Below are 72,089 nucleotides of genomic sequence, written 5' to 3'. Positions count from 1 at the left end.
ATTATTCCTTCAAAATCACATGCATGCAAGGACACCATTTGGTGCAGAAGACTTAAAAATACCTACACCTGTCTTTAACACAAGATCCCAGCCTTGCTAATCCAAGAGTGGCCCACAGACCCAGACCCACAGTTTAGCATCACCCAGGAGCTGGTAGAAATGCAGAATCTCTGGGCCACCCAGGATGCGAGATCAGATTCTTCATTTGTAGTGGGATCTGTGTGAATGCACACGCACATTGAAGTTGGAGAACTGCTGGTATAGCTGGGTTTCTCACCTTTTATGATCGACATTTGTGGCAGGATAATATTTTAGGGGGTGCTTTCCTTTGGATTGTAGGTGTTTGGCAGCTTCCCTTCAGACTTTGACAGACATCCTCAGGGGAAAATTCATTTCGGGCTGTGAACCACTGCCCCAGAGTTTGAGAACTAGAAGCATCCTGACAGAATCAAACTCAAGGGGCACCACATACTCAGGTATTAAATTTAGACAGATGACTAGGCATGACTAAGCGCCATTCTACAATGTAGAATGGAGCTCATAAATATACTTCTTCAGGGATAAGATGTTTATAAAAATTGAATCCAACTATCCCTATGAGATGTCAAGCTCACATTGTAGTACGTAAAATATTTAAATACATCTGTTATAATTAAACATTTAATAGCAAGTGACCAACTGACAGCTTTTACCTTGTGATAATGTAAGAAATTCCTAATTGTGATGGCAAAAGTGTCTTGAAGCCAAGTGTGTGTAGAACCCAAGGTTTATTATCAGAAGAAGCCAGTTCTCTGCGCTTCTCTGTGCTGATAGCACAGAGCCCAGAGCCTGCTTCGAATTCTGTCTCCCTCTCTCTCTGTCCCTCCCCTGATCATGCTCTGTCTCTCTCTGTCTCTCAAAAATAAATAAACATTAAAAAATATTTTTTTAAAGAATAGACACTAGGGATGCTGGGTGACTCAGTTGGCTGAGCATCTGGCTCTTGATTTCGGCTCAGGTTCCAATCTCAGGAACCTGGAGATTGAGCCCCCATCAGGTTCTGCATTGAGAGTGAGGAGCCTGCTTATGATTATCTCTCTCCCTGTCTCTCTCTGCCCCTCCCTGGTTCTTTTTCTCCCATAGAAGAAGACAAAGAAGAAGGAGAAGAAGAAGAAGAAGAAGAAGAAGAAGAAGAAGAAGAAGAAAGAGAAGAAGTAGAAGAAGAAGAAGAAGAAGAAGAAGAAGAAGAAGAAGAAGAAGGAGGAGGAGGAAGAGGGGGAGGGGGAGGGGCAGGAGAAGAGGAGACACTGGAGATGGCGGGGCTGCGTCCCCGAGACAAGTCAAGGTTTTGAACTTAAAGAGACCTACTCCAGGTGTGTTCTTGCTTCTTAGAGCTGGAGAAAAGTGTAACTCCGAGCTGAGATAACGTGCTAGGAGATGTACATAACGGGAAGAGGGCAAGTTCAGGGAAAAGGAGAAAAAAGAAAAGAACTGGCTTCACCTGATCTCTAACCTAGTCTTTCGGGAACTGAGATTCCTCAGGAAGAAATCCTTTATGTCCAGAGCAGCTTTCCATTGGGAATCATACGCTTAGAGGTTGGAGTAACAAGAGGGAAATGCGCCTAATGAGCAGATACAGGGAGGTGTAAATACCCTCTGATCTCCTGTCAGCCTGTGCCACCTTGGACAGGAAGGCGAGTGGGTTTGTCTGTTTGTTCTGAGTCCTAATTCTGGCTGGGGACTGATGCTTCAGTCCCCCCTGCTGTCTCCGCTGAGGACAGAGCCTTCGTCCCTGTTACCTGCTGTCCTGGGAGGAATTCAGTTTCACACGGAGACTTTCCTGTCAGACACCCAGCCAGGTGAGTCCAACAGCCCCGGGCACCGTGGATGACGGGGTTGTCCGAGAACATTAATCCATCATCACCTGGGGGCCAATTCAACTTAGTCCATAGCAAGTGATCACTGTGTTTATTTGCTTGCGTAAGTAATGAATGTATTTATTCAGTGACTGTGTCAGTGTCGCAGAATGGCTGCTACGAACACTTTTGATAGTCCTTCATATTCTTTACCATGAAAGGGATGCTCTAAACATCCTAAGATACACAGACCTCAGCACTGGGCAGGCTCTGGTCAGGATGTCCATAGGCAGAGACGTAGAAACCCTGCATTAAAAATATGAATATTTGTAATATAGCTGCTTTCAGGTCCTGCCTTTAACCTGTAACACCCACTTTTCCACCAGCAAATTCAGTGTAACCCCAAGACTACCCGCTTAAGAGTCCAACCACAGGGGCGCCTGGATGGCTCAGTCGGTTAAGCGTCTGACTTTGGCTCAGGTCATGATCTCACTGCTCATGGGTTCGAGCCCCACTTCGGGCTCTGTGCTGACAGCTCGAGCCTGGAACCTGCTTCGGATTCTGTGTCTCCCTCTCTCTCTGCCCATCCCCACTTGCACTCTGTCTCTCTCTCGCTCTCTCTCAAAAATAAATAAACATTAAAAGAAAAGTTCCAACCACACACAATGTAACACTGCTCTAAGTTTTTTCCCCAGGTTCCTGGGTGAAGAAGACATTTCCTGTTGTTTCTTAATCTATCCCTCAGTTTCAGCAAATGTCATATATTTGATGACCTTTCTGATTATTATATGGCCATATGCTATTCCCCCTCCCCAGCTTTTTTTTAGCATTTCAAAAGATTTCCTCAGATCATTGCTTCTCAGTCGACTTTGGAAACATTCTTTGACCATAAAAATGTTTAACCTGATTTAAATATTCCTATCTTCTTACTGCTGAGTTTCTTGCTTTATTTTAGTGGTTTTTCCCACCTGCAAATGTTATATGCAGTTTTCTTGATGTTCGATATATCGTATGGTTACATTTACACTGAAGTCATTCTCCCTTTGGTGTCGGTAATGGGTCTGAGGGAGGGGACCAGTTTAATGTTTTTCCAGATAGATATCCATTTATTCCAGCTGTTACTTAGCAATTCATCTTTTTCCAACGAAACTGAAATACGACCTTGCCATATAGGAAATGTCCTTATACACTGAGACCAAATTCCTGATTCATTCAACAAATAATAACTGAGCATCTGCCATGGGCCAGAACATTCTAGGGACATTATATGTCATATTCTTTCATGGTCTTTTGCAATTTAGTTATTAATCCGTGTTGGTATTACTAATGATTGCTATTTTTACCTGTTCCAGTTTGCGTTTATTTTTCATACAACTTTGCTTATGACAGTTGTTTTCAAGGTACTATTTTAACCTGGTTTCCAGAACCTTTCATTCTTTCCATTCTATAACTTCTCATAGATAGTCTTAATCTTTTATAGAAAACATATATTCAACTAAGTTGGTGAAAAACAGAAATGAACAAAGAGGATAAAGTCCCTGCTCTTCTGGATGTTACAGTGTAGCATTGAGACTGTCCTGATGTGGGCAGGATTTACAGAGCACGGTCTGGGGAGTCCTTTGCATGTTGGATGAGATCCCGAATGAGGATTAGAGGGTGTCCATTGGGTTTGAGAAAGAGAGATCTTTACTCAAAGCCCAGGAATATCAATGAAAAGTGCCACATAAGAAGAGGGAGAAAGGAGCTAACCTCATCCCCTATCAATCACGTAGAAATGAATCAGTCATATAATGATGCAGGAGGTACAGGAAGATGTCTTCTAGGCTTGATATAAAAATGCCCGACTTTGATTGTATTGGTTTATCCCTTTGCTCGTTTTTCTTGATGTATAATATAAACGGATATGTTAATTTTATATGTATTTATATTTTTATCTATATAGTTTTGTACAAGTACACCATGAATATATCACTATCTGTCGTTTAAATAAGTGTGTTTCATTCTCTTATTATTTTTGCTGGGCATCAGGGGATGTAACCAGGGGAGAAGCAAGGGTAATAGTTCTTCCTCACAGTCTCTCAGGGACCACCCCAGCTTATGAGATCATTGCTCTCCCTCATCGGTTTCATTCCCTCTGTATCTCACCCTCTGTCTCTTTCATTTATTGAGCAGACTTCGTTACACTGGTGTAAATCACAGCGGAAAATTAACATTCCAGCATGGAGCTCCATGGTGATTGGTCAATGGGAGGCTTAAGAATTAGCATTTCTGGGAACCATTTCTACACTTTGCAGGGGAAAGATGGCTGATCGGGTCTCCTTGGGTTGTATCCGTTCCCAGCATAACCAAGAATGTGGGGGCTGTGAGGACAGGGAAATTCACAACCCAGAAGACCACGGTGTCTTGTGCGTGTGTGACTTGTAGAGGGTGAGCAGTCCTCACAACAGGGGCCAGGACTCCTCAATCCCAAGGTGACACCATACACGGGCCAGAGCTCAGTCAAGAGCAGGCACCAAGATGGGGATCTATGTCGATTCATGGGATGGCTTTGCAGCACGATGAATACCGAGGGAGGGGCAGTGTGGACAAGGACTGCCCTGTGCCTTGAGGTCACAGTTGTCGCAGAGAGGCCACATCCCTCCTCACATGTGTGTCAGAGTCTGTCATCAGTGTCCCTCAAGATCATTCCCCTTGCAGCGCTGGCTTTGCTTTTTCGCTTGAACATTTGAAACAAGTACCTTCCTCAGGGTCTTTGCACTGTCCGTTCCCTCTGCCAGGCACACACTTCCCCCAGAATCCTGTGTCTATGTCTCTGTCTTACATGACGTCTGTGTTCCAATACCACCTGTGTACAGAATTTGCCTAAATGCCATTAAAATAGAATGCCCTATTTGCTCTCTGCTTTATCCCTGTTTTCTATTTCCTCTCAGCACACCTCACCATCAAAAAGGTGAGATAATCAAAAATTAATGTATCAAAAAGATAATTGTATAATTGTCTTCTTTGCTTACATATTTTTTCCATCGCTGTAGGGATTTTTGTTCTTCAGCACTCTACACTCATTGCCTAGATAGTGCCTGAAACCTGGTCAGCACTCAATTTATATTCCTGAATACTTGAAACATTTCTCAGAAAAAGTATAAAATACATGATTTCTTAGGAAAGAAGCTGATTGACAATAAAAATATATCAGATGTGGCAGCGATGATTCCCTAAAGGGGACCATATCCGTGCACAACATATTAAAAGGAATTTCTGGACTGCAAAATAAAAAAAAAAAAAAAAAGAACAGTTGCATTTCAATTTTGTGAGTAATACAAATTTGTGTTTTTTTATTTCCCTCTTTCTCAGAGGTCACCTCCACCACATGGAACCAAGCAATGAAACACAAATTTCAAAGTTTCTTCTTCTGGGATTTTCAGAGGAACCAGGAATGCAGCCCCTCATATTTGGGCTTTTCCTCTCCATGTACCTGATCACTGTGTTTGGGAACCTGCTCATCATCTTGGCCATCAGCACAGACCCCAACCTCCACACGCCCATGTATTTCTTCCTGGCCAACCTGTCCTTTGTAGACATTTGCTTCACGTCCACCACCATCCCGAAGATGCTGGTGAACATCCGGACTCAGAGCAAAGTCATAACCTATGCAGGCTGTATCACACAGATTTATTTTCTCATACTCTTTGCTGTGATGGACATCTTCCTCCTGAGTGTGATGGCCTATGACTGGTTTGGGGCCATCTGTCACCCCCTGCACTACACGATCATCATGAACCCCCGGCTCTGTGGGCTGCTGGTTCTCATGTCCTGGGTCATGTGTGTCCTGAATTCCCTGTTACAAAGTTTAATGATGTTGTGGCTGTCCTTCTGTACACACTTGCATATCCCCCACTTTTTCTGTGAACTTAATCAGATGCTCCAACTGGCCTGTTCTGATACCTTTCTTAATAACGTGGTGATGTATCTTGCAGCTGTCTTGTTGGCTGGTGGTCCCTTCATTGGGATCCTTTACTCTTACTCTAAGATAGTTTCCTCCATACGTGGGATCTCATCAGCTCAGGGAAAGTGTAAAGCATTTTCCACCTGTGCATCTCATCTATCGGTTGTCTCCTTATTTTATTGTACGATGCTCGGCGTATACCTGAGCTCCGCTGCTACCGACAGCTCACGGTCAAGTGCCACAGCCTCGGTGATGTACACGGTGGTCACGCCCATGCTGAACCCCTTCATCTACAGCTTGAGGAACAAAGACATGAAAAGGGCTCTGAAAGCATTCTTTGGGAAGGAGACCATTGCATGGCCAATCGTCACAAGATTGAAGAAATGCCCATGATTGCAGGGGTCAAAGCCTCTGGGTCAGAGATTGTGGTCTTTATTCAGACTGTAGATGTAGTATTCCTCTTCCCGTTTATTTCCTTGTCCTCAACTTCCATATGCCAAGTATGTAAGTCACTCTATGAAGCTCTTCTCTCTCTGATATCCTACAGATTTTTCCCTTGTATTTCCCACTTTCTGAATTTTATTTCCAACCATGGATCTGAATTATTTGGAAATGTTCATTTACCTTGAGGCAACATAGATGTTTTTAAAAAAGAATCTTTCTCAAACAATTGCATCACACCAAATCATTTTTCTTTCATACTTGTTTTTTTAATGCCACGATTACCACTGGTTAGCTCTCTGTATGTCTTAGGATTGGTGGGCAGAATTTGGTGGGTGATGGGCTAAATGGGCAATGGGCATTAGGGAGGGCACTTGTTGGGGAGAGCACTGGGTGTTGCATGTAAGTGATGAATCATAAATTCTACTCCTGATACCAACACTACACTACATGTTCACTAACTAGAATTTAAATAACAACTTGAAACAAACAAACAAAAAGAACTGTCATGATTGATACGCCACCTATGGAAACAACCACACTTTATGACAAATATATATGATTTTAAGTAGAACAATATCTGAGACTATGTTTTTTCACTTATATGTCTGAAGTTCCTTTGTATATCAGTATCTTCACTGCTCTTCTTAATAGTGGACACTTAATATATTAATGTGTCGTATAGATGGGTTTTATTCTCCCCATTAGGATCCTGGTCTCTTAGTACCTTGTTGTCCACAATGTGGACGACAGTCACTTCCTTACTCAAGTGTTCACCAAATACGCGTCTCCAACAAACATGGAACAACAAACTTAGATAGATAGATTGACTTTAGAATATGATCTGAGACTCCAGATGCCCTTTAATATGATGAAGCAAAATTTTACTTTATTTTTTTTTCAATTTAAATTTTAGTTAGTTAACATACCCTGCAATATTGGTTTCAGGAGTGAATTCTGTGATTCATCACTTACGTACAACATCTAGCGCCCATCCCAATGAAGCGGAGTTTTAAATCGCACATTGTGCTCTTTAAAATGTTTACTCTTCATGCTGTACGTCTATTCATTGGACTATGGAGAATTGGTGGCCATGTGTAAGGCGGCTTATCCAAATGGGGGAAGGACTGATTGACATTTTTCTACTTTTATTGAATTATCTCCTTGCTTCTTCCTGAAATCTTTAAGCTGCCTTTGGTATGACTCCTTTCATTGTTGTAAAAGAAATATATCCCCCTTCCTTCTAAATTTTGTCATAACCATGAAAGGGGTGTCGAATGGTCGTTATCCTCCATTAGACATGTTTCTCAGGCTCAGGATTCCATTCATCTTCTATGCTCAAGGGATGACATAAGAGGGAGCTTGCATTCCTGTCTGGTCATGTGAATCAGGGACACCAGTTTTCCAAGACAATAATGCATACATTTTCAATCTTTCCTGGCTGTGGGGAAATACCCTCAACGAGAGGTAGTTGTTTTGTTGTTGTTTTTGTTGTTGTTGTTTGTTTGTTTTTTAGAGAGGGGGGGGAATGAGCAGGAGAGAGGGGAAGAGGCAGAGAGGGAGACAGAGATAGAATCTTAAGCAGGCTCCAAGTTGAACGGGGCTTGATCTCATGACTGTGAGATCACAACCTGAGCCGAGCTGGCAGCACCGAGCCTGACGCAGGCCTTGAACCCACAAGCTGTGAGATCATGACCTGAGCCGAAGTTGGACGCTCAACCGACTGAGCCACTCAGGAGCCCCGACTCTACATTGTTCCTAAGGCTCATCCATGATGTCATGTGTGACCACGGGGCACTTCTCTTCTGAACAAGTATATGATCAGTTAACTCGATTTCTGAGTGCATTTTTATCTTCTGTTTTACAGGGAAAAAAAGAATATCAAAAGTGAATGATTTTAATTTACATGGAATGTTCCTGTATTCATACATGACACTTTGCTTTCTTCCTACTGAGAAGAAAAAGCTCCTGTCACGACTCAGTATGAATCAGCTACCTCCGCTCTATATTTCACACTGATCCGTACGCTGCTAGATTTTTTTCCCTTCTAACTAATTTAGTGGGGGTATAATCATGTGCTATAAACTGCATCTATTTGGAACGTATGATTTGATGAATTAAGGGAGCCATACAAAAACTAAAGTACCTACTGCACATTCCTATTTGATGTTCTTCAAGAAAATGCACAACCTTGGTGACTTCTTAATCCAATTGTTAAAATGTAATCTCCCTGGGCCTCAGCTTCTTTATGTCTGAAAGTAACTTGGGACCCTAAACATAACTTCAAGTGGATGTTGCAAGAAATAAATGAGGTGCGCGGACATATTTCATTGAGTCCGAAGAAAATGCTCAGCTGTAAAGTTGTATGTATGCATATATGTGTGTTTCTCTGTATACATTTTTATTTCAAATAAACACACCTACACATGGGTACCCCAGCACAGAATCATTTTTAAAAATATTATTATCTGAGTGCACTTGGCACACAATGTTACACGAGTTTCGTGTGTACGACGTAGAGATTCAGCTTCTCCATACATTATGCGGTGCTCAGCACAAAGGCAGCTGCTGGCTGTCAGCCTACCAGGCCATTGCAGTATCATTGACTATATTCTGTCCACTGTGCCTTTGATTTCCGTGACTCATTTATTCCACAACTGGAAGCCTGTACCTCCCACTGCCCTTCACCATCCTCCCCACCCCCCTCTGACAACCATGAGTTTATTCTCTGTATTTATGGATCGGATTCTGCTGTTGTGTGTGCTTGTTTTTTCATTTTAAGCAGACTCAATGGGGCACCCGAGTGGCTCAGTTGGCTGAATGTCTGACTCTTGATTTCCCCTGGGGTCGTGGAATTGGGTTCCCCGCCACACTGAGCATGGAACTTGCTTAGGATTCTCTCTCTCTCTCTCTCTCTCTCTCTCTCTCAATCTCTCCCTCTGCCCCTCCTCCACTCACACATGCTCTTACTCTCGAACAAAAATTTAAAAAATGAACACAGACTCATTTATGACCTCTTATTTTATGTTGAAAGGAAATGAGTGAAATTTGAAGAGTGTTGATATAAAAAGAATAAATGTTTGAGTTAATAAGCAATTGATAGAATGTAGACATGTAGACACAACAAATAAGTATAAACAATAGACATACATTCAAATACATTTTTACTCTCCAAAAATCTTCCCTTTGTCTCCAGACCAGTGTCCTCCAGGGAAATCATGTACTGTAGGTTGGAGAGGCAGGAGGGGAACGTGCCTAATGAACAGACAGAGGAAACTATAAATATCTCCTGTGTGCCGTCCCTCTGCCTGTGCAACCTTGGGCTGATGGGACCTGGTTGTTGCTTCTGGAGTCTGAAGCTTGGCTGGGAGACTCATGCTAGCCTCCTTCCTGTCATCTTGTGTGGGGACAGAGTTTAGTCGCCACCAATAACCATCTGGAGGCAATTCAGACAGCCACAAGGAGACCTCTCCCTCAGAGCTCCCATCCAGGTGAGTCTGAGACCCGGCAGGATCTTCAGGAAAAGAGTAGGGAGAATCAAAGCCAGGTGCATTTACCTAAGGTCACCACACAGCCACCAGCCTAGCCCAGAACCTGGAGATCTCTATGGTCATTTGCTTGCCCGATTACTTAATGACCTCGTGGATGATGTTACAGAAAGGATTGCACATTGAACTCAGCCACACATGGGTGATTGTTGCCAGTGAAGTGATGGGAGGGGAGGCAGGAAATACTTCCAGTAAAAGTAGAACACGTCCAGTGAGTCTTGCAGTTGAAGGGAGTAGGAAAATTAGGGATGGAGGGATGCGCAGTGAGGTCAGGACATTTCCTTTTTGTCTGTAAATGCGGAATCCTGGGGGGTGCCTGGGTGGCTCAGTGGGTTAAGCTGCAAACTCTTGATTTCGGGTCAGGTCATGATCTTATGGTTTGTGAGGTCCAGCCCTGCATCGGGCTCTGGCTGACAGCTCAGAGACTGGAACCTGCTTTGGATTCTGTGTCTCCCTCCCTGTCTGCCTCCCCCGTTCACACACCCTGTCTCAAAATAAATAACAAAACATTAAACAAATGGGGCATACTGGGCTACGTTTCCATATTGATGAGACATATCTAGACCAATTTACTGCCTGCCTATACGACCTTGCAACCTTAATTCGTGAGACATATATTTTCACAGCGTGCTCTTACTCTGGATATTCGTATGACCGCCATGATGTGATGAGTAAAAACTATGGTTACCTAGCTTTGATTTGCAGTGATTTCATTATCTACGAAGTTGACTATATTTGTGGGTTAGTTATTCCTTGGTGGCCTCATTTACGCATTGTCTCTAACGGGTCTTTGCATGTGTACAGGGGAGCCGGGGAGGTGCTACTTCCATTTCTGATTGCATTCTTTCTAAAAAGGAAGTGGATGGGGTGTTCGGTGTTATTTTCCCCACTTTGCCGTTTACCATTGAGTTCGATTGTGTAAGATGGGGTGAAATCTGTCATTCAGTTATACTGTGTTCTCTCTTGTTATTTATTTGTTTACTTACTTATTTATTTGCCTGACTTCATTTTCCTATACTGAGCTGTCACTAATACTCTTCACTTGCAAATTCTTGCTATAAACAAAAAGGAGCATACGTGGTATTTTGTACATTGCTCACAAATCACTGTCTATACACATTTCCACATGCCTTCCCATCTCTGTGATTCCCTACAGTTCCTTTTGGCCCGTTGTGAAAAGGTCTGTTTCTGGAAGTTGCGTTATCTCTGACTACCACGGCTTCTTTACATTTGACTGAAGATCACCTTACTCTCCATAAGCATATTTGAATACATGTATCGTTATAAGAAAATATTTATCATTTAGATACGGCTCCTTCCCCAGTGATAAAGGTGATTCTATCGCATTCTTTTCTTTCCACGTGTTTGGAAGTGTGATCTGAAATCAGTGGCCCACCTTGATACCACTAAATCATTTTATGCCTTTTGTAAGTCGGTTTTAGAGTCTCACATAATTTTGTGTCACACAGTTGTTTTGAAACTTGCCCTAATTTCACTCCTCCTGGAAGTCTTTATTTTTTCAGTTCTCATAAAGCTTCTCTTCCTATCTTAGGCACACATACACATTCATAACCAGACGGATGAATGAATAGCGGCCTGTGGACAACATAAACGCTCTTTAGGTTTTAGGGTAGTCTTTTTTTATACGTGCGTCCATTCTTTCTTCTTCCTCAAAACTACCTCAAGGACTTGTCTCCAACCGACTAGGGAAATGCTGATTCTTTATTTCAATGTCTGCATAATATTTCATGATACGGCTGTGCTACTCACACTTCGAAAGCTTTTCCTAGCTTTTCTCGATGCATTGCTATTATAACAATTCTGCAAAAATATTTTGAGATTGTTATGTGAAAAATCTGGTTCTCCACTGGAGGAAATACTGTCCCTCAGGGGGACACGACTTATTTGGGTGTCACATGGTGGGGGGGGGGGTTGCTCAGGAAGGGCCAGGGATGCTCTAAACACGTTCAAAGCCCAGGACACACACCACAGAGATCAGTCTGGATCAGAACGTCAAGGGTGCTGAGACCGAGAATCTCTGAGTTAAAGCATATCTGTGTTTTCACATTTGTAGCTGTCTTCAGTTGTTTTCTCAACATCGCAGTGGTTCACATTCCTCCCAGAAACATTAGAGAATCTCTTTTTTCTACCGGTTTAAAAATCTCAACCCAGTCAGCTCGAGAGATCTTGTTTTCTTCAACCGTTACTGAATTTGAGCCAATATGTACATGTTTGATCACCAGGTTCATTGTTACATGTCTATTGTTATTATATGTCCATAAAGTCTATGCCTATTCCGCAGCTAGCAGCATTTCACGTGAAGTTCACGGATTACCGTTTAGTGCCTTGGGTTGGATATCATGTCCACAAAATGATTTAAATTTTATATAGCTACATATATCTATCTTCTTACTTCTGATTTTCCTGCCTTAATTACAATGATTTTGCTCACCTGTGGCTTGTATCTGCGTTTTTATGCACGTTCACTGAAAATGTACTCTTTCCATTTACTTCAAGATCTCTAATCCCTCTGAATTGTTAAAATGTGCGTACTAGGGAATCTTTCTTTTCTTTCAGATGGATAGCCACCTGTGCCAGCTTTAGGAAACAACCTTCACCAACTAAATTGGAATACAGTGGTGCCTGGGTGGCTCAGTCCCTTGAGCATCTGACTCTTGCATTCGACTCAGGTCATGATCTCATGGTTTGTGAGATCAAACCATGCATCAGTCTCCATGCTGAGCGTGGAGCCTGCGTGGGATTTTCTATATTATAAAAGGCTGATGGGTGTGCATCTGACTTCGGCTCAGGTCATGATCTCGCGGTCTGTGAGTTCGAGCCCCGCGTCGGGCTCTGTGCTGACATCTCGGAGCCTGGAGCCTGCTGCGGATTCTGTGTCTCCCTCTCTCTCCTCCCCTCCCCCACTCACGCTCTGTATCTCTCTCTCTCTCTCTCAATAATAAATAAACGTTAAACTTCAAATACAGGAAAGAAAATGAACATGGCAGTCTGACTTGTCAATGTTATTTCTTCACGGGAAGCTTGTTCATTGGAATTCAGGGAACATTTTACATTGTTTAGGGGAATGATTATGGATCTGGCCAGCTTGAGTTATACTCCCTCCAACCTTGATCACGGGGGCTGGGGGTGAGAAGTCATGGTAAGAACACACCCAGAGAAACAATCATTTGTGGTGTGTGTGTGTGTGTGTGTGTGCTTTTTGGAGTCAGATTCATCCTCAGAACAGGGGTACACGGTCTAATATGTTCTAAGGTGAATACAGAAGCCAGAACTCAATCAACACACAGTACTCAGGGGGGCTCAATGTCAATTTACAGGAGACTTTGCAAGGAGAGTCTAAAATACAAGCAGTACATAATGTGGGTGAGTGACTCTGTTTTCTTGAGGGTTAACCAGCAGCGCCCGTTTCCTTGAAATTGCCTCACACCATCTCTGATTTCCCTCCTGTTCACTCCCCTTCCTACACATCCTTCCTGTTTGGGACCCAAATAGCTCAAAGTAGGATCATCCTCGGGGCCTTAGCAGAGGCCATTCCCTCAGCCAGCACACACTTCCCCAGAGATGCTCGTGGCTCCTGCCTTCCTTTCCCTGAGGACTCCGTTCAGCTGTCGCCTTGTTCACTGTTCTTGACTGAACACCAATCACAAAATAACACTTGTATCCACACTCTCCTTTACACTTACTCTTGTTCTCTTCACAGCACTCGACACCCTCCGATGTCTTATTGATATTTTGATTTCCTTCTGTTCCTTCTCCATCACTGGATTATACTGGCTTTTGATTTTCCCGGACTCATTGCCTAGACAATGCCTGGAATATGTTTGACCCTCACTACAACTTCTTGACAGCAAAATACAAATCGTAGCATTGCAACAATGTGAGTGATACTGTTCATGTGAAAATTAATGATGTCTCCCATCGTCTTTCCTCATGGTCAGTGCAACCTCATGGAACCAGGAAATGATACACGCATATCAGAATTTCTGCTTCTGGGATTTTCAGATGGTCCAGAACTGCAGCCCCTCGTATTTGGGATTTTCCTCTCCATGTACCTGATCACTGTGTTTGGCAACCTGCTCATCCTCCTGGCCGTCAGCTCTGACTCCCGCCTCCACACGCCCATGTACTTCTTCCTGGCCAACCTGTCCTTTGTAGACATCTGCATCACCTCCACCACCGTCCCGAAGATGCTCTGGAACATCCAGACCCAGAGCAAAGTCATAACCTATGAGGACTGCATCACACAGGTGAACATTTTCATCATCTTTTCAGGATTGGACATCTGCCTCCTGGCCATTATGGCTTATGACAGGTTTGTGGCCATCTGTCACCCCTTATACTACACGGTCATCATGAACCCCCAGCTCTGTGGACTGCTGGTCCTGGTGTCCTGGATCACGAGTGTCCTGCATTCCTTGTTGCAAACTTCAATGGTGTTGCGGCTGTCCTTCTGTACAGTCGTGGAAATCCCCCATTTTTTCTGTGAACTCAATCAGATGATCCAACTTGCCGGTTCTGACACCTTTCTTAATAACTTGGTGATGTATTTTGCAGCTATCCTAGTGGGTGGTGGTCCTTTCGATGGGATCCTTTACTCTTACTCCAAGATACTTTCCTCCATACGTGGGATCTCATCAGCTCAGGGCAAGTATAAGGCATTTTCCACCTGTGCATCTCACCTCTCGGTTGTCTCCTTATTTTATTGTACCAGCCTAGGTGTGTATCTTAGCTCTGCTGCTACCCAGAGGTCACGGTCAAGTGCCACAGCCTCGGTGATGTACACGGTGGTTACGCCCATGCTGAACCCTTTCATCTACAGCCTGAGGAACAAAGATATAAAGGGGGCTCTGAAGAGATTCTCTGCGATGGCAGTTAGAAAAGGTCCAATTGTCCTGCAGTTGAAGAATTTCCCAGGATTGCAAGCCTCAAAGTCTTAGCATCAGAAATTTGTTTTGTTTTTTTAAGCAGATTGTAGACATAGAGTTTGTGTCTCTCATTTATTTCCTGGAATTTTTATTTTTTCAACCACTCAGTACAATTTAGTTCCTCATTTTATTAAGTTTTCCCTCTGTGTAATCCACATCTTTTTTCCTTCATCTTTTTCTTTTATTTCTAAATTGATTTGCAAGCTGTGATATGAGAAAATTAAGAGTTCTCATTTGTCTCATGGAACTGCCTGGATTTCTTAAGAATAATTACTTCACAGGGGCACCTGGGTGGCTCACTTGCTTAAGCATCTGACTTTGGCTCAGGTTCCTGGTTCCCGAGTTTGAGCCTCGCATTGGGCTCTGTGCTGATAGCTCAGAGCCTGGATCCTGTTTCAGATTTGTGTCTCTCCCTCTGTCTCTCCCCCCGCCCCCACTCATGTTTCGTCTCTGTCTCCCTCAAAAAATTAAAAAAAAAAAATTAAAAAATTTTGGAAGAAAAAAGAATAATTTCTTCACTAATACCAAATCACTCCACATAATAATGTTTTTAGTTTGGTAAAAGAATACTCATTTGTTACCGCTCTGTTAGAATATATTCAATTAGCCAAATAGGCCATTTCTATTCTATTCTATTCTTTTTTTTAAAAAATTTTTTTTCAACGTTTATTCATTTTTGGGACAGAGAGAGACAGAGCATGAACTGGGGAAGGGCAGAGAGAGAGGGAGACACAGAATCGGAAACAGGCTCCAGGCTCTGAGCCATCAGCCCAGAGCCTGACGCGGGGCTTGAACTCCCGGACCACGAGATCGTGACCTGGCTGAAGTCGGACGCTTAACTGACTGCGCCACCCAGGTGCCCCTATTCTATTCTATTCTATTCTATTCTATTCTATTCTATTCTATTCTCTATTCTATTCTATTTATTCCATTCTATTCTATTCTAACTCTGGGACCACAGTTTTTCACTTTGTATCTATCATTCTTTTTTATATGACTACAATAACTGCTCTTCCTGATGAACAGATAAGTGTGTTTTATAAGAGACCATTAGCTTTTTTCTCCGAATTAGGATCCCATTCTCTTCTTAGGCTCTATGTCCCCAGTGCTTACATTAGTCACTGGCAAACTGGTTATCAAAAACTTGTCTACCAGTGGAGTCTACCCAGAAACAGAAATTCAAATAATTAGAATGACTTAATATGGCCTTGGAGTCAAAGATGACCTCGACTATGATAAAGCAAATTTTAAACTCTCCTTTGTATCACTATGCTCTACATTTCTTCTCAAGCTGTACATCTCTCAGTCAAGTATGGAATAGCAGTGGCAGTGTTTAAGGGGATTTATTCGCTGGGGTGAATGATTGGTTACTTATTGCCGTCAAAAGACTTATAAATAAAAACAATAAAATGGTCCTGAAAGAAATTAAAGAATACATAAATAAATGGGATGACCTCCTGTGCTCATGGTTGGGAGATTTTTTATTTAATTTTAGGATGGTTTTAAAAATGTTTTCCAAGAATACCCCATTTTTGTTATTTTCAAATTATCATTGAATCTGTAGATTTTTGGGTAGTATTGCCATTTTAACAACTTTAATTCTAATTTAAATTTCTCCTAACAAGGGACCACAGCTTTGCTCTCAGTCTGGGCTCCACATCCAGGACCCGCAGCATCAACACCACCAGGGAGCTTGTTAGAGAAGCAGGGTCCTCGGGGCCCCTGGAGACCTGAGGAATCAGAATTTGCATTTCAACTACAGTCCCTGGGGAATTGTGTGCACAGTGAAGTGGAGAAACCTTAGTGTGGAACAGGTTTCCTCACCTTCTACATATGGCGGGCCCAAGGGAAAAAATGAGCGAAGGGATAAGCCAACACTTCACAAAAGGAAGCGCACGCGATTGGCTGCAAGGGGCGCAGTTACAAGGTCAACCACGGAAGACTTCGCTTTCACGTGCCTCTCGCATCATTACTTGGGCAATTCGTCTTCATGGGGCTGACAGCAGGTGAGGGCAGCCCTGTTGTCCCTTTCGCTTTTTAATGTTTATTTCTTTGAGAGAGAGAGAGCACAAGCAGGGGAGGGAGGGTGAGAGAGAGAGAGAGCACAAAGCAGGGGAGGGACAGAGAGTCCCAAGCAGGCCCCATGCTGTCAGCACAGAGCCCAACAAGGGGCTGGATCTCACAAACAGTGAGATCTGAGCTGAGCCGAAGCCAAGAAGAGGTCTCTTAACCCACTGAGCCACCCAGGCACTCGTCTCCCTTCCCTATGTGATGTCGTCTCATTGATACTCTTGGACTCTGGGTATTGGTCTCTTTTTCACAAAACCAAGGGGCACCTCGAATCCTCATTCTGTATGTCAGCCAGTGGACAGAGGCTTCCCCAGACCATGCTCTGTAAATGCTCCCGACATCACGACAGTCCAGTTTTGTACCAAAAACCTTGTTTCACATGATTATGCTTGACCGCATGATGCCATCCGTATATTTATATTATTGTTCTCTGTCCTTGGTGCTACAGAGAAACATACGCTAGTGAAGGGATTTCACCTTCTTTGTTCACTTTTGTTTTTGTCACAAATGTATGTGAATATATGGTTAGTATGAAAAACCCAAGGATATGAAAAATTATAGAATTTAAAAAATAAGGGATAATGAAACCAGGTTAAAATGACTAGTTTCCAAACAACTGTCCACAGCAAAATTATGTGAAAACTAAAAACTAATTGAAATTGGCTATAAAAAAGAAATTGTTAATGATATCAACATGGATTCATAATTAAATTGTCAATGGCCTACACACGAAAAAATGTAATATATAATGTTCCTACAATGCTCAGTTTGTATTTGTGGGATGACTCAGACATTAGGTCTCAATGTATAAGGACATTGACCATATGGCAAGGTTGTATTTCAGTTTCATTGGAAAAGGTTGAATTGCTAAATAACATCTAGAATAAAGGGATATCTAAACTAATACTGGCATCAGTGGATATCTATCTGGAAGAATATGAAACTGGTCCCCTCCTCAGACACTTCACAAAAATTCAGAGGGAATATGACCCCAGTGTAAGTGTAACCATACAATATAGCAGAACATCAAGGAAACTACATATAACATTCACAGGTGAGCAAACCCACTAAATAAAGCCACAATCTCAGAAGTAAGAAGATAGATTTATTTAAATAAAATTAAAAATTTTTATGATCAAAATATGTTGCAAGAATCAATTGAGAAACAATGATCTCAGGAAATCATTTGAAATGCTGATGGTGTTTTAAAAATAAAAGAGAGAGAGACAGAGAGAGAAACCTATGGGCATATAATAATAATAAAACCAATCAGAATGGTCATCAAACATATGACCTTGGCTGAAACTGAGGGATAGTTTAAGGAAAATAACAAGAACTGTCTCCTTCACCCAGCAGCCTGGAAAATAACTTACAGGACTGTTACACTGTTTGTGCCTGAAACTTTCAAATAGGAGCCAAAGGGTCATTCTGAATTTGTTGGCATAAGAGTAAATGTTACAAGGTTGAACACAGAACCTGAAAGCAGCTGTATTACAGATACTGACATTCTTTCACCAGGAGTTTCCCAGTCTCTGCACCCATCCTGCCCAGAGCCTGCCCTGTTCTGGGGAGTGTCCTGTGGCCTGTAAGATGTTCAGAGCATCCCTGACCTCTGTGCACCCCTCTCCAGCGTGACAGACAATGTGTCTCCAGACATTGATCAATGTCCCCTGGGGGACAAAATTATACTCCATTAGAAACACACAGTGAATTTAACAATCTCAACATATTTTTTCTAGCATGGCCATAATAGCAATTGAATGGTATAGAATAAGAAAGATCTTCAAAAGTGTGAATGGCAGTCATTTGGTGAAACTGACATTAGCACTGAATAAATACATTATAACTTAATTAAGCGAGAAAACACACAGACACAGCGATATGCTCTGGGCGAAATTGGATTGGCCCTCAGGAGATGACATTTAGTGTTCACGACTTCCACTCTCTCTGACCCTCTCATCCACGGACTACGAGGCTGAGTTGTCTGACAGGAAGGTCTCCTTGTGGAAGTCTGAATCCTTCCCTGGATGCTGAATTCCTCCCTAGATGCTAGATTATAGATCATTTTCTCCTCAATGGAGAAAGCAGGAAGGTCAGAGACGCATCGGCCCCCAGGCATTATTAGTACTCAGAACACCAGATGAAAACCACACCCATTCCTGTCTAAGGTTGCACACACTGACAGACAGGAGACTAGGAGGTATTTTCGGCACCCTGTATCTGCTCGTTAGGTACATGTCTCTCTTCTTACTCCAGCATGGCTCCCAAGTGGACAACCCTTTGGCACACAAAGGACATTTCTCTAATGAATCTCTGATCCCAAGAGACCAGTTTGGAAGTAGTAACCGCAGTTAGGTTTTTTGTTATTCCTTTTCCATGAATGTGACCCCTTCCTGATGAGTAAAGTCACAGCACCACTGTGAGTTACAGTTTCCTCCAGGTCTATGTATATGGGATCAATTCCTTGATTTCTCTTTCTGTTGCTTCATTATTGCTGTATAGAAATGCAACCGATTTCTGTACGTTGATTCTATATCCTGCAAAAATTCTTAACAAGATACTAGCAAATTGAATTCGACAGTATATCCAAAGAATTATTCACCATGATCACATGGGATTCATTCCTGAGCTGCAAGTGTGGGTCAATATTTGCAAATCAATGTGATACATCACATTAATAGAAGAAAGGACAAGAACCATATGATCCTGTCAGTGGATGCAGAAAAAGCATTCAACAGAATACAGAATCTTTCTTGATAAAAATCCTCAAGAAAGTCGGGATAGAAGGAACATACCTTAACACCATAAAAGCCATACAAAAAAAGGCCCACGGCTTCTATCACCCTCCATGGGAAAAGACTGAGAGCTTTCCCCCAAAGATCAGGAGCATGACAGGGATGTCCACTCTCACGGCTGTTCTTTAACATAGTGTTGGGAGTCCTAGCCTCAGCAATCAGACAACAAAATGAAATAAAGCCATCCAAATTGGCAAACAAGTCAAAATTTCACTTTTTGCAGGAGACATGATACTTTACATGGAAAACTCGAAAGACTCCAACAAAAAGCTGCTAGAGCTGATATATGAACTCCGCAAAGTCTCAGGATGCTTGAATGTTTAGAAGTTACCTAACATCATGGCACTGAGCCCTGCATCAGGGCTGACACTGTGGAGCCTGCTTGGGATTCTCCCTATCTCTTCTCCTCCCCCATTTCTCCATCTCTCCTCTCTCTCTCTCAAAATAAATAAATAAACTTAGAAAAGAAACTCTCCAACAAAGCAGTTAAAGCTTATGTGACAGTATTAAAATATACACAAATAGAAACTTGAAAATCTACTGTGCATTTGCGTGTGACTCCTTTAATTCACCAAAGTGCACACTTTACATATGCAGGTTATAGTGTGTAATTACACTCCGATGATTTAATTCAGTGGAAAAAAATCGAATGGGGCATGGCTAAGGTTAGGATCTAGAGAACGGGTAGCTGATTCTCACTTAAGAGAGCTGGGAGATAGCACTTCTAATGGGGAAGGAAGCCAAATGTCAATATGGATGTATGAACAATGGAATTACATTTAAGTAATTCACATGATAAAGCAGTTTGAAAGAAAAGATTAACCTCCATACGGGAACCGTATGTGACCATAAATTGGTTGAAGACAGAAGAGCACTACAGCCAAGCTCAACACCACGCATGAGCCTGAGAAACACAATGTAGAGATTCACACCTGACCCCAGATCCACGAGGAGCCCAGCAGAGATCAGAAACGCTCCCCCACACATGATTCCATTTGATTGAAAAGGTATTATGATAGCTCATTTGACAAGGACCACCTGTTATAGAGCACTAGCTGACTGACACAATAACCCAAGCGAACGGACCTTAGACACGTAGAAGATGTGCTGATTTTTATTTGTGGCAAATGATCTGACGTTGAGGAGAGCACTCATGATCGTTCTGTGATTCGAGTTTATTTCCCACGACGTTACGAACAAGTGGGCTCCCTTCTGGGTAACTGGGAGAGTTTGAAGGACATGCACGTTTGTGCAGAACAACTGGGGACCCTGAGCCACATGCCAGCAGGACATCCAGCTCTCTTGTGAAGCATCCTCTGGTCGTGCAGGTGGGAGCGATTTCCGAGCAGGACGGAGGCACGAAATGGATGGGGCTGATACTGTTCATTTGCCATCATTTGTGACAAATACTGGGAAAAGGAACCTATTTCATGTGACGGTAGGAAGACTCATGATAGTAGGTAGCGTGGCAAAGCTTTCAGAAGAAACGGGAAGCGAATTCGGAGATAAAACAGAAGACACTAAGCAACCCCTTACCTCAGTGAACAAACCACCTCAGCTGCGGACAAAAGCCTCCATGCTTCAATAAATAGAGGCAGCGCATGAAAAAGAAATATTTTGCATAGGAACACAATGGGTGTTTTGCTTCCTCGGGTTTATGGTCTCCTCTGACACCAAGAACATATTAGATCAATCTGTTTATTCCAATTTGTCTTTCCATGTTGACTCCACGGGGAGGTATATATTTGCTCATCAGTTTTTGCCAGTGGCTATGATAGGCCCCTGGATGCTGGGCTGAATAACAGAAAAACAACAACAACAACAGAGTCCAGTTATGAGACACAGAACCTGTTTGTACAGTAATTGCCTGACATTAGGCTTTTGATTTCTGAGGCATCCATTTCAAAGACCACCATTCATATTAACACATTGCCAGGCGTATGATTCAGTTACTATACAATCATGCAGGCCCCCCCTCCCACAAATTGCCCCATAGAAAGCCCTGGTAATCTAGGTAACAACTGTGAGTGACCCTGCTTTTCCCGTTCGGTGCCCACATTCCGTTACTGGGCTTTTTGTCTGGTTTTTGCTGTTGTTATTTTTGAGTACTGGGGGATAATATTTTACTATTCTTTTTCTTTAACTGTTTACATGAGCGTAGTTGACACACGATGTTACCTTAGTTTCAGGTCTGCAATACAGTGATTCAACTTCTCTGTACATTATGCGGGGCTCACACAGGTGTACTGACACCTGTCCCATTACCGCTAGTACATCATCGATGACTATATGCCATACACTGTGTTTTCCATTCTCATTATTGATCTTTCCATAACTCCGTTCCCCCTCTCCTTGGCCCATTCGGCCCATCCTCCAACTCCACTCATGTTTTAAATTCATCCATAAAAAATGAGCCCAGAAAAACATAGTCACTCCCCCCATGGACCCCCCAGAAGCCAGATCCTTCATAGTGCTCTCTTTCCTTCCCTGTTAAAGTCTCTCCCTCTCTGAGACCTCCTTCAATGGCCTTTGGGCATCCCATGTGCCCTCAACGTTTGTGAGCAATGAACCTTGTGTTTTTAGAGTCCTCCGGTGGGTGTTGGTGAGGTGTGTCTTGTGACCAAAATAAGAACCCAAAGGCCAGGGCAGTCACAGCATAGGCTCTGGTCAGGGAAACACTTGTGGGAATGTCCACAAGCACAAGGGCATAAGCAAATGCCTGGCGTTTCCTACCTAAGCATTGGTGTCAATAGCCTGAGGCTTAAATGGACCCCTGCTAGAGTCCACATCGTCAAAGAGTTCTTAAGGAAGGGACTTAAAAGAGATTGACAGACTCCAGGTGAAAGCAGTGGTTTTGTATTTTCATCTACAATAAAGTTATGTAGGGGGCCTAGGGGCCAAGTGTAGTGTTTTTCCACATGAATAACCCACCTTGGGATTATTCTTTGGGGAAAATCAGGGAAAATTTATATGGCATTGTATAAATCATTTGAAATGAAATTATTTTTAAGGAGACCACTTGCCCATTGTAAGATACAGAAATTTCCAGGCATTTGTGATCCAACATTTGGGAAAACACCGGGAACGTATGAAAGTGAACAAAGGTGAAATGGTATATCAGACAGAGTGGAGGCTTGATAAAGTGAGTTACCTCAATGTATAGAAAAGTTGAATTCTAACAAACAGAAATGCCAGGAAGTAATAGAAGGAGCAGATTCTACTTCCCCAGACTGATCAAAGATTAGCAGTTCCTGGCTCTGAGGCTCTGAGCCCTGCAGTCATGGGCACGTCTTTAGCCTCAGGACGATTCTCCCATGCATTGCTGGAACGCCAACGATTCTTTTCAGAGCCCTCTTTATATCTCTGTTCCTCAGGCTGTAGATGAAGGGGTTCAGCATGGGCGTGACCACCGTGTACATCACAGAGGCTGTGGCACTTGAGAGTGAGCTCTGGGTAGCAGCAGAGCTGAGGTACACTCCTAGGCTCGTACAATAAAATAAGGAGACAACCGAGAGGTGAGATGCACAGGTGGAAAATGCCTTATACTTGCCCTGAGCTGATGAGATCCCACGTATGGAAGAAACTATCTTAGAGTAAGAGTAAAGGATCCCGGCCAAGGAAGTACCACCCAGCAGCGTAGCTGCAAGATACATCACCAAGTTATTAATAAAGGTGTCAGGACAGGCAAGTTGGATCATCTGATTAAGTTCACAGAAAAAGTGGGAGATTTCCAAGGTTGTACAGAAGGACAGCCCCAACACCATTAAGGTTTGTAACAAGGAATTCAGGACACACATGATCCAGGACGCCAGAACCAGCAGTCCACAGAGCCAGGGATTCATGATGACCATGTAGTGTAGGGGGTGACAGATGGCCACAAAGCGGTCATAGGCCATCACTGTCAGAAGAAAGATGTCTAATCCTGCAAAGAGTAGGAAAAAATACATCTGTGTGATGCAGTTCTCATAGGTTATGTGTTTGTTCTGTGTCTGGATGTTCCAAAGCATCTTTGGGACGGTGGTGGACGTGAAGCAGATGTCTACAAAGGACAGGTTGGCCAGGAAGAAGTACATGGGGGTGTGGAGGTGGGAGTCAGAGCTGACCGCCAGGATGATGAGCAGGTTCCCAAACACAGTGATCAGGTACATGGAGAGGAAAAGCCCAAATATGAGGGGCTGCAATTCTGGTCTCTCTGAAAATCCCAGAAGAAAAAATTCTGAAATTTGTGTATCATTTCCTGGATTCATGTGCTGGAGGTGACTACCAGGGAACAAAAAAAAAAATAACATGACTGATTTTCTCAATAATGAACATTGCAAATATCACTGAAATGCTACAATTCTTATTTTGCATCAAAAGTGAATATCCATCGTTTTTGTATGGAACTTGTCCCCTCTCAGCATCTCCATGCCAGCTCTGAATAGGTATTCACTTCCCACACTTAACATTTTCCCCAAGTGCTCATGTTTTCTTTACTTTTAATGAGGAATTCTGTCACCCGTTTGAGGAATAACCTTGAGCACTGACTAACCTTCACGCAAAGTGTATAAGTGTCTAGAAACAAAAGCCTGGAGGGTTCAGTGATGGAGAAAGGGGACAAGCAAACGAGACCAGATAAAATTTCAGGAGGTGACAGGTGCCGTGAAGAAAAACAAAGCCTGTGTAAAGGGAAGCGTGGATGGAGGGATGGCTCTTCCTGGTTGCTCGGGCACACCGGCACACATGTAAACAGAGCCCTCGAGGAGACAGGAGACACGAGGTCCTCTGGGGACGAGCGTGCCCGTCGGAGGGAACCATGAGTGCAACGGCTCTGAGGAAAGACGTGGGGTTTTCTAAATTAAGTTTTTAAAGCATGAGGGTGGTCGACACACCAGGTCACGTTAGTTTGGGGGGCGCCACACAGTGATTCAACAAGTGTCAACATCACGCTCTGCTCACCAGGCATGGAGCTGCCATCTGTCACCACACAGCCTGTGACAGCATCACTGACAGTATTCCCTCCGCTGGGCCTTTTACTCCTGTGAGTCTCCCCTTCCTGAACATGGAAGGAATTCCTCAACCGGAAGCCAGTGTCTCCCACTCACGTTCACCATCCTGCCTTTTGTTGTTTGCATATTGTGTTAAAGACCCAGGCTCAAAAGAAAGCCAGTGTGTCCAGGGGAAGGAGTGAGAGGAGGACTGATGAGAGGTGGTGGCAGGGAATGTTGAGGAAGGAGGTGGCCTCCCGGACACTGATGAAACTTCCCGGCACAAGGAACCCCTCCTTCACATGGTGTTCCTTGCACTTTATTAATTTCCTCTCCAAGGAATCTTTGAATAGAAACAGGCACCCTTCTTATATTCATTGTCGGTACTAACCTGGCACCTGTATTTTAAGGGTCATGTATTGGAGGTATGGGTTCCAGGACCTCTGTCTTGAGACCTGCTCATCACACACACACACACACACACACACACACACACACACACACACATGCTCTATAGCCTCCTTGGACCATGTCACAACCAGACTATTCTCACCTCCAGTCGCAATAATTAGGCAAACAGTGATACAAGGCAAGCTGGTCAATATCAGATTGTCTTTCCTATAAGTTGCAAAAACATCCAAATTCTAGTAGATAAGTCTCCCGTGAGCTTGTAGACCTGGGTCTCGATTTTAAGGTGATCATTTTGTGTCCAGCATTTACAGAAACATAAAAATCAAATTCAAAAACTGAGAACAAGACAAGTGGGGGAACGATCTAATGAGCTCAGGTGGCCCCTGGTGAGGATGACGAGAAAGTGTCCCTGGTTCTGGCGACACCCCAAACCCAGGAGCATCTCCTTGATGCCCAGAATAATAAAGCGGCAAAAAGCAATTTATCCAAAAGAAAAAGTAGGAATGTCTTCACGTTATCAAGACATCCCACCAGAATAACAAGGGAAGACACCTACCATTCACAAAAGGAAATACACAGGGTACAAGAAAAGTGGGGGGTTTTAGAAAATTATTTGCTAAAGAACAACTTTTCTAAATGATATAAAATGCTAAACTTTTACAATCAGAAACCAGTTTTGAATCGGGGATCTCCACACGTTTGCTATTTGGACTTGGAGAACCAGCCAAACTATTCCTTTTTCTTCCCCCTGTAAACTATAGTCAGGTAACATACAGTGTAATATTGGTCTCAGGAGCAGAATTCAGTGATTCATCACTTACCACACCCAGTGCTCATAGCAGCAATTGCCCTCCTTAATCCCCACCACCCATCTAGCCCATCCCCACCCACCTGCTCCATCAACCCTCAATTTGTTCTCTATCGTTATGAGTTTCTTCTGGTTTGTTCCCCTCCCTTCTTTTCCCCCACCTTCCCAACCAAACTATTGTGAATGCTAATATCCTTCCCCAAATGGTAGGGCTAGAGGTATCTATCCCGCTCAGGTAGTTGGCAGATTTACTGAATATGCCATATAGAGCTTAGCACAGCTCCCTGTGTTGACAATGAGTGCTTCTCACTGGTGAGGAGATTTGGCTGATTTTTTTTCTTCTCTCAAAGTCCCCATCGCTTCCCCACCTCTGGGGTCCCAAATCCACCGCCTTATTTCAGTTCCTTGTCCTGTCTCCACCTATCATGGGCTGGCACTTCTCTAGCCAATAGTCACAATTACCCAAGAGGTCTTCCTAATATTGCAATTACACGACTGTCCACCTTAACCCCTTCCCAGTGACCCCCCTGGAGAATGAACCCCCAATTCCATACCTTCCAACACTTGGCTTGCCTCCCCTGACAGACCCACCAGCTTTACACTCACACCGCCTCACCCCTTCGATCTCACACACACCGAGCCTGAGTTGTAGCTTCTCCGGAAGGCCCAGCTCAGGTCTCGGAGCCTCTACACCCCTGCTTCCCTCTGCTTGGAGTCACCCCCTGGTCCGTTTGGAGTTTTTCACCTCTTCTCTATCCTGAAAATCCTATCTCCTCTTTTGAAGCAAGGAGTCCTCTCCCTCATGAGTCTTCGTGGGTGTAGTTCCTTTTAATATTCTCACAGACTATTAAATAGTCTATTAAATAGTCTATTAAATAGCTTTCAGCTACCAATCTCTCTGAACCTTTCCTGAAATACCTGCTGAGCTCTGAGCCTCACCTGGATGGGGTCTGTGAGAGGAACGTCTCCAGGTAGAAGTCTGAATTCCTTCCTGTTGGTTGATGATGGAGAGTGAAGCTGTATTCCCAGAACAGGAAGGAGTGAAGCATTCAAGCCAGGCTTAAGAATCCAAATGCAAAAACCACGTCTCCTCCAGCTTCGGGTTAAACATGTCTGGATCTGCAGCAGAGGAAATATTTATAGCTCCTTATGTTTGCTGTATCTGTTCTCTGCACCAACTCCTTAGACACGTTTCCCATTATTACTCCAACCCCTGAGCCCGTCTCCCCATGGGAACATATCTGGACAGCATGGAATTTTTTCCTGTAGATTCTCTGTTCCCAAGATACAGGTTAGAATTCAGGCATATCCGGTTTTTATTACTCCTCCTTGAACTTTCCTGGCTTCCAGAGCTCTAACATTGAAACTTTTCACAGACCTGAGTGAAAGTTTTTTTTTTCCGAATCTATGGCTCAGGAACCTGTGTTGACTATGACCCTTGGTTCTTTAAAACATGGGTTGTGGTGGGAACACAACTCCTGATAGTCTAGAAAGTACCTATTCCCTCTCCACCAAGCAAAGATGTGCTCATTTGCTGTAAAACCATGGGTACAACAATCCTTGGGTTCATAATTCTTTTGACAAATCAACTAGGAGTTTTGTATTTTTAATACAGGTTAAAAGTTGACATTTATAAAACATTTGGTAATTCTAGGTGTATTACAAAGCTGTAGTCATCAAGACAGTATGGTGTTGGCACAAAAACAGACACACAGATCAATGAAACACAGTAGAGAACCCAGAAATGGACCCACAATGATACGGGCAATCTTCACCAAAGCAGGAAAGAATATCCAATGGAAAAAAGGCGGTCTCTTCAAAAATGATGCTGGAAAATTGGGTAGCAACATGCAAAGTCAGCTGGATCACTTGCTTACACCATACACAAAGATAAATTCAAAATGGACAAAAGACCTAAACGTGAGGCAGGAAACCATCAAAATCCTGGAGGAGAACACAGGTAGCTATTTCTTTGGCCTCGGATTTAGCAACTTCTTATTAGACATGTTGCAGGAGGCTAGGGAAGCAAAAGCAAACATGAACTATTGGAACTTCATCAAAGTAACAATCTTCTGAACAGTGAAGAAAACAAGCAAGAGAATTAAAAGGCTGCCCAAAGAATGGGAGAAGATGTTTGTGAATGACACATCAGATAAATATTCGAGTGTGTGTGTGTGTGTGTGTGTGTTTGTGTTCCACATTTTCCTTATCCATTCATTTATTGATAGACACTTAGGTTGTTTCTATACCCTGTCTATTGTAAAGAATGCTGCAATAAACATAGGGGTGCGTATATCTTTTCAATTTAGCATTTTTGTTTTCTTTGGAAACAGTAGTGGAATTCTTGGATCCTAAGGTAGTCCTATTTTTAAATTTTGAGGCCCCGCCACACCGTTTTCCACAGCGGCTGCACCAGTTTGCATTCCGACCCAAAGTGTGCAAGGTACCTTTTTCTCCACATTGTCACCGGCATTTGTTGTTTGTTGTGTTTTTGATTTTAGCCTTTCCGACATGTGTGAGTTGGTATCTCAATTGTGCTTTTGATTTACATTTCCTTGATGATGAGAAATGCTGAGCATATTTTCATTTGTCTGTTGGCCATCTGGATGTCTCCTTTAGAGAAATGTCTATTCAGAAAATCTGCCCATTGTTTTTTGTTGCTGTTTAGTTGTATGAGTTATTTGCATATTTTTTTTACTTTTATTTATTTATTTTTTTTATTCAACCAAGGTAGTTAACATATAGTGTAATAATGATTTCAGGAATAGAATTTAATGATTCCTCACTTACATATAACACCCAGTGCTTATCACCAGTGGCCTCCTTAATACCCATCACCCATCTAGCCCATTCCTGCATCCACCTCCCCTCCAGTAACCATCAGTTGTTTTCTGTCTTGAAGAGTCTTCTATGGTTCATCTCCATCTCTGTATCTTATTTTTGCTTACATTCTCCTATGATCATCTGCTTTGTTTCTTAAATTCCACGTAGGAGTGAAATTATAGGATATTTGCCTTTTTCTGACTGACCAGATTTGATTAGCATAAAATACTCTAGTTCCATCCATGTTGCAACTGGCAAGATTTGATTCTTATGGATCACTGAGTAATATTCCAGTGTGTATATATATATATATATATATATATATGTGTGTGTGTGTGTGTGTGTATATATACCACTTCTTCCTTATCAGTTCATCAGTCAATGGACATTTGGGCTCTTTCCATTCTTTGTGGATTGATGATAGTGCTGCTATAAATATTGGAGTACACGTGACCCTTCGATCACCACTCCTGTATCCCTTGGATAAATAGCTAGTAGTGCAATTGCTGCCCTGTAGGGTAGTTCTATTTTTATTTTTTGGTGGAACCTCCATACTGTTTTCAGAGTGGCTACACCAGTTTGCATTCCCAAATGGAGTGCAAAAGGGTTCCACTTTTCTGCATCCTTGCCAACATCTGTTGTTTCCTGAGTTGTTAAATTTTAGCCCTTCTGACAGGTGTGAGGTGGTAACTCATTGTGGTTTTGATTTATATTTTCCTTATGAGAGATGTTGAGCATCTTTTCATGTGTCTATTAGCCATCGAAGGTTTTTCTTGGAAAAATGTCTACTCATTTCTTTTGCCAATGCTTCACTGGATTGTTTGTTTTTTTTTTTTTTTTTTGAGTGTTGAATTTGATAAGTTATTTGTAGATTTTTGATATTAACCTTTTATCTTATATGTTATTTGCAAATATCTTCTCCCATTCCTTCAGTTGCCTTGTAGTTTTACTGATTATTTCCTTCACTGTGCAGAAGCTTTTTATCTTGATGAGATCCCAAAAGTTCATTTTTGCTTTTATTTCCCTTGCCTCTGGAGACATGTCAAGTAAGAAGTTGCTGTGGCTGTGGTCAAAGAGGTTGTTGCTTGTTTTCTCCTCTAGGATTTAGATGGAGTTTAGGTCTTTCATCCATTTTAATTTATTCTTGTGTATGAATAAGTTTATTCATGAGTTTATTCTTGTGTATTCTTGTGCAAGAAAGTGGTCCAGGTTCATTCTTCTGTATGTTGAGGTCCAGTTTTCCCAACACCATTTGCTGAAGACACTGTCTTTTTTCCATTGGGTATTATTTCCTGTTTTGTCAAAGATTAGTTGGCCATACGTTTGTGGGTCCATTTCTGTGTATTTTATTCTGTTCCATTGGTTGAGTTGTCTGTTCTTGTGCCAATACCATACCGTCTTGATGATTACAGCTTTGAAATACATCTTGAAGTCCAGAATTGTGATGCATCCAGCTTTGTTTTTTTTTCAGAATTGTTTTGGCTTTTCTGGGTCCATACAGATTTTAGGATTGTTTGTTCTAGATCTGTGAAGAATCCTGGGGTATTTTCATGGAGATTGCATTAAATATGTAGATTGCTTTGGTTAGAATCAATATTTTAACAATATTTGTTCTTCCAATCCATGAACGTGGAATGTTTTTCCATTTCTTTTGTTCTTCTTCATTTCTTTCATAAGCTTTCTATAGTTTTCAGTGTATAAATTTTTTACCTCTTTGGTTAGGTTTATTCCTAGGTATCTTGGGGTGTTTTGGTGCAACTGTAAATGGGATGAATTCTTTGATATCTCTTTATGCTGCTTCATTATTGGTGTATAGAAATGCAACCTATTTCTGTACATGGATTTTATAACCTGTGACTTGATCGAATTCATGTATCAGCTCTAGCCATTTTTTTGGTGGGAGTCAGGTTTTCCATGTAGAGTATCATGTGATCTGCAAAGAGTGAAAGTTTGACTTCTTCCTTGCCAAATTGGATGCCTTGTATTTCTTTTTGTTGTCTGAATCCTGAGGCTAGGACTTCAAGTACTATTGAACCACAGTGGTGAGAGTGGCATGCATGTCATGTTCATGATCTTAGGAAAGCACTCCATTTTTCCTCATTGAGGATGATATTATCTCTGGGACTTTCATATACGGCTTTTATGATATTAAGGCATGTTCCTTCTATCCCTACGTCCTTGAGTATTTTTATCATAAAGAGACTCTTAACAATAGAGAACAAACTGAGGGTTGATGGAAGGGAGGTGGGTGAGGGGATGGACTAAATGGGTGAGAGGCATTAAGAAGGGTGCTTGTGATGGGAACTGGGTAAGTGAAGAATCACTAAACTATACTACTGAAACCAATTCTACACTATATGCTAACTCTGTAAATTTAAATAAAATCTTGGAAAGAAATAAAATAAAATCCAACTTGCCCATTGTAAGATACAGAAATTTACAGACATTTGTGATCCAACATTTGGGAAAACATTGGGAACGTATGAGAGTGGACAAAGGAGAAACCGTATATGAGACAGATTCGAAGCTTAATAAAGTGAGTTATTGAAATGTATGGAGAAGTTGAAATCAAACAAATGGGAATTCCAAGAAATAAATAGAAGGGGCAGATTCTACTTCCACAGCCTGATCAAAGAATAGCAGTTCCTGGCTCTGATGCTTTGAGCTCTGCAATCATGGCATCTCTTCAGCCCCAGGACATTGGCCTTTACATCACTGGAACCCCAATGATTCTTTTCAGAGCCCTCTTCATGTCTCTGTTCCTCAGGCTGTAGATGAAGGGGTTCAGCATGGGCGTGACCACCGTGTACATCACCGAGGCTGTGGCACTCGAGTGGGAGCTCTGGGTAGCAGCAGAGCTAAGGTACACTCCCAGGCCAGTACAATAAAATAGGGAGACAACTGAGAGGTGAGACGCACAGGTGGAAAATGCCTTATACTTGCCCTGAGCTGATGAGATTCCACATACAAAAGAAACTATCTTAGAATAAGAGTAAAGGATCCCAGCTAGGGAAGCACCGCCCAACAATCCAGCTGCAAAATAGATCAGCATGTCATTAAGAAAGGTATCAGAACAGGCAAGCAGGACCACCTGATTGATTTCACAGAAAAAGTGGGAGATTTCCACCTCTGTACAGAAGGACAGCCACAACATCATTAAGGTTTGTAATAAGGAGTTCAGGGTGCTCATCATCCAGGACACCAGAACAAGCAGCCCACAGTAGGTGGGTTTCATGATCAGCATGTAGTGCAAGGGTTGACAGATGGCCACGAACCGGTCATAGGCCATCACAGACAGTAGAAAATTGTCCAATCCAGCAAAGAGTAGGAAAAAATACATCTGTGTGATGCAGCCTGCAAAAGTTATGACTTTGGTCTGGGTCTGGATGTTCCAGAGCATCTTCGGGACGGTGGTGGAGGTGAAGCAGATGTCTACAAAGGACAGGTTGGCCAGGAAGAAGTACATGGGCGTGTGGAGGTGGGAGTCAGAGCTGACGGCCAGGAGGATGAGCAGGTTCCCAAACACAGTGATCAGGTACATGGAGAGGAAAAGCCCAAAAATGAGGAGCTGCAGCTCTGGTTCCTTTGATAGTCCCAGAAGAAAAAATTCTGAAATTTGTGAATCATTTCCTGGTTCCATGGGCTAGAGGGGACTATCAGGGAACAAAAAATAGCATGACCGAGTTTCTCAACAATGAACATTGCAAATATCATTGAAATTCTATAATTTATATTTTTCTTTCAAAAATTCAATATCCATAGTTTTTTGGATAGAACTTGCCCCCTCTGGGGACTCCTACATGCCAGCTCTGAATAGGAATTCACATCCCACACTTAGCTTTTTCCCCCAATACTCATGGATTCTATAGTTTTAATGAGAAATTCTGTCACCCGTTTGAGGAATAACCTTGAGCACTGACTAATCTCCAGGCAAAGAGTACAGGTGTCAAAAAAATAAAAGTCTATAAGGTTCAGTGATGGAGACAGAGGATAAGCAAATGAAAGAGTGGATAAAATATGAGAAGGTGACAGGTGCTATGAAGAAAAACAAAGCCTGTGTAAAGGAAAGAACAGGTGGAGACGTTACTTTTTACTGGTTATTCGGGCATACCAAAACACATCTAAACAGAGGCCTCAAGGAGACAGAAGGAGACACAAAGTCCTCTGGGGAAAAGTACACCAATCAGAGGGAACGACCAGTGCAGAGGCTCTGAGAAAAGTCATTGTTTTAAATCAATTTTTAAAACCCGAGGGTGGTTGATGCACCATGTTACAGCAGTTTGGGGTGTACAATCCAACATTTTTACACATCATACCATGCTCACCACACGTGGAGCCGCCATTTGTCACCACACAATGCTGTGATAGTATCACTGACTATATTCCCTTTGCCGTGCCTTTTAGTCCTGTGTGTCCTTCGTTCCTTAACGGGAAGCCAGTATCTCCCACTCCCTGTCACCATCTTTCTTTTTGTTGGTTTGCTTGTTGTTTTAAAAACCAATATTCAGGGGCGCCTGGGTGGCGCAGTCGGTTGAGCGTCCGACTTCAGCCAGGTCACGATCTCGCGGTCCGTGAGTTCGAGCCCCGCGTCAGGGTCTGGGCTGATGGCTCGGAGCCTGGAGCCTGTTTCCGATTCTGTGTCTCCCTCTCTCTCTGCCCCTCCCCGTTCATGCTCTGTCTCTCTCTGTCCCAAAAATAAATAAACGTTGAAAAAAAAAATTAAAAAAAAAATATTCATTGGTCATTCAATGGTCAACCAAAGCCATTGCGTTGAGGGGAATGAGCAAGAGGAAGAGTGGTGACAGATGGTGGCAGGGAATGTTGAGGAACAAGGTGGCTTCCCTGGTACTGATGAAACTTCATGGCACAAGGAATCCCTCCTTCACATAGCGTCCTTTGCACTTTATTGATTTTGTTTCCAAAGAATCTTTGGATAGAAAAGGGCCCCCTTCTTATCTTCATGTGTTGGGTAATAATCTGGCATCTATATATTAAGGGTCACATTATGGAGCTATGGGTTCCAGGACCTCTGCTTTGAAAACCACTCATGGCACACACACACACACACACACACACACACACACACACACACGTGTGCCCCCTAGTCTCCTAGGACCGTGTCACAACCAGACTATTCTCACCTCAAGGCACATTAATTAGGTAAACACTGATACAAGGCAAGCTGTTGACAAGAGATTTTCTTTCCTCTAAAGATGTGAAAATACAGCCAAGTTCCAGTAGTTAAGTCTTCTATGAGCATGTAAACATGGGTCTCTGCATTAATATGAACTTTTCATAGCCAGTGTTAAAGAAATTAAAATATCATTTTCAAAAACTGAGAGCAAGAAAAGTGGGAGAGAGATCTATCAAGCTCAGGTGGGCCCTAGCAGTGGGATGAGAATGTGTCTTTTGTTCTGGCAACACCCCAACCCCAGGTACGTCTCCTTCAAGCCCAGAATAATGAAGCAGCAAAAAGCAATGTATCTAAAAGGAAAAGTTAGGATGTCTAAGTTATCAAGACATCCCGCTAAATAACAAGCGAGGGAAAACCCCCACAATTCTCTAAGGGTAATATACAGAGTACATCAAAAGTGGCGGATTTTAAAAGATTATTTGCTAACAAAACCCCACCTCTTATAAATGATATAAAATGCAACACCTTCATCATCAGAGACTCGTGTTTTGAAATTTGGATCTACAGATGTTTGCTTTTTGAACTTGGAGAACCAAGCAAACTATCTTTTTTTCATTTAAATTCTACTCAGGTAACATACAGTGCAACATATTGTTTTCAGGAGTAGAAATCAGTGATTCATCACTGACAACACCCAGTACTCATCCCAGCAATTGCCCTCCTTAATCCCCATCACCCATCTAGCCCATCCCTCACCCACCTGCCTCCATCAACCCTCAATTTGTTCTCTATCTTTATGAGTCTCTTCTGGTTTGTTTCCCTCTCTTCTTTTCCCCCACCGTCCCAACCAAACTATTGTAAATGCTAATATCCTTCCCCAAATAGTAGGGCTAGAGGTATCTATCCTGCTCAGGTGGTTGGCAGATTTAGTGAATATGCCATAAAAAACTTAGCATAGTTCCCTCAATTGATAATGACTGCTTCTTACTGGTGAGGAGATTTGACTGACTTTTTCTTCTCTCAAAGTCCCCATCACTTCCCCACTTCTGGGGCCCCAGTTATACAGCCCTATTTCAGTTTTCTTCCTCTCTCCACCCATCACAGGCTAGCACCCCTCTAGCCAATATTCACATTTACCCCAGAGAGATCTGTCTATATTACAATTACGTTACTGTCCACCTTCCTGATTTAATGCTTTCATCTGACTCCCCCCTGGAGAATGAACCCCAAATCCATATTTCCAACACTTGGCTTGCCTCCCCTGACTGACCCAACAGCTTTGAACTCCATGCTGCCTCACCCACATCAATTCTACCAACACTGAACTTGAGTTGTAGCTTCATCTCAAGCCCCAGTCTCAGGACTCCGAGCCCCTACACACCTGCTTCCCCTCTGGTTGGAATCATCCACTGGTCTATTTGGAAGTTCTCACCTCTTCTGTCTTGAAACTCCCATCTCCTCTTTCAGACAGCAAGGAGTCGTCTCCTTCATGAATGTGTGTGTGTGTGTGTGTGTGTGTGTGTGTGTATTTTGACATTCCCACAAGAAAAAAAAAAAAGAGTTTCTTTTGTGATAATTTAGATGTTAAATTATTACAGTGTTATCACTGTAATTTTTATTTAATTCCATATATGTTTCCCTGCTAGACTGTGGGTGCCCTGGCATGTTATACTTACTCCCATCCTTTACCCCCAGACATAGTTTGGTCGGGGACAGTGGTAATAAATACATATTGCATGAACGAATGAGAGATTGTGCTCACAGGAGTTGTCAATGAAAGGAGAGAGAACACAAACAGGGAGCTACCAGCACAGGAACAGAGAACCAGGGAGAGGAATGTTTTCCATATTCTGAGACTGGGACCATTTGTGGGGTCAGGGTGTGGTTTGCAAGAATAAACCAGAATAGAAAAACTAAGGCACAATAGAAAATATCAGAGCATGTGGTACATGGTCAGGGTGCAGACCAATCACTCGTGGTTCTCCTTGTTGACTTATATGTGTGTGCACGTGAGTGTGCAAAAACGTATTTCCTTTCTTCATATGTCTATTCCTGAGAACATTGTGTCAGATACACATTTATTTCCCCCACTCTGCTTTCTTCATTTAATGTAAGATCCAAATGAGCAGGACCTCACTTCTTTCATTCAATTTTTTTTTGCTGTTTCATAAAGGTGTGCATTTATATAGTAACACATTTTTAGAAAATGGAATTTATAAAATACAAGGAATAGCAGGGAGAAGAAAACCGGGATAAATAGTGAATTCAAAATAAACTTATTAATTAAAATTGACTTAAAAAGACTCTTCTGTAGGAGAAGATATAAAATATAATTTCATCACATTAACACACGTCTCAAAATCAAAATGGAATAGGCAACAACCTCAAAAAAGAAAAGGAAAACAAGAATTATGATTATAACTGACTTTAAGAATAAGGCAGGGAGCAGACTATAAAATTATAATTTCATTCTATACAAACATAAGTGGGGTCACACACACTTGTGAGAAAGATATAAGTTGAATGCAAGAGAAATTCACGTTTCCACAGGACAGCAGAAGGACGATTGCTAGTTTAGAAAATAGATCCAATCACAAAACAAAAGGTGGCAGCGAGGAAGCACAGGTGGGAGGTAGGTGGCAATACATACAAAAGGCAGTTTATGACTACAAGGCACATAGAAAGCAAGGGGTGGGGGAGAAAATATGGCCGACTGGTAGATTTGACCACTCAAAGTTTATAAACTCTCACACCACCCAGAAAATATATCTGTACATACATACAAGAATCAAACAGCAAAGAGTAAACTTGGCTTAAAATTTGCAATTTTTTTTTTTTTTTTGCTTTTTAAAGTTTCTATTTAAATTCTAGTTGGTTAAAATATAGTGTAATATTGGTTTCAGGAGTGGAATTATTTGTGTGAAAAAATGCAATCAAGAGGACGGAAGAAAATGATTCAGCAGGAGCAACAAACAAAGAAAAGAATAAGAACACTCAGACTCGATGTAAAAGGCAAAGAAATTACACTGATAATTTACGACAGGGAAAGTAAATGGCCAATAAACCCCAACATAAATTCGTCCTCCAGGTAATGAAATAAGTGCAAAATAAAACCCTCTGGCATATGCCTGTTCGAGTTTTAAATAAACTTTTTAAGTGACCTAATGGAGAGACGATTCTGTGAAATGTATGTCTCCAGAACTGCAGTTGCCAGGTCGTGGCTCCCTCCATTGGTCTGGACCTTTCTAAAAGGTACAGAATATGCTCCAAAATACCCCATCTTAAAAATATTGTTTAAATTCCCTCACTGCACCTCCTTCCATACCTAATAGTGTATTTTCATATTTCCTTTAACTGCAAAACTCTTGGGAAATGTTCAGATTATCCTGGAAGACAGTATCCGGCGTTCCCTCGTTAGTCGCATCCAACTGATCTTTTATTCCCACCACTTAATTGTCAACAATAATCCTTATATTGCTAATTTCAACAGACACTTCCTTTTTTTCACATCTTAAATAAATTGATTATAAATGAGTGGGTTGGGCACCTGGGTGGCTCAGTCCGTTAAGCGTCCAACCTCAGCTCAGGTCATGATCTCGCAGTTGGTTAGTTCCAACCCCACAGAAGGCTCTGTGCTGATGGCTCAGAGTCTGGAACGTGCCTCAGATCTATGTCTCCCTCTCTCTCTGGTCCTCCCCCACTCACACTCTGCCTCTCTCTCTCTTTCTCTCAAAAGTAAATAAACATAAAAAAATAAATGGGGGAGACTGGGTGGCTCAGTAAATTAAGGGTCTGACTTTGGCTCAGGTCATGATCTCGCAGTTCGTGAGTTCGAGCCCCACGTCAGGCTCTGTGCCGACAGCTCAGAGCCTGGAGTCTGCTTCAGATTCTGCGTCCCCCTCTCTCTGTGCCCCTCACACTCTTACTCTGTCTCCGTCTCTCTCGCTCAAATATAAGTAAACATTAAAAAAATGAAAGAGTTCACCGTGCCAACAAACACAATGATCTTTCGGCTCCGAGACTAGGATGGTTAGGCTGTCAGGTGACCTCAGAGGAATGCTTTCAGATTCCATTCTCTCAGAACCTTCCCTGGAATACCTGCTGAGTTCTGAGACTCACCTAGATGGGGTCTCTGAGAGGAAGGTCTCCAGGTGGAAGTCAGATTTCCTCCCTGTTTGTCGATGATGGAAAGCAAGCTCTATTCCCAGAACAGGAAGGAGTGAAGCATTGGTCCCCAAACCAGACTTAAAAATCCAAATGCAAAAACCATGTCTCCTCCGGCTTCAGATTAAACATGTTCTGGATCTGCAGCCGAGGAGGTATTTACAGCTCCTTATGTTTGCTGCATCTGACACAGCAAAATGTGTCTGAAACGTTAGACACATTTCCCATTGTTACTCCAACCCCTGAGCCCATCTCCCCATGGGAACTTGTCTGGACAGAATGGAATTTTTTCCTGTAGATTCCCTGTTCCCAAGAGATCAGATTAGATTCAGGCATATCCAATTTTTATTACTCCTTCTCGAACTTCCCTGGCTTGTCTAACATTGAAACTTTTCACGGACCTGAGTGAAAGTTTTTTTTCCCAAATCTAGGACTCAGGAACCTATCTTGACTATGCCCCTTGGCTCTCCAAAACATTGAGTTGTGGTGGGAACACAACTCCTGATAGTCTAGAAAATACCTATTCTTTCTTCAACAACAAAAAAAGTGTGTTCCTTTGGTATACAACCATGGGTTTAATAATCCTTGCATGTGATATTATTTTGACAAATCATCTAGGAGTTTCATATGTTTAATACAGGTTAAAAGTTGACGTTTATAAAACATTTGGTAATTCTAGGTGTATTACAAAGCTGTAGTCATCAAGACAGTATGGTACTGACACAAAAACGGACCCATAGAACAATGGAATAGAATAGAACACCCAGAAATGGACCCAAAACAATATGGTCAATCTTCGACAAAGAAGGAAAAAGTGTCCAGTGGAAAAAAGGCTGTTTCTTAAACAATGGTATTGGCAAAATGGAGAGCAACATGCCAGTGAAACTGGACCACTCTCTGACACCAGACGCCATTCACAGAAATGGATTCAAAATGGATGAAAGACCTAAATGTGAGATAGGAAACCACCCAAATCCTAGAGGAGAACACAGGCAGCTATCTCTTTGACCTCAAATAGGCAACTTCTTGTTACCCATGTTGCCGTAGGCAAGAGAAACAAAAGCGAACATGAACTATTGGGACCTCACCAATGTAAAAGGCTTCTGCACAGTGAAGAAAACAAAAGAATTAAAAGGCTTCCTACAGAATGGGAGAAGATGTTTGTAAATGACACATCAGATAAATATTCGTGTGTGTGTGTGTGTGTGTGTGTGTGTGTGTTTGTGTGCCACATTTTCCTTATCCACTCCTCTATTGACAGACACTTAGGTTGCTTCCATATCTTGTCTGTTGTAAAGAATACTGCAATAAACATAGGGGTGCATATATGTTTTCAAATTGGCGTTTTTCTTTTCTTTGGAAAAAGTAATGGACTTACTGGGTCATGTTGTCGTTCTATTTCCAAGTTTTGAGGGCCCTCCATACTGTTTTCCACAGTGGCTGCATTCCCACCAGCAGTGTGTGAGGGTGCCTTTTTCTCCACTTCATCACCAGCATTTGTTTGTTGTGTTTCTGATTTTGGCCCTTCTGACCTGTGTGAGGTGGTATCTCCTTGTGGTTTTGATTTACATTTCCCTGATGATGAGTGACGATGAACATCTTTTCATTTGTCTGTTGGCCATCTGGATGTCTTCTTTAGAGACATGTCAATTCAGAACCTCTGCCCAATTTTTAAGTGGATTGTTTGGGTTTTTTTGTTTTGTTTAGTTGCATGAATTCTTTGTGTATTTTAGATATTAACCTTTTATCAGATATATCATTTGCAAATACCTTCTCCCATTCAATAGATCAGGTTTGTTTTGTTTTGTTTTGCTTTGTTGTCTTGTCTCCTTTGCTGTGTAAAATCTTTTACTTTTGATGGAATCCCAATAGTTTATTTTTACTTTTGTTTCCCCAGCCTTAGAAGACTTGTCTAGAAAAATGTTGCTATAGCTGATGTCAGAGAAATTACTGCCTGTGTTCTTTTCAGGCAGTTTCATGTCTCACATTTAGGTTTTTCATCCATTTTTGTTTTTGTGTATGTTGTAAGAAAGTTGTCCTGTTTCATTGTTTTACAGGTATCTGCCCAGTTTTCCCAGCACCATTTATTGAAAAGACTGTCTTTTCCCATAGTCTCACCTTTTTAATTTTTTTTTTAAATTTACATCCAAGTAATAGATTAAACCCATTTACTCATGTTTTATTTCTGGGGTCTTTATTCTGTCCCACTGACTTATGTGTCTATTTCTGTGCCAAAAGCATACTGTCTTGATTACTACAGCTTTGGAGTATATCTTGAAATCTGGTAGGTCTGTTCTTTTTTCTCAGGATTGCTTTGGCTATGCAGGGTCTTCTATAGTTGCATACAAATTTTAGTATTATTTGTTCTAGTTTTGTGAAAACTGCTGTTGGTATTTTGATAGAGATTGCATTGAATCTGTCGATTGCTTTGCTTTGGGTAATATGGACATTTTCACAAGAATAATTCTTCCAATCCATGAGCATGGAATATCTTTCCATTTATTTATGTTACCTTCAATTTCTTTCACCAGTGTATTATAGGTTTTGGAGCATAGGTCTTTCACTTTTTGGCTAAGTTGATTCCTAAATATTTTATTCTTTTTGGTGCAATTGTAAATGGTGTTTTTAAATGTTCTTCTTTCAGCTGCTTCGTTGTTAAGGTACAGAAATGTTGCTGATTACTAGGTATTTATTTTGTATCTTGTACTTTACTGAATTAATGTAATACATCTAGTAATTTTATATGTATGTATGTATGTATGTATGTATGTATGTGTGTGTGTATTTTTGTATGTAAAATCAAGTTAGTTAACATGCACTGTAGTATTGGTTTCATGAGTAGAAGCCAGTGATTCATCACTTCTATAGAACACTCAGTGCTCATTCCAATAAGTGCCTTCCGTAAATATATGCCCATCACCCATTTAGCTAACCCCCAATCCACCTCCCCTCCAGGAACCCCCAGCCTATTCTCTGTATTCAAGAGTCTCTGATGGTTTTACTCCCTCTGTTATTAACTTATTTTCCCTCACTTCCCCTATGTTCGTCTGTTTTGTTTCTTAAATTCCACATATAGGTGCAATGATATGATATTTGTCTTTTTCTGACTGACTTATTTCACTTAGCATAATGCACTCTAGTTCCATCCACATTCTTTCAAATGGCAAGATTTCACTCTTTTTGATTGCATATTGTATGTATATATACCACATCCTCTTTATCCATACTTCTAGGAATGTTTTGGTAGATTCTTTTGGATTTACCATGTATAGTATCATGTCGTCTGCAAATAGTGACAGTTTAACTTCTTTACCAATATGGATATCCCTTATTTCTTTTTCTTATCTGATTGCTGTGGCTAGGACTTCCAGTACTATGTTGAATAAGTGTGAGTGGACATATTTTCTTCTTCCTGACATTGGGGGAAAAGCTCTCCACTTTTCACCACTGAGTATGATGCTACCTATGGGATTTTCATAGGTGGCCTTTATATGTTGAGGTATGTTGCCTTTAACCCCACTTTATTGAATTTTTATCATGAATGAATGTTGAATTTTGTCAAATTATTTTTCTTCATATATTGAGATGATCATATGATTTTTACCCTTCATTCTGTTGATGTGTATAACATTGATTTTCAAAATATTGAAACATCCTTGTATCCTTGAAATAAATCCTACCTGATCATGGTGAATGATCTTTTTAATGTACTGTTGTGTGTGGTTTGCTAGTATTTTCTTGAGGATTTTTGCATCTATCTTCATCAAGGATACTGGTCTATAGTTTTCTTTTTTGGGGGTGTCATTGTCTGGTTCCAGCATCAGGGTAATGCTGGCCTGATTGAATGTATTTGGAAGCTTTACCTCCTATTCAATATTTTGGAGTAGTTTGAGGAGAATAGGTACTAATTCTTCGTTAAATATCTTGTAGATGGGGTGCTTGGGTGGCTCAGTTGGTTGAGTGTCCAACTTCAGCTCAGGTCATGATCTCATGGTTCATGAGTTTGAGCCCCACATTGGGATGTGTGCATTGGGCTCTGTGTTGACATCTTGGAGCCTTGAGCCTGCTTCAGATTCGGTGTCTCCATCTCCAAAGGCAAGGGAATTAGAAGCAAAAATGAACTATTGGAACCTCATGAAGATAAAATCTTCTGCACTACAAAGGAAACAATCAACAAAACTAAAAGGCAACCAAAAGAATGGGGAAAGATATTTGAAAATGACATATCAGACAAAGGGCTAGTATCCAAAATCTATAAAGAACTCACCAAACTCCACACCTGAAAAACAAATAAGCCAGTGAAGAAATGGAAAGAAAACATGAATAGACACTTCTCTAAAGAAGGCATCCAGACGGCCAACAGGCACGTGAAAAGATGCTCAACGTCACTCCTCATCAGGGAAATACAAATCAAAACCACACTCAGATATCACCTCACGCCAGAATGGCTAAAATGAACAAATCAGGAGACTATAGATGCTGGCGAGGATGTGGAGAAACGGAAACCCTCTTACACTGTTGGTGGGAATGCAAACTGGTGCAGCCACTCTGGAAAACAGTTGGAGGTTCCTCAAAAAATTAAAAATAGATCTCCCAGATGACCCCGCAATAGCACTGCTAGGAATTTACCCAAGGGATACAGGAGTGCTGTTGCATAGGGGCACTTGTACCCCAATGTTTATAGCAGCACTTTTAGCAACAGCCAAATTATGGAAACAGCCTAAATGTCCATCAACTGACGAATGGATAAAGAAATTGTGGTTTATATACACAATGGAATCCTACTTGGCAATGAGAAAGAATGAAATATGGCCTTTTGTAGCATCGTGGATGGAAGCAGAGAGTGTTATGCTAAGTGAAATAAGTCCTACAGAGAAAGACAGATACCATACGTTTTCACTCTTATGTGGACCCTGAGAAACTTAACAGAAGACCATGGGGGAGGGGAAGGGGGTAAAAGAGAAAGAGGGAGGCAAACCATCAGAGACTCTTAAAAACTGAGAATAAACTGAGGGTTGATGGGGGGTGGGGTGGGCATTGAAGAGGGCACCTGTTGGGATGAGCACTGGGTATTGTACGGAAACCAATTTGACAATAAATTTCATGTTAAAAAAAAGATTCTGTGTCTCTGTCTTGCTCTCTGTCCCTCCCCCATTCTCTCTCTCTCTCTCTCTCTCTCTCTCTTTCTCAAAAATAAACATTAAAAAAAATAAGTGTCTTGTAGAATTCACCTGTGACTCCATCTGGTCCTGAACTTTTAGTTTTAAGTAACTTTTTGTTTACCAATTCAACTTTGTTACTGACAATTAATCTGTTCAGATCCTGTATTTCTTCCCAGTTCTGTTTTGGAAGTTTGTATTTTTCTAGGACTTTATCCTTTCATCTGGGTCATCCTCTTTGTTGGCATATATTTTTTAATAACATTCTCTTACAATTCTTTGTATTTATATGGTGTCAGTTTTTACTTCTCTCTCATTTATGATTTTACTTATTTGGGTCCTTGCCCTTTTTTTTCTTGATGAATGTGGCTAAGGGTTTGTCAATTTTGTTTATCTTTTAAAGAACCAGCTGTTGCTTTCATTGATTTCGTTCCATTCATTTTTTAAATCTCTGTGTCATTTATTTCAGCTCTGTGTTATTTCCTTTCTTCTACTCTCATTGGCTTTGTTTATTCTTCAGGAAAGAGTACTTTGAATATAAAATCAGTACTGGATAGTGACTTAGTGGCATATCAAACGTGAGCGGCCTTAACTTCATTTCATTGGTCCTATATCCATATAGACATTTAACCTCTTTCTATTTAGAAAAGAGATCCTTCATCCTTCTTCGATGTGAATCAGCTACCAATGTTCTCGGTCCTCCCCTCAGCCATGCTCCACTAGACTTTTTTCCTTTTAACTCTATCATTGTAGCTTAATTATATATAATCATCCGTGTATATTTAAAGCTTATAGTTTGACACTTGTGAGCACAGCATAACATAAAGAGTGTGTCGAATCAGTATGTTGTATACCTGAAATTAATGATTTTGTGTGTCAATGATACTTCAATAAAATTTTTTAGTAAATTAAACGGTTTGTTCTATTAAGGGAATCATAAATATTTAGGAGCACTTTCTGAACATTCATTTGTATGTAATTCCAGAAGGTGCACAATAAGCTTTAATTGCTTTGTTCTGTAACTTATTAAAATTTAATCCCCTTGAGGTTCAGTTTTCTTATTTCTGCAGATAATGTGGGATAATAAAACTAATTTCAGAGGGATATTGTGGGAAAGAAACAACTGTGTGGTAACATTATGTGGATTCCAAAGAAAATGCTCAATGGTGAGGGGTAGATATGGGGTGTGTGTGTGTGTGTGTGTGTGTGTGTGTGTGTGTGTGTTTATACATTTTTCTTTCAAGTAAACATGGACACTCATGTGTGCACACACAGATTCATTATTAGGAAAGCTTTCATGTCAAAATAAACTTGAGAGAAAGTGGGAGAGGACAAAAATGAAAAGAACATTTGGATTAACATGAAAATAAAAGTAGGTAAAAATTTGAACATAAAGATTTAAGGTAGAGCAAGTGGCCTTAATGTTTTAGTTTGTCTACTTCAGTGCCTGCAACACAGTACAGCTCATGGCTTAGGGGATTGTTTGTACCAGCTGTTGGGGTTGAGAGACTCCAAAGTGACTTCAGATTTGGTGTTTTACATAAAGTGGTATTTCAACACCAAATAGCCTTATTTGAAAGAATATAAACATGATCCAAGGCTGAATTTCATTTCTCTAAACAGAGTGTTATTGGATAACTATCCAGAATAGATATTTATTGTGGTTGTGACAAACTCCATGCCGCTGGCTTAGAACAAATAAATTTACGTTCTGATAGTTCTGGAAGTCAGAAGTCCGAAGTAGGTCTCCCTGGGCTAAAATCACTCTGTCTGGGGGAGGTCCTAGGGAACTAAAGCCGCCTCTTTTCTCTGACTCATAGTCCCTCCCTTTATCTTCAAAGCCAGCAACATAGCATCTCAAATTTCTCTGTGATTCCTACTCTTCTGCCTCTGTCTTCCATATCTGGAGGCACCTTGTGATCTATTGAGCCCACCTGGATAATCAGAACAAGTTTATCTTCAGGTCAGCTGACTAGCAATGTTAACACCATTTGTCACCCTAATTCTCACTTGCCATGACACAAGATATATTTGAAAAGTCTGGAGATTAAGATGTGGAAATATTTGGGGGGCATTATTCTGCCTACTAAAAGTCTTTTTCATGGGTGTATTTGAGGCCAACTCAGGGGTCCTCAGATTAAAGAATCAAATACAGACTTGTTTTCAGACTCTAGGGTGAGTCCTTAGACTTTTCTTTCAAAACCACACATAAAGAGGATCTCATGGCTCATTTATTAAAATCACCCAGAGTTATAAATGGTAAACCTTCAACTCAATGAATTCAAAATCAGCTCAAGGTGAAGGTAAAGTGCAAGCTGGTTAGACCTCTGGTAGGCAGGCAAGTTCATGAGAGTGAGTAATACAAAACTGGATTCACCTGACTTCCAATCTGATATCCCAGCAACAGAGTATCAGCAGGAAACTTTTCCTTTCCCACCGCTCCAGTGGCCCAATGGGAAATGATGTGCTCCAACGTGGGGGTAACAATGGAAACAGTGTCTAATGAGCAGACATAGGGAGCTATAAATATCTCCTCCACTGCAGAATGTCATCATCCGAAACCTTGTATATGGCAAGGCATGGTTGTTGCTTTTGGGATCCAGGTCTGTGCAGGGGGACCAATGCTTCACTCCATCCGGCTGTCCTGTCTGGGAACAGAGCTTTGGTCTCCATGATCAACCATCCAGGGACGAAGTCGGACCTCCACACAGAGACGTTCTTCTTATAGACCCCATCCATGTGAGTCTCGGAGCTCAGTGGTTATTTTGGGAAAGATTCTGAGAGAATGGAATCTGAGAGATTTTACCTGCAGTCACCTGAGACGAGGTAGACTCATTTATAATTAATTTACGTAATATGTTCAAAAGAGAAGCTCCACTGGACTCAACAATACAGGGATCATTGTTGACAATGAGCGGTGGGAATGGAAGTCCAGTTGGATGAGAATGAGGAAGGAGTGGTGGGGGGGGTGGGAGGACACAAATTGGTCACAGTGAAATTAGAACATACCAAGGAGTTTTGCAGCTAAGGGGAGTAGGAAAACAGAGTATCAAGCTTGGAGCATGTGCCGTGAGCTTTTCAAGATGTGGTGTTTTTGAGCATGTTCTGTGTTTGTAGAAAGACCCAGAGCCATGGAGGTAGCTGTTTCCTTGCAACAGCACTTCTTGAGACACATTTCTCAGCATCACCTTTCACATGGAGTATTCACATAAAATTTATATTTCATATGTGAAAGAGTGTATGCTAACTAGCTTTACTGCGTAATACTTCATTACCAAGTTGTATAGAAAGTAGGAAGATATTTGTTCAACATAGAAGAAAAAACTCAGCCAATCTCTTCACCAGTGATAACCATCCACTTACTAATGAAAAGGAACTACTGTAAGCCTTTTACATACACTGACTGATGCCGTCTACCACCTTAGGAGGATGCACACTGCTTATCCCCTCTACCTGAGTAAGGATATTCACATTTGGAATAGATTCATTGTCTTTCTCAAGTTCAAACAGCTTATATGGGGTAGATCTGACATTCAGAAGCTGGTTTTCTGATTCCAAAAGTTTTGCATTTAAAATCGTTCAGAAAACTCTTGTTCTGCATCTTGAAAAACCCTTCTGTTGTTGTACACTGTATAATTTCTGTTGTCTTACGTAGGTTTCTTCCCTTTGCACATTTTTCTAGAGGGATATTCAATCATGAAAATGTCTTAACATCATAAATAACACCACTCCTCTCTGGGTTAGATATACTGTTTTGTTCTGGTTTTGTTAATTATTCTGGGCATGAAGGTATGTAACTGGGGCTGGAATGCTGCCAGAACCAGGGAAGCTTTCTCATCAGTCTCTCAGGGACAACCCGAGTTTCTTAGATCTTCTTTCCCCCGTGTCCATTTCTTTCCTCTCTGTGTTCTTGGAACCAATTTCTTTTGTTTATTTAAATACAGGACACAAGATGATCTAATTAAAATGGAGCCCCATATTTACATGTCCATGGCTTTCTAACTAGAATTTAAGTACTATTTACACATTGTTTAGGGTAAAGGTAATCTGATGTTGACAGCTTGCCTTGTATGGGTTCTTTCAAAATTATGGTGGTTGCATGTGAGAAAAGCATGATAGTAACGCAGCGCCAGGAGGCCACAGTGCACTCTGTGTGTGCGTGTGTGTGTGCACGTGTGAGTGTGCATGTGCGTGTGTGTGCACGTGTGTGTTGTGCGGCACAAGCAGTCCTCAGGGCAATGGTACCTGAGTTCATATACTCCAATATGCGACCTTTAAATGCTAGGATGTTAACCAACGGATGGAAATAAGGAAGGGATCTATCTCAATTCACAGAATACCTTGGAACAAAATTTTTAAAATGCCAAGAACATCTTGGGAAGGAAGGACTGCCTGTCTTTTCAAGTTTCAACAGTGGCGGGAGAGCCACCTTGCCCCTCAGTATTCTCTGCCAACACCTCTCATCCCTGTGCATCCCCTCCCCACGCTGACTTCATTGTGAGATTTGAATATCTGGACTAAACGCCTTCTCCAGGGTCTTGGCTCTGTTTTCCCTGCAGGGCACGCGCTTCCCCCAATATCCTCCTTCCTCCTGCTAAGTCTTTCTGGAAGCCTCTGTTAAAGTGTCACCTTCTTTGCAGGCCTTCCTGAACACCTATTAAAAAATAGAGCCCTCCCCATCCATTCCTTTCTATACCTACTTTTTTTTTTTTTTTTGCATAGCACCTGTCACCATCTGACATGGTATATGATTTTTTATTTTTTATATATATATTCTTTCTCTATAATTGCATTGTAGGGACTTTTTTCCTGCAAATTTTTATTTAAATTCCAGCTAGTTAACATATGGTGTAATATTAGTTTCAAGAATAGAATTTAGTGATTCAACACTTATATACAATACCCAGTGCTCATCAAAGTGTCCTCCTTAATCCTCAACCCATATTTAACCCACCCCCTCCACCATCCCCCTGTAGCAACCCTCATTTTGTTCTCTACATTTACAAGTCTGTTTCTTGGTTTGCCTCTTCCCCCCCCCCCCGCCATGTTCATTTGGTTTGTTTCTTAAATTCCACATATAAGTGAAATCATACAGCATTTGTCTTTCTCTGACTGACTTATTTTGCTTAACATAATACTCTCCAGATCCATCTACATTGTTGCAAATGGCAAGATTTCATTCTTTTTGTGGCTGTGTAATATTTCAGTGTGTGTGTGTGTGTGTGTGTGTGTGTGTATACACACATAACATATACCACACCTTCCTTGTCCATTCATCAGTCTATGGACATTTGGGCTCTTTCCATAACTTGGCTATTGTTGATAATGCTGCTATAAGCATCAGGGTGTGGGTATCTCTTTGAATTAGTATTTTTATATGCTTTGGGCAAATACTATGTACTGTAATTATGGAATGGGAGGAGATATTTGCAAAAGGCTTATCTAATAAAGAGTTAGCATCCAAAATCTATAAAGAACTTATCAAACCCAACACCCAAAACACAAATAATCTAGTTAAAAAAATGGGCATTAAATATGAATAAACATTTTTTTCCAAAGAAGACATCCAAATGGCTAACAGACACATGAAAAGATGCTCAACATCACCCATTGTCTGGGAAATACAAATCAAAACTACAATGAGAAATTACCTTACCCCTGTCAGAATGGCTACAATCAAGAACACAGGAAACAAAAGATGTTGGAGAGGACGTGGAGAAAGGGGAACCCTCTCTCTCTGTGGGTGGGAAGGCAAATCGTGCATCCGCTCTAGAAAACAGTATGAAGATTGCTCAAAACACTAAAAACAAAACTATCCTATGATTCAGCAGTTGCACTACTAGGTATTTACCTAAAGAACACAAAAATACTAACCCAAAGGGATACATGCACCCAGATGTTTATAGCAGCAATATCTACACCAGCCAAACTACGGAAATGGCCCAACTATCTGTACATACATGGACATGTATGTGTCCACATGTGTGCTGTGTGCATGTATATATACACACATATATTAATATATACAATGGAATCTTACTCAGCCATCAAAAAGAATGAAATCTTGCCATTTACAACAACGTGGACGGAGCTAGAGTTTATTATGCTAAGCAAAATAAGTCAGAGTAAGACAAATACCATATGATTTCACTCACCTGTGGATTTAAAAAAGAAAACAAATGGACAAAGGGAAAAAAGAGAGAGGTAAACCAAGAAATACACTCTTAACTGTAGAGAACAAACTTGCCAATGGGGAGGGAGATGGGATTTGGGGGAAATAGCTGATGGGGATTTAGGAGCGCACTGGTCCTAAAGAGCACTGGTCAAGTGTGCAACTGTTGAATCACTGTATTCTACACCTGAAACCAGTTTTACACTGTATATCAACTACCTGGAACATAAATAAAAGAAAAAAAGAAAATGTATAAATAAAGCCATTTGCTTGAAAATTAATCATGTTATTTTTTTTCTTTCCTAAGTAGTCAACTCCACCAGATGGAACTAGGCAATGATACACACATTTCAAAGTTTCTTCTTTTGGGATTTTCAGAGGAACCAGCATTACGGCCCCTCATATTTGGGCTTTTCCTCTCCATGTACCTGATCACTGTGTTTGGGAACCTGCTCATCATCCTGGCCATCAGCTCTGACTCCCACCTCCACACCCCCATGTACTTCTTCCTGGCCAACCTGTCCTTTGTAGACATCTGCTTCACGTCCACCACTGTCCCGAAGATGCTTCTGAACACCCAGACTCAGAGCAAGGTCATTAACTATGCAGGCTGCATTAGCCAGATGTATTTTTTCTTACTCTGTGCAGAGCTGGATGACTTTCTCCTATCTGCAATGGCCTATGACCGGTTTGTGGCCATCTGTCACCCCCTGCACTACACTGTCATCATGAACCCCCAGCTCTGTGGATTGCTTGTTCTGGTGTCCTGGATCATCAGTGTTACAAATTCCTTGTTACAAACCTTAATGGTGTTGCGGCTGTCCTTCTGTACAGAGGTGGAAATCCCCCACTTTTTCTGTGAACTCAATCAGATGATCCAACTGGCCTGTTCTGACACCTTTCTTAATGACATGATGATGTATTTTGCAACTGTGCTGCTGGGTGGTGCTCCCCTGGCTGGGGTCCTTTACTCTTATTCTAAGATAGTCTCCTCCATATGTGGGATCTCATCAGCTCAAGGCAAGTACAGAGCATTTTCCACCTGTGCATCTCACCTGTCAGTTGTCTCCTTATTTTACTGTACAGGCCTAGGAGTGTACCTCAGCTCTGCTGCTACCCAGAGCTCCCACTCAAGTGCCACAGCCTCAGTGATGTACACGGTGGTCACGCCCATGCTGAACCCCTTCATCTACAGCCTGAGGAACAGAGACATAAAAAGGGCTCTGAAAAGAATTGTTGGGATTCCAGTGACATAAGGACCAATTTTCTGGGGACTGAAGACATGCCCATGATTGCAGGGCTCAAAACCTCAGAGCTAGAATCTGCCGTTCTTTGATCAGACTCTGGAAGAAGAATCTGCTTTTCTATTTATTTCCCAGAATTTCATTTGCTTGACTTCAACTTCTCCATATTTTTTTAAGTAACTCACTTATTAAGCCTCTGCTCTGTCTGATATATAGACAGTTTCCCCTTTGTCTATTTCCTACTTTTTCAAATATTTTTTCAGTTTTGATAAAAAAATATTTGGAAATTCCCACTTGTCTCCTGGGGTAACATGAATTTCTTAAAAATAATTTCTACTCAAACAACATATATCATTCTAAGTAATTTTTCTCCTGTTTTACTAAAAGGACAGCCATGAGTTATATTACTCATATAGAAAAAGGAAAACAGTGTGGATGTTCCTCAAAAAATTAAAAATAGAACTACCCTATGACCTAGCAATAACACTGCTAGGAATTTACCCAAGGGATATAGGAGTGCTGATGCATAGGGGCACTTGTACTGCAATGTTTATAGCAGCACTTTCAACAATAACCAAATTATGGAAAGAGCCTAAATGTCCATCAACTGACGAATGAATAAAGAAGATGTGACTAATATATACAATGGAATACTACTTGGCAATGAGAAAGAATGAAATCTGGCCATTTGCAGCAACATGGATGGAACTGGAAGGTATTATGCTAAGTGAAATAAGTTGGGCAGAGAAAGACAGATACCATATGTTTTCACTCATAGGTGGATCTTGAGAAACTTAACAGAAGACCATGGAGGAGGCAGAGGGAAAAAAAAAGTTACAGAGAGGGAGGGAGGCAAACCATAAGAGACTCTTGGATACTGAGAACAAAGTGAGGGTTGAAGGGGGGTGGGGGAGAGGGGAAAGTGGGTGATGGGCATTGAGGAGGGCACCTGTTGGGATGAGCACTGGGTGTTGTTTGGAAACCAATCTGTCAATAAATTATATTTTAAAAAAAGAAAAAACTACTTTTGATAACCAAGACCATTCATATAATTTCATAATACAGGAAAGTATGAGACCCCTGTTTTTCACTTGTGTATATCAATACTTTGTCCTTCACTGCCTTGACTTCTCGTTCTGACAATGTAGACTAATATAGTTCTCTTATAGGTAAGCCATTGCATTCCATTCTCCTTATTATGATCATGTTCTCCTATGCAGCTGTATCCACAGTGCTTACAACAGTGATTGGCAAAATGATCACCAAATACATGTCTCCAAATGGCGTTTACAACAGAAACACATATTTGAATAAATAGATTAACTTAATATGGCCTTTGAGTCAAGGAAGATCTTAACTATGATGAAGAAAAATCGAAATTATACTGGGTATTACTGAGCAAAATATTTCATTTTGTGCTGTCCATCTACTCACTGAAGTATGGAGTTAGTTTGGTGTCCATGTACTAGAGTTGTATTTTTTCCATGTTTTCCAAAAACATGTTTATGGTGTTTTTACTGAATCATCTTACTCTTTCTGCTGCATACAGATAGGACTCATTCCACTGTTCTAAATGAAAGATCATAACCATGCTATGGGCAATAATTGAACAATATCAATATCTTTTATATATCATACATATATATCCTCATGATCAAAGGATGACTCTTTAGACATTGAATTCCTGTCCAGTCATATGATTCAGGTCACAACTTTGGTGCCAAGAGCCTTGTCCTTCCAACTTCTCTTGATTACCTGGTTGGAACCCTAACAAAGTCTCTTTATAACACAGCCTATCTAAAATAAATTTTAATAACAGAGTAACCGTGACTTCTGTCTCCAAATATCAGCACAAATACCTAAAATGGGAAGAAGCATATTATTATAATTCCTCTCGGTTCTGGTTGCTGTTATAATTATATCTGTTCCCTAGGACTGTGTAACAAACCCTTCTGAAAACACCTGTTTTAATATAATGTCTTTGTAATTGAATGGGATTTTCTGGTGGGAGTTGTTCTGATCTATTCAATTCTGTGCTACTTATCAGTCTCTACATTGTGTGTTTTTTTTTTAAAGAAACATTTATTTTATCTTATTTTATTTTATTTTATTTTATTTTATTTTATTTTATTTTACAGACAGCACATGAGTGGGGAAGAGCTGCAAAGGAAGAGAGAGAGAAAGAGAAAGAGAGAGAGAGAGAGAGAGAGAGAGAGAGAGTGAGAGAATCTCAAACAGGCTCAACATTCAGCATGGAGCCTGATGCAGGTCTTAAACTCATGAACCGTGAGATCATGACCCGAGCCGAAATCAAGAGTCAAACACTTAACTACCAAGCCACCTAGGCACTCCTATTTTTCATTTTCTTACTGACAGGGTTGAGCAGGCACTTCAATACTCTTCTTGTGTCAGTCCCTGCTATACACAAGAAATAAAGTGCTTCATTCTTAGCCATAATAAATTACCCTTTAGGCATGTTTCTGACTTGTTTTCATATCTTTGTTATTCCTTATTGGTCTTCTTGGCATTTGGGGAGTAGATCTATTTCTGAAAGTTGCATCACCTTTGGCCATCATCTGGAAGGTATTTTCCTTCATCATTTGACTAAAGATCACCTTTCCATTCTAGAAGTCTATATGAATCTGTGTACCTTTGTGTAAGATGAAATCACAACTTACTGCTTCTTCCCCACGTTGTAAACGCCCTTCTGATATACCTTTTCATTTCCAAGTCTTTGGCAATCTGCCCTTGAATTAGTGACCAATGTTGGTATCATTAGGTTATTGTTCTTGTAGGTCTTTATGTAAGTTAGTAGCACATATTCATTCAATTTTGTTGTTTTCATTCAATATAGTTGTTTAGAAACAGTAGACTTAACCAAATGTTATTCTCACTGATTTTCTTTGTTCCAGAAGTCTTATAAAATTTCTCTTCCATTTTATGCATGAATTCCTGTTCATACACTTTCATACAAATGTTTCAGTAAGATCCTATGCACATCATGAATGCTCTTTATATTTCAGTGCAGGCTTTTCTTCTACCTTGTGTCCCTTTTCCTTCTTTCCTAACAATTCCTCATGGACTTGTCTCCAATCCACTAATGTAATGTTGGCTCCTTTTTTGATGAATATCAATGCAAAAATCCTCAACAAGTTATTGGCCAACTGGATCCAACAATACATTAAAAAATTATTCACCATGAACAAGTGGGATTTATACCTGGGATGCAGGGCTGATTCAATATCCACAAAACAACCAATGTGATTCATCACATCAAAAAAAAGACAGGACAAGAACCATATGATCATATCAATAGATGCAGAGAAAGCATTTGATAAAATACAGCATCATTTCTTGATAAAAGCCCTCAGGAAAGCAGGAACAGAAGGATCATATCTCAAGATCATAAAAGCCATATGTGAAAGACCCAATGCTAATATCATCCTCAATGGGGAAAAACTGAGAGCTTTCCCCCTAAGGTCAGGGACAAGACAGGGATGTCCACTCTCATCATTGTTATTCAAAATAGTGTTGGAAGTCCTAGCCTCAGCCATCAGACAACACAAAGAAATAAAAGGCATCCAAATCAGCCAAGAGGGGATCAAACTTTCACTCTTCACAGATGACATGATACTTTATATGGAAAACACAAAAGATTCCACCAAAAACTGCTAGAACTGATTCATGAATTTGGCAAAGCTGCAGGATATAAAACCAATGCACAGAAATCAATTGCATTCCTATACACCAACAATGAAGCAATAGAAAGGGAAATCAAGGAATCTATCCCATTTACAATTGCACCAAAACCTATAAAATACCTAAGAATAATTCTAACCAAAGAGGTGAAAAATCTATACACTGAAAACTATAGAAATCTCATGAAAGAAATTGAAGATGACACAAAAAAAATGGAAAAAGATTCCATGCTCCTGGATAGGAAGAACAAATATTGTTAAAATGTCAATACTACACAAAGACTTCTACACATCCAATGCATTCCCTATCAAAGTAACACCAGCATTCTTCACAGAGATAGAACAAACAATCCTAAAATTTGTATGGAACCAGAAAAGACCCCAAATAGCTAAAGCAATCTTGAAAAAGAAAACCAAAGCAGGAGGCATCACAATCTCAGACTTCAAGATGTTTTACAAAGCTGTAATCATGAAGACAGTGTGGGACTGGCACAAGAACAGACACTCAAGTCAGTGGAACAGAGTAGAGAACCCAGAAATGGACCCATACACCTATGGCCTTGACAAAGCAGGAAAGAATATCCAATGGAATAAAGACAGTCTCTTCAGCAAGTGGTGCTGGGAAAACTGGACAGCAACTTGCAGAAAAATGAACCTGGACCACTTTCTTATGCCAGACACAAAAATAAACTCAAAATGGATGAAAGACCTCAATGTAAGACAGGAAGCCATCAAAATCCTCAAGGAGAAAGCAGGCAAAAACCTCCTTGACCTTGGCTGCAGGAACTTCTTACTCAACACGTCTCTGGAGGCAAGGGAAACAAAAGCAAAAATGAACTATTGGGACCTCATCAATATAAAAAGCTTCTGGGAACAAAAATAATATAAAAACAGGGAGGGGGACAAAACAGAAGAGACTCATAAATATGGAGAACAAACTGAGGGTCACTGGAGGGGTTTTGGGAGGGGGGATGGGCTAAATGGGTAAGGGGCATTAAAGAATCTACTCCTGAAATCATTGTTTCAATATATGCTAACTAATTTGGATGTAAATTTTAAAAAATAAAAAATAAAATAAAATAAAAAGTTTCTGCACAGCAAAGGAAAAAATCAGCAAAACTAAAAGACAACCAACAGAATGGGAGAAGATATTTGCAAAAGACATATCAGATAAAAGGTTAGTATCCAAAAATCTATAAAGAACTTATCAAACTCAACACCCAAAAAACAAATAATCCAGTGAATAAATGGGCAAAAGACATGAATAGACACTTCTCCAAAGAAGACATCCAGATGGCCACCAGCATATGAAAAGATGCTCAACATCACTCATCATAAAGGAAATACAAATCAAAACCACAATGAGACACCACCTCACACCTGTCAGAATGGCTAACATTAACAACTCAGGCAACACCAGATGTTGGCGAGGATGCAGAGAAAGAGGATCTCTTTTGCATTGTTGGTGGGAATGCAAGCTGGTGCAGCCACTCTGGAAAACAGTATGGAGGTTCCTCAAAAAACTAAAAATAGAACTACCCTAGACCCAGAAATTTCACTACTAGGCATTTATCCACAGGATACAGGTGTGCTCTTTTGAAGGTACACATGCACCCCCATGTTTATGTTTATAGCAGCACTATCAACAATAGCCAAAGTATGGAAAGAGCCCAAATGTCCATTGATGGATGAATGGATAAAGAAGATGTGGTGTATATATACAATGGAGTATTTCTTGGCAATCAAAAAGAATGCAATCTTGCCATTTGCAACTAGGTGGATGGAACTAGAGGGTATTATGCTAAGCAAAATTAGTCAGACAAAGACAAATATCATATGACTTCACTGATATGAGGGCTTTAAGACACAGAACAGATGAACACGAGGGAAAGGAAGCAAAAATAATATAAAAACAAGGAGGGGGAACAAAACATAAGAGACTATGAAATATGGACAACAAACAGAGGGTTACTGGAGGGATTGTGGGAGGGCGGATGGGCTCAGTGGGTAAAGGGCATCAAGGAATCTACTCCTGAAATCATTGTTGCACTACATGCTAACTAACTTGGATGTAAATTAAAAAAATAAAATTTAAAAAAAAAGGTGCCTTTTTGCTACTTGTTTAAAAATTCTGATCCCAATCAGTAGGACAGCCCTTTGAGTATTTTCACAAGATGACCAGTGTGAAAGAGATTACTTGTTGATACTTAAAACTATTAGTGAGCTCAATTAAAGATTCACATATTTGATTTAATTTGCCTATTATTATTATATGTCCACATATTATATGCCTATTTATCTATAATTATGAGTATTTGAAATAATTGTTGTAAATCACAGCTTCTCTATTGACTTTTAGTTAGGTCTTTTGGCCCATAAAATAGTTTTAAAATTCATTTAGTGAAATGTATGTATCTTCTACCTTCTGAGTTTTTTTTCTTGCCTTACAAATGATGATTTTCCCACCAGTAGATTTTATATGTAATTTTCTAGATGCGCATCTAAAATGGAATGGTTACTCTTACACTGGGGGTTTACTTACTCTTTTGGATTTTTGGTGAGATGTGCGAAATAAGCAAGCATCACACTTCCTTCCACGTAGAAAGCCTTTGTGCCAGCTTTCACTCAACAATCCAGTCTTTTCTGATGACACTTAAATGCAGCTTTGTCAAGTATTAAATGTCCATATATGATGAGACCTAATTCCTGACTCATTCAATTAATACTGAAAGAGCATCTGCTATGGTGCCAGAAATTTTTAAGAACTTTATATGCTATACTCTTTTTTTATCCAGGTCTTGGGGAATTTTATTACTTTTCTATGTTGATTTTGTTGAATTACTGGTCCTGTAGATCATGTTTCAGTTACTGCTCAAAACTTCATTCAGTTTTGTATAACATGGTTGTACTGAAACTGCTCTTTAACCTGGTTTTATTCTGTCTGTCATTCTTTATATTTCATAATGTCTCATTTTCATGAATCCATTTCTATAGAAGTGCATATACACCCACATACTTTTGTAAAGGAAAGACGAGCAGAAGTTCCTGCTCCTTTGGTAATCATGTCACAGTGACACACAGGAGTGCAGTAAAAATAAATGTGAGTACAAAATAATGTACTTGGGTAAGTTACATGAAGCTTATTCAGAGTTAGGGGATAGATTGTCATGGGGTGTTTAGGATTTCATAGGGTCTGGAGAGCACGTTACCTGTTGGACAAGGAACAGAACCATGACTAGTAGTGCTCATCAGACTTGTCAAGAAAGTGACTAAAATTCAAAGCATAAGAACATCAAATACACACCAAAAAAATGCCACATAAGACAAGTGACAAAGAGGCTTACCTCATCCTCTATGTGGCCATATAAAAACTGATTAATCAAATGAATATGGAATAAACACAGGAAAATCAAGTCTGCTGTCTGCTATCTGCCAATAAAAATGCCCAAATTATGAGACGTGTTGGTTTATTCTCTTGCGATGTTCAATCTGTGATGTTCACATCATAAAGATGTTGCTACTTTTTTCCTTTAGAGAAATTTATTTTTGCCCTTTAATTATTTTTGCTGGGTGTAAATGGGATATAATTAGGATTGGAGGCCACCAACATCATTCTCTCCCTCTCTCTCTGTCTCTGTCTCTGTCTCTCTCTCTGTCCGTTGAACACAATTTTTTAATTTTTCTTTACATACAGGCCAGAAGAAGACCATTCCAAAATGGAGCCCCAGGATTATTTGTCCTTAGGAAGCAATGAATAGGACTTTCTGGTACTATTTCTACTTTCCTTATGGGAAAGGTAATATGATGTGTATGCTTTCATATCCTAAAAAGTGTGTTGGGGCAGGCAGGGGGAGGTGAAGACATACAAGTAACACACACCAGGAGGATACGGTGCAGTGTGTGTGTGTGTGTGTGTGTGTGTGTGTGTGCGCGCGCGCACATGCAGTGACAGCAGGTCTCAGAGCAGGGGTTTATAGGCACCTCTATTCCAGGTTGACCCTATAATACACAGGTCAGACTCAATCAACAGATGATACTGACAAGGGATGTTCAGTTGACAGGATGCTATTACAACCAGATTAACAAAGTGCAAGAGGTACATAGTGTGGACAAGGAGCTCCCTGTGTCTTGAATTTTAAACAGCTGCGAGGCCACATGGATCCACAAAATTCACTGCCAGTACCTCTCATCACTCTCCCTCTTTTCAACTCCCCGCCATTACACTGGCTTCCTTCTGAGCCTTGATTTTCTGAAAAAAAAAAAAGTGTTTCCGCAGGGCCTTTGCACTGTCCTTCCTCCTGCCAGGAAGACCTTCTGTCTTGCACTCTCTCTTCTTTGAGGTCTCTGTTCAAATGTCACCTTCTTAGTCAATCTTGACTGAACACCCAACATAACAGCCCATCCACTCTTTCTTTTGACTTGCCTTCATTTTCTTCATAGCCTCAGTCCACATCTCAGGATTATTTAATTTTTATATACGTGTATATCCTATCACCAGCAACGATTAGTAGGTACCTTTGCTTTTCAGCACCATCTACTTTATGACTTGGAAATGCTGAAAACATGGTTGATGGTCTATATATTCCTCAAATGCATGAGATAATTTCTTATTAAAACTGCACAATACCCAGCCTTTTGGGGAACATCCGATGTTGGGATGAAAACTCCTAATGAGAGGAAATGGGGATTCCCTCCAGAGCACCCATCCATTCACAAAATATTGAAATAACTTTCTTGACTGGAAAATGTAAATTGTAGCATTTCAACAATGTGAACCATGTCTATTGATGTGAAAATTAGTCATGTTATTTTCCCCTTTATTGGTAGTCACCTCCACCACATGGACCCAGGAAACGATGTAGGAATTTCAGAATTTCTTCTTATGGGATTTTTCAGAAGAAACAGAACTGCAGCCCTTCGTATTTGAGCTTTTCCTCTCCATGTACCTGATCACTGTGTTTGGGAACCTGCTCATCATCCTGACCATTAGCTCTGACTCCCACCTCCACACCCCCATGTACTTCTTCCTGGCCAACCTGTCCTTTGTAGACATCTGCTTCACCTCCACCACCATCCCGAAGATGCTCTGGAACATCCAGACCCAGACCAAAGTCATAACCTATGAGGACTGTATCACACAAATGAACTTTTTCATAACCTTTACAGGGATGGATGACTTTCTCCTGAATATGATGGCCTACAACAGGTTTGTGGCCATCTGCCACCCGCTAAACTACATGGTCATTATGAACTCCTGGCTCTGTGGACTCCTGGTCCTGGTGTCCTGGATCCTGAGTGCTCTACATTCCTTGTTAGAAAGCTTAATGGTGTTGCAGCTGTCCTTCTGTACAGTCTGGGAAATCCCCCACTTTTTCTGTGAGCTCAATCCGATGATCCAACTTGCCTGTCCTGACACCTTTCTCAATAACATGGTGGTGTATTTTGGAGCTATGCTGCTGGCTGGTGGTCTCTTTTTTGGGATCCTTTACTCTTACTATAAGATAATTTCCTTCATATGTGGGATTTCATCAGCTCAGGGAAAGTATAAAGCATTTTCCACCTGTGTGTCTCACCTTTCAGTGGTCTCTTTATTTTACTGTACAAGCCTGGGAGTGTACCTCAGCTCTGCTGCTACCCAGAGCTCCCACTAAAGTGCCACAGCCTCAGTGATGTACACGGTGGTCACACCCATGCTGAACCCCTTCATCTATAGCCTGAGGAACAAAGACATTAGTTCCTCTGATGAGATTCTCTGGTATGGCAGCTATAAAAGGGCCAATTGTCTTGTGCTGAAAAGTACCCATGATTGCAGGGTCCAAAGTCTGACCCAAATGTTGAGATTCTTTGATCAGACTGTGGGAGTAGAACATGCCTCTTCTATTTTTTTTCCTGGAATTTCTTTTTTTTTTTTTATTTCAACATCTGTGTACAATTTATGTAACTCCTTATGTTAAGCTTTTTGATATCTCTTATACCTAAAAGATTTTCCCTTTGTCATTTTCCTACTCTCCCAATGTGATTCCTCACCTTTGATGTGAAATATTTGGAATTCTCCCTCATTTCAAAGGACTACCTGGATCTGTTACGAATAATTTCTTCTCAAATAAACTATATCATAGTGAGTATTTTTTCTTTTGTTTGACCAAAAAAAAAAAAAAAACCCCAGTCATGAGTTATACTACTCCTATGAAAGTCTACTCTTGGCCATGACTCTTATTGATATAAGAGTATAAGAGAGTCATTAGAAATCATTGTAACCTATCTGCTGTGTTGAAAGCAAGCTTGAAAGAAACTTGGAGGGTAAAGAAAGGAAGAGAATGGAGGTTTTCATTAACATGGAATTCAAGGAATGTAGGAATTTAGGCAAAATAAATTATAATAGAACAGGTAGCCATAAGTTAATGATATATGGCTTTTCCTATCTTAATGCCCAGAGGCCTCAAAGACAGAACCATATTTACATTTATGCAAGGAGACATTCTCTGAACCAGGCAATAGGCTGAATATCCCCCAAACTGACCTTATTTTGTTTCTTCTACTTAAGTAGGGTTTCAACACAAAACGCCTTTATCCAAGAAAGCTAAGTGAATGAGTTGAGAGGCTTAAATTCCTTTTATTAAAAAAATTGGGGCACCTGGGTGGCTCAGTCAGTCAAGTGTCCAACTTCAACTTAGGTAATGATCTTGTAGTATGTGAGCTTGAGCCCTGCATTGGGCTCTCTGTTGATAGTTCAGAGCCTGGAGCCTGCTTTGGATTCTGTTTCTCCCTCTCTCTATGCCCCTCCCCCACTTGCATTCTCTCTCTCTCTCTCTCTCTCTCTCTCTCTCTCCCTCTCTCTCTCTCAAAAATCATTTAAAACATTTATTGGATAAGTGTCTTTGTTATTTACTATTGCTGCTATATCCAGTTACCACACTAACGGTTTAAAAGAAAAAAATTTCTACTCTTCCAGGTCTGGAGGTCAATGCCAAAAATGAATCGCATTTGGGCTAAAATTAAGATGTCTCTGCAAGACAGAAGACAGCTTGAATTCCTGCCCACTTATGTGATTCCAGGTCACCATTTTTTCTCCACAAAAATGCATGTCCTTCCAACCTTTACTGGTTACCTGAATAGAATCTTCAATGGAGAGGATTTTTTTAATAGTCATCCAAAATAAATTTGAATAACAAAATGATCATGAATGTTGCTGAATAGCAAACCATCCTGAAAACAAATGGCTTGGTAGAATATCTTTAGTATCAAGTAGAATTGTATGGTGATGAGTTGTTCTAATCTCTGTTGATGTCCTCAAGGATCTTGAATCAGGTTTTGTGTCACCTGGGAAGGCTCTGCTGATCTTGCCAGGGTTTGGGTCTTGGCTAGCTAGCTGTGGCTGATCAGAGTGGCCTTGGCTTGGACAACTGGGCTGTGCTCCACGTGTCTTCACTTCTTCTGGCAGCCCATCTGGTTTTATTCTCTTTTCAGAGCAGTATTTCAAGAGAGAGCAGCAGAAATTCACAGGGCCTCTAAGGTCCACTGCCACTTCTATCATATTCTGTTGGCCACAGTAAATAAAAAGTTCTAATCCATCCAGAATCAAAGATGGAAGAATAGTCTCCACCTCCTGATGGAAGGTACTGCGCACATTGCCAAAGATATGACTACAGAGAAAGACCAGGACTTGGGGCCATCTCTGCAAACAGTCTACCACTGCTATTAATTTCAATTCAAAAGGTTTATTTCCAATACACATTCAGCAGTGGAATGATCTAAGAGAAGACAGTGAGAATGAATTAGGCGTCTAATGAGCAGTTATGGAAATTCTACTCCAGAGGGTCAGGTTGTAAATATTTCCTCCATGCCTCTTGCCTATACATCACCTTTCCTAGTATAAGGAAAGATCAGATAAATAAAAGGTTTACTTTCCAGATGGCTCAGAGATACCAGGGACCTTGTATCTATTTCATTGATTAATGGAGCTAACAAGTGTTCTATCACTGATACTATCTTCACAGAATCCTTCTGTAGATACTGTTTTCCTATTGATAGACCTCACCATTGAAATACTCATAATAGTTTCCACTCTGGTATCTTTTTTATGGGTATAATTCCGCTAGGATGAGGTGACATTTGAAATGCAATGGAAGACAGAGACATAGGAATGTTTTTCTTCATTTTTCCAGCCTTATTGAAATTTAATTGACATATAAAATTGCGGAAATTTAAGCATACAACTTGGTGATTTCATGTACATATATGTTGTGAAATGATCACCATAATAGGTCAGTGAACACATCCATCACTTCACATAGTTACCACTTCTTCTTGTTGTAAGAACATTTACTATATACTCTATTAGCAACATTCAAGTATACAACACAATAGAGTTAATCATAATAGCCATGTTGTACATTAAGTCCCCAGAACTTATTCAACTTATAACTGAAGGTTTATAGACTTTCACTAACATCTTCTCATTTCCCCAAACCCAAGCCACTATCAAACATCAACCTACTCTCTGTTTCTATGGTTCAGATTTTTATATTTCACATATAAGTGAGATCATACAGTATTTGTCTTTCTCTGTCTGACTATGTCACTTAGCATAATGCCCTTGGGGTCCATTCATGGTTGAGCAAGGAAAAAATGTCTTCATTTATTATTGCTGAACTCCACTGATAGATATGCCATCATTATTAATTCATCTGTTGATGGATGCTGGGCTGTTTCCAAATCGTGGCTATCCTGAATAATGCTGTAGTTAATGTAAAAGTACAGATACCTGAGATGGCCACAAGTTTGTGGGATTTAAACCATGCACTTGTGAGTGGCTGGTGGGTGAAAGAAGAAATGAAAACTGAAATTTAAAAATCTTGAATCAAATGAAGATGGAATCACCGCATACCACAATTTATGGTATGTTACAAAAGCAGCTCCAATAGAGAAGTTTATAGCAATAAATGCCTACATTAAGACAAATAAAAAGACCTTAAGTAAATAACCTAAACTTTGATTCAAAGGCCTGGAAAAAGAAGCACCAACTAAGTCCAAATCAACAGAGGAAAAGAAATAAATATCAGAGAATACATAAATGATATATAGACCAGAAAACCAATAGAAAAGATTAACAAAGTGAAGAGCCAATTTTTTAAAGTGAAGCAAAATTGACAAGCCCTTAGTTAGACAAAAAAAAAAAGGAGGAGAAGGCTTAAATAAATATAATCAGCAGCAAAATATTATACCTTACAACCAATATCATAGAAATGCAAAGAATAATAGGAGACTACTATGAATGATCTCATTCCAACAATTTGGACAACCTAGAAAAAAATGGGTAAACCCCTAGAAACATACAATTTACCAAGACAAAATCAGGAAGATATAGGAAATATGAACAGACCAATAATGAGTAAGGGTATTAAATTAGTAATCAAAAATCTCCCAGCAACAAAAGCCCATGAGCAGAGACCTTCATAGGTGAATTCTACCACTCATGTAAAGAAGAATTAATGACAAATTCTTCTCAAACCCTTCCAGAAACTAGAGAGGAAGACACGTTTCAACCTCATTTTCCAAGGCCAGATTTGCCTTAATACCAAAGTCAGAAAAGGCCAGTACAAAAAAATAAAACTATAGACCAATGTCCCTGATGAACACAGACACAAAATTTTTGAAAAATACTAGCAAAATGAATCAAACAACACATTGAAGGGATTTTATGCCATGATCAAGTGGGATTTATCCCTGGGATGCAGGGATTGTTGAGCACAAACAAATCACTAAATATGATACACCCCATTCATAGGGTGAAATATAACAATCATATGATCATTTCAATACATGCAGAAAAGGCATCTGACAAAATACAGCATCCTTTAATGATTTTTTAAAAAATCTTTGACAAACTGGGTATAAGAGGAACACACCTCAACAAGAAAAGCAAAAGGCTGTATATGACAAACCCACAATAACATTGTACTCAGTGGTGAAAGATTAGAAAATGTCTCTTCTGAGATCAGCAGCAACACAAGGGGGTCCACTCTCACTGCTCCTATTCAACATAATCCTTCATGTCCTAGCTAGAACAATCAGGACAGATTGAGAAAGTAAAAAGCACCCAGATGTCTTCTTCGGAAAAGTGTCTATTCATGTCTCCCACCCATTTCTTCACTGGATTACAAATCAGAAAGAAAGAAGTAAAATTGTCTTTATTCACAGATGATACGAACTGAATATAGAAAACCCTGTAAAGTCAGGGCACCTGGGTGGTTCAGTTGGTTAAGAGTCCGACTTTGGCTCAAGTCACGATCTCAGGGTTCATGAGTTTGAGTACTGCATCGGGCTCTATGCTGACAGCTCAGACCCTGGAGACTGCTTTGGACTCTGTGTCTCCCTCTTTCTCTGCCCCTCCCCCATTCATGATCTGTCTCTCTCTGTCTCTCAAAAATAAATAAACATTGAAAAAAAAGTAAAGAAAATCCTATAGACTCAATCCTTAAGAGCACACTCACAGTGATGAGCAATGAGTAATGTGTAGAATGGTTGAATCACTATACTGTACTGCACTATATTGTTCTGTGTGTTGATTTTCTGCCCCGCACCAATAAACTTTATTGAATTGAAAACTACACTCATGGTAGACCTTTTGCAGGTCTATTCACCACTTCACCACTTATCTCTGTATCCGTGTACTTTGCAATGTGACTGCGAAGCTCCTCCCATTGAGAGGTGGGGTCGATTTCTCCACTTTCGAATCTGGACTGAATTCAGTATTTTATTTGCCTTGGCTAAGAGTGTATGGTGAAAATGACAGTGTGTCTGAAGGGTCCTTGGTGTGTTTCTGCTGTGCTCTTGGAACCCTGTCTCTGCCATGGAAACAAGTCCAAGCTAGCCTGCTGTAAGAAGAGAAATCACGTGGAGCAGAGCCCTGTTGTTCTAATGAAAGCCAACCTAGACCAGCCTATCACCAGCAAGCCCCCATATGTGAGAACACAGCCAAGATTAACAGAGCTCCTCCACCTGACCACCACCTCATGAGGAGACCAACAGAGACCAAAAGACTTCCCCAATACAGACCCCCATGTGATGGATGGAGCTAGAATGTATTATGCTGACTGAAATAAGTCAGTAAGGACAAGAGTAAGATCATATGATTTCACCCCTGTGTGGAATTTAAGAAACAAAACACATGAACATAAGGGAGAGGGAAGAGAGGCAAACAAACCAGAAGAGGCCCTTAATGATAGAGAACAAACTATGGGTTGACAGAGGGAGGTGGGTGAGTGATGGGCTGGATGGGTAATGGGTACTAAGGAGGGCACTTGTTGTGGTGAGCACTGGGTGTTGTATGTAAATGATGAATCACTGAATTCTACTTCAGAACCAATAGTGCACTACATATTAACTAACTAAAACATATATTTAAAAAGCTAAAAAAGATAAAAGATAAAACCTAAAGAGATAAAAATCTTCCACACTGCAAAGGAAACAGTCAGCAAAACTAAAAGGTAACCAACGGAATGGGAAAAGATATTTGCAAATGACATATCGGACAAAGGGCTAGTATCCAAAAGAGCTCACCAAACTCGACACCCGAAAAACAAATAACCCAGTGGATAAATGGTCACAAAACATGAATAGACACTTCTCTAAAGAAGACATCCGGATGGCTAACAGGCACATGAAAAGATGCTCAACATCACTCCTCATCAGGGAAATACAAATCAAAACCACACTGAGATACCATCTCATGACAGTCAAAGTGCCTAAGATGAACAAACCAGGAGACTATAGATGCTGGCGAGGATGTGGAGTAATGGGAACCCTATTGCACTGCAGGTGGGAATGCAAATTGGTGCAGCCGCTCTGGAAAACAGTGTGGAGGTTCCTCAAAAATTAAAAATAGATCTACCCTATGGCCCAGCAATAGCACTGCTAGGAATTTACCCAAGGGATACAGGAGTACTGATGCATAGGGGAACTTGTACCCCAATGTTTATAGCAGCACTTTCAACAATAGCCAAATGATGGAAAGAGCCTAAATGTCCATCAACTGATGAATGGATAAAGAAATTGTGGTTTATATACACAATGGAATCCTACTTGGCAGTGAGAAAGAATGAAATATGGCCTTTTGCAGCAATGTGGATGGAACTGGAGAGTGTGATGCTAAGTGAAATAAGTCATACAGAGAAAGACAGATACCATATGTTTTCACTCTTATGTGGACCCTGAGAAACTTAACAGAAGACCATGGGGGAGGGGAAGGAAAAACAAACAAAAGGTTAGAGAGGGAGGGAGCCAAAACATGAGAGACTCTTGAAAACTGAGAACAAACTGAGGGTTGATGGGGGGTGAGAGGGAGGGGAGGGTGGGTAATGGGCATTGAGGAGGGCACCTGTTGGGATGAGCCCTGGGTGTTGTATGGAAACCAATTTGACAATAAATTTCATATTTAAAAAAAATGTTTAAAGCATTATCTTAAAACACTTACTTTTGGCATGGCTTGTCATGCAGTAAGCATATAGCTTACTGACACAATAATCAATGTAAATAGTACTGAGAATATTAAGAATAACCTACTGCTGCTTCTTTTTTGTCATTTGTTCTGATATTTGAAGGGAGCATTCATAATGGCCTGGTTAGTCACATTAATTTTAGGTAACTGTATTAAAAAGGTACTATCACTGAGTTTCTCTTCCAGGTAGAGATTGGAAAGACCTGTATGTTTTTGCACGGGTAACTTGTAGGACTCTCAGGCACGAGTCTCCATTCCCAGAACATCACTGGGCATGAATTCAAGCTCTTGTCTGAGTCATCCTTTGATCATGAGGATTGAAGAGATTTTAGAGCATAAAAAAGTGAAAGAACGTAATGAGAGAGTGAATACACATATTGTTCACTCACTCTATCATTTTTAGGACATCATTTTTAAAGGGGGAGATATTAAGTTTAGGGCAATGGAAATCATAATATTTGTAGGCAGCACTAGAAATTTTCAAATAGAAACAGTAGTATCATCCAATGAAATAGTATAAAATCTGCCACTAGATTCTTCACTCCAATTAATAAATCCCTTTAAACATGGACACCAAATATCCCACACCTCAATAAGCAGTTATACATCATCAAAAACAGATTTTGTGCAATAAAATACAGCGTGATTGAAAGTTTTATGTCATCATTTTTTTCAGGTCTTCTCGGATAGTAACCCCATATTAGTCACTTGGTTTATGTAAATTAGTCTTTCTGTACTTTACACTTGGAGCAGAGCATGTTTTTCATAAGGAATTTTTGCCTTACTATTCTGTGCCAGGGATACTGTGGATGCTGAGCTGATAAGAGAACAGGATCCTAACGAGGATCCTAAAACCCCACGACTAGTTACAAGACAAACTAGTATGTTAATGTCTACATTATCAGGAAGAGCATTTAAGGTAGAATCTATAAAGGAATGGCAGACACAGAGTGAAAAAAAAAACAACCCTGTGATCTCACAATTTCCTCTACAATAAAATTATATACATGGCCTCAGTTGCCAAATGTAGTTTATTCCATAAAACTAGGACCGTTCATCACTATCTGAGGCAAATGGGAATTTCCCAATTGTTCTGATTCAAGGTTGGGACTAACTTTGGAAACTAGGGAGAAAAAAAGGAAAAACTATTGGGTATCAGGAGCAGAGAGTTAACCACAGGGACTTATTTAAATTCAGTAAAGCAGTTGAACTTTAGAAAAACTGAAACTCTAGGCTATAAATAGAGGCATTAAGTTCTTCTTTCATGATCTGGTTAAAAAATCACAAATTCAGGCTATTAAGCATTAAGCCTGCAATGACTGGTACTTCTTAAGAAATGGCCTTTTTATGGCTTCCCTCTGAAAAAGACATTTAGAGCCTCCTTTATGTCTCTGTTCCTCAGGCTGTAGATGAAGGGGTTCAGCATGGGCGTGACCACCGTGTACATCACCGAGGCTGTGGCACTTGAGTGGGAGCTCTGGGAAGCAGCAGAGCTAAAGTACACACCTAGGCTGGTACAATAAAATAAGGAGACAACCGAGAGGTGAGATGCACAGGTGGAAAATGCTTTATACTTGCCCTGAGCTGATGAGATCCCACATATGGAGGAAACTATCTTAGAATAAGAGTAAAGGACCCCAGCCAGGGGAGCACCACCCAACAGCACAGTTGTAAAACACGTTACCATGTCATTAAGAAAGGTGTCAGAACAGGCAAGTTGGATCATCTGACTGAGTTCACAGAAAAAGTGGGGGATTTCCATGCCTGTACAGAAGGACAGCTGCAACACCATTAAGGTTTGTAACAAGGAATTCAGTACACTCACGATCCAGGACACCATAACCAGCAGCCCACAGAACTTGGGGTTCATGATAACTGTGTAGCACAGTGGGTGACAGATGGCTACAAAGCGGTCGTATGCCATCACAGTCAGGAGGAAATTGTCCAAAACTACAAAGAGTATGAAAAAGTATATCTGCGTGATACAGCTTTCATAAGTTATGACCTTTCTCTGTGTTTGTATATTCGCCAGCATCTTGGGGACTGTGGTAGAAGTGACACAGATGTCTACAAAGGACAGGTTGGCGAGGAAGAAGTACATGGGCGTGTGGAGGTGGGAGTCAGAGTTTACAGCCAGAATGATGAGCAGATTCCCAAGTATGGTGACCAAGTACATGGACAGGAACAGCCCAAAGAGGAAGGGTTGCAATTCTGGTTCCTCTGAAAGTCCCAGAAGAAGAAATTCTGAACTTCGTGTATCGTTGCCTAGTTCCGTATAGTTGATGTGACTATCAAAATAAGAAGAATATGACACAATCATGCATTACTAACCTGGCGGGTACATTATTGTTTATATTCTGCACTCAAGAAATTAATTTTTTATATTTGTGTATGGAACATGATAAAAACACTAAAATGTGGGAATAGAAAGAACCTATCTCAACATAAAGCCATTAGTGAAAAACCCACACCAAGCATGATACTCAAGGGTGATACAGTATGCATTTTTCTGTATGATCAGGAATAAGGAAAGGGTGCCCACTTTCACATCTTCTACTCAACATAACACTGCAAGTTTTGGCCAGAGCAGTTAAAGAAAGAAAAAGAAAGAAAAGGTATCCAAACTGGAAAGAAAGAAAGAAATTATGTATGTAGATGATGTGATCTTATATGTAGAAAATCCTAAAGATGCCACAAAAGGACTAATACCACTAATAAATCAATTCAGCCAAGTAACTGGATACAAAGCCAACCCTCAAGAACTCAACTGCATTTTTATATATGAAGAGTAAACAATCTGAAAACAAAATAAAATAATTCCATTTATGTGACATCCAAAGGATTAAGATGATCACCTCACACCAGGCAGAATGACTAATATAAAAAGACAAGAAATAACAAGTGTTGGTGAGATGTGGAGAAGAGGGAATACTCAAACACTGTTGGTGGGAATGAAAACTGGTGCAGCCACTATGGAAAACCGTATGGAGGCTCCTCAAAAAATTAAAAATAGAAATTCCACATGATCAAGTAATTCTGTTACTGGGTACTTATCTGAAGAAAACAAAAACACTAATTCAAAAATATATACATACCCCATGTTTATTGCATCATTGTTTACAATATGCAAGCAGACTGATATACTATATATATATAGATAGATAGATATGTCTTTATCTGACTTATTTCACTTAGTATAGAACCCTGTAGATCCATCCATGTTATTGCAAATGGCAAGATCTCATTTTTATGACAAATTTTCAATTTTATATATATTCCATATTTATGTATATATAATATATACGTATTCCACTATATATGTATATATAATTGAATATTAGTCATAAATATGTATATATATATAATATATATAACAATCTACTTTATCCATTATGTGTATATATACATATATATGTATGTAGATGATGTGATCTTATATGTAGAAAATCCTAAAGATGCCACAAAAGGACTAATACCACTAATAAATCAATTCAGCCAAGTAACTGGATACAGAGCTAACCCTCAAGAACTCAACTGCATTTTTTATATACGAAGAGTAAACAATCTGAAAACAAAATAAAATAATTCCATTTATGTGACAACAACACCCCGTGTTCATTCCAACAGGTGCCCTCTTCAATGCCCATCACCCACCCTCCCCTCCCTCCCACACCCCATCAACCCTCAGTTTATTCTCAGTTTTTAAGAGTCTCTGATGGTTTGTCTCCCTCCCTCTCCATAAATTTTTTTTCCCTTCCCCTCCCCCATGGATTTCTGTTAAGTTTCTCAGGATCCACATAAGAGTGAAAACATATGGTATCTGTCTTTCTCTGTATGACTTATTTCACTTAGCATCACACTCTACGGTTCCATCCACGTTGCTACAAAGGGCCATATTTCATTCTTTCTCATTGCCACGTAGTACTCCATTGTGTATATAAACCACAATTTCTTTATCCATTCATCAGTTGATGGACATTTAGGCTCTTTCCATCATTTGGCTATTGCTGAGAGTGCTGCTATAAACATTGGGGTACAAGTGCCCCTATGCATTAGCACTCCTGGATCCCTTGGGTAAATTCCTAGCAGTGCTATTGCTGGGTCATAGGGTAGGTCTATTTTTAATTTTTTGAGGAACCTCCACACTGTTTTCCAGAGTGGCTGCATCAGTTTGCATTCCCACCAACAGTGCAAGAGGGTTCCCGTTTCTCCACATCCTCTCCAGCATCTATGGTCTCCTGATTTGTTCATTTTGGCCACTCTGACTGGCGTGAGGTGATATCTGAGTGTGGTTTTGATTTGTATTTCCCTGATGAGGAGTGATGTTGAGCATCTTTTCATATGCCTATTGGCCATCTGGATGTCTTCTTTAGAGAAGTGTCTATTCATGTTTTCTGCCCATTTCTTCACTGGCTTATTTGTTTTTCGGGTGTGGAGTTTGGTGAGCTCTTTATAGATTTTGGATACTAGACCTTTGTCCGATATGTCATTTTCAAATATCTTTTCCCATTCCGTTGGTTGCCTTTTAGTTTTGTTGGTTGTTTCCTTTGCTGTGCAGAAGCTTTTAATCTTCATAGGGTCCCAGTAATTCATTTTTGCTTTTAATTCCCTTGCCTTTAGGGATGTGTCAAGTAAGAAATTGCTACGGCTGAGGTCAAAGAGGTCTTTTCCTGCTTTCTCCTCTAGGGTTTTGATGGTTCCTGTCTCACATTCAGGTCCTTCATCCATTTTGAGTTTATTTTTGTGAATGGTGTGACAAAGTGGTCTAGTTTCATTCTTCTGCATGTTGCTGTCCAGTTCTCCCAGCACTATTTGTTAAAGAGACTGCCTTTTGTCCATTGGATATTCTTTCCTGCTTTGTCAAAGATTAGTTGGCCATATTTTTGTGGGTCCAATTCTGGAGTCTCTATTCTATTCCATTGGTCTATGTGTCTGTTTTTGTGCCAATACCATGCTGTCTTGATGATTACAGCTTTGTAGTAGAGGCTAAAGTCTGGGATTGTGATGCCTCCCACTTTGGTCTTCTTCTTCAAAATTACTTTGGCTATTCGGGGCCTTTTGTGGTTCCATATGAATTTTAGGATTGCTTGTTCTAGCTTCAAGAAGAATGCTGCTGCAATTTTGATTGGGATTGCATTGAATATGTAGATAGCTTTGGGTAGTATTGACATTTTGACAATATTTATTCTTCCAATCCATGAGCACGGAATGTTTTTCCATTTCTTTATATCTTCTTCAATTACCTTCATAAGCTTTCTGTAGTTTTCAGCATACAGATCTTTTACATCTTTGGTTAGGTTTATTCCTAGGTATTTTATGCTTCTTGGTGCAATTGTGAATGGGATCAGTTTCTTTATTTGTCTTTCTGTTGTTTCATTATTCGTTTATAAGAATGCAACTGATTTCTGTACATTAATTTTGTATCCTGCGAC

At 40.5% G+C, this 72,089-nt stretch overlaps 6 protein-coding genes and 1 pseudogene across 6 annotated transcripts; 4 read left to right on the top strand and 3 right to left on the bottom strand.

The window, feature by feature from the left end:
• Window positions 1–5,301: 5,301 nt before the first annotated feature.
• Window positions 5,302–6,171, top strand: LOC123604913 (olfactory receptor 7A10-like). Its single transcript, XM_045491060.1, has 2 exons — window positions 5,302–5,653; window positions 5,939–6,171. The coding sequence occupies exons 1-2, from the start codon at window positions 5,302–5,304 to the stop codon at window positions 6,169–6,171; spliced, it is 585 nt and encodes a 194-aa protein (XP_045347016.1).
• A 7,487-nt stretch (window positions 6,172–13,658) lies between these two features.
• LOC123607563 (olfactory receptor-like protein OLF4) lies at window positions 13,659–15,194 on the top strand. The gene has a single exon (XM_045497062.1). The coding sequence runs from the start codon at window positions 13,694–13,696 to the stop codon at window positions 14,723–14,725; it is 1,032 nt and encodes a 343-aa protein (XP_045353018.1). The 5' UTR covers window positions 13,659–13,693; the 3' UTR covers window positions 14,726–15,194.
• Window positions 15,195–22,856: 7,662 nt separating this feature from the next.
• Window positions 22,857–23,751, bottom strand: LOC123604912 (olfactory receptor-like protein OLF4). Its single transcript, XM_045491059.1, has 2 exons — window positions 23,379–23,751; window positions 22,857–23,093 (listed from the first exon to the last, which is right to left on the bottom strand). The coding sequence occupies exons 1-2, from the start codon at window positions 23,724–23,726 to the stop codon at window positions 22,857–22,859; spliced, it is 585 nt and encodes a 194-aa protein (XP_045347015.1). The 5' UTR covers window positions 23,727–23,751.
• Window positions 23,752–31,294: 7,543 nt separating this feature from the next.
• Window positions 31,295–32,227, bottom strand: LOC123607562 (olfactory receptor 7A17-like). The gene has a single exon (XM_045497061.1). The coding sequence runs from the start codon at window positions 32,225–32,227 to the stop codon at window positions 31,295–31,297; it is 933 nt and encodes a 310-aa protein (XP_045353017.1).
• A 17,312-nt stretch (window positions 32,228–49,539) lies between these two features.
• LOC123605426 (olfactory receptor-like protein OLF4) lies at window positions 49,540–50,368 on the top strand. The gene is given in 2 exon segments (XM_045492295.1): window positions 49,540–50,313; window positions 50,315–50,368. Coding segments are annotated over 2 exon segments (828 nt in total).
• An 8,730-nt stretch (window positions 50,369–59,098) lies between these two features.
• On the top strand, window positions 59,099–66,978 carry LOC123604911 (annotated as a pseudogene).
• A 1,024-nt stretch (window positions 66,979–68,002) lies between these two features.
• LOC123604910 (olfactory receptor 7C1-like) lies at window positions 68,003–68,864 on the bottom strand. The gene is made up of 2 exons (XM_045491058.1): window positions 68,486–68,864; window positions 68,003–68,200 (listed from the first exon to the last, which is right to left on the bottom strand). Exons 1-2 carry the CDS (start codon window positions 68,831–68,833, stop codon window positions 68,003–68,005), a joined length of 546 nt encoding a protein of 181 aa, XP_045347014.1. The 5' UTR covers window positions 68,834–68,864.
• Window positions 68,865–72,089: the final 3,225 nt, after the last annotated feature.

The sequence above is a fragment of the Leopardus geoffroyi genome, chromosome A2 (genome assembly GCF_018350155.1).
Source record: "Leopardus geoffroyi isolate Oge1 chromosome A2, O.geoffroyi_Oge1_pat1.0, whole genome shotgun sequence".
In the NCBI taxonomy this organism is placed as follows: domain Eukaryota; kingdom Metazoa; phylum Chordata; class Mammalia; order Carnivora; family Felidae; genus Leopardus; species Leopardus geoffroyi.
Note: the sequence above shows the minus strand (reverse complement) of the source record. Positions and strands in the feature narration are given on the sequence as shown.

Excerpts from the sequence above, each read along its gene's own strand:
- LOC123604913 (XM_045491060.1), top strand. The coding sequence starts at position 5,302 with ATGTACCTGATCACTGTGTTTGGGAACCTGCTCATCATCTTGGCCATC. Across the intron at positions 5,654-5,938 it reads GGTTCTCATGTCCTGGGTCA|CGGTTGTCTCCTTATTTTAT; the intron begins TGTGTGTCCTGA and ends CATCTCATCTAT.
- LOC123607563 (XM_045497062.1), top strand. The coding sequence starts at position 13,694 with ATGATGTCTCCCATCGTCTTTCCTCATGGTCAGTGCAACCTCATGGAA.
- LOC123604912 (XM_045491059.1), bottom strand. The coding sequence starts at position 23,726 with ATGTACCTGATCACTGTGTTTGGGAACCTGCTCATCATCCTGGCGGTC. Across the intron at positions 23,094-23,378 it reads TGCTGGTTCTGGCGTCCTGG|CTCTCGGTTGTCTCCTTATT; the intron begins ATCATGTGTGTC and ends TGTGCATCTCAC.
- LOC123607562 (XM_045497061.1), bottom strand. The coding sequence starts at position 32,227 with ATGGAACCAGGAAATGATTCACAAATTTCAGAATTTTTTCTTCTGGGA.
- LOC123604910 (XM_045491058.1), bottom strand. The coding sequence starts at position 68,833 with ATGTACTTGGTCACCATACTTGGGAATCTGCTCATCATTCTGGCTGTA. Across the intron at positions 68,201-68,485 it reads TGCTGGTTATGGTGTCCTGG|CTCTCGGTTGTCTCCTTATT; the intron begins ATCGTGAGTGTA and ends TGTGCATCTCAC.